Below are 64,573 nucleotides of genomic sequence, written 5' to 3' on the forward strand. Positions count from 1 at the left end.
ATTTCATTTTTTTTTCTCACAAAAGTAAAAAAAAACTAAAAAACCCAACCCAACCCAAATAAGACTTTTTAGTCCAGGACTAAAATAGTCAAAAAGTCAATCTACTTTCCAAACGAAGCCTAAAATTTAACATTTTGATAGGGGTGAACATGGCCCGGATTGGTTCGGATTGGGATAAAACTAGGACCAATCCGTTATCTATGGTTCTTGAAATATTGGAACTAATCCAATTCGTTTAAATCATGGAACCAATCTGAACCAATCCATTTAAATATGGATTGGATCGGTTTAGGACCACGGATTCACATAATTAAATAACAAAAAAAAAATATAGAACATTTTAATTTCATAAAAACATAAATAGCATCATATTAGTACTACAATAGCAACATGTCTTTTTATAATAATGATATACTGTTCTAGAATTTAAACAATCATAAGAAAACTGATTTTACATAAGTATTTAGACAATTACAAATTAAAACTAAAAATCAACAAATAAAAGTAATAAAAGAAAATATTATGCGGGTTTAGGTTTGGGTTTAGGTTTTGTATGGAAGAAGAAAAGATAATATGCGGGAGGGTGTATAATATAAATATAGGCTATTTGTATACGACCTGGATCGGTTCCAATCCAGAACCGTGGGGTTCAATCCGGAACCAATTCGTAGACTACGAATTTTTAATTTTTCAATTTGAAACCGAACCACGGATTCAAAAAATCAATCCAAACCTATCAAATTAGATTGAACTGGATCGGATTACGGATTCCTTACTCAACCCTACATTTTGATACTATAATAATATCAAAATTTAACTAGGACCATCTATTTTAACATTATAGCATTGGGGATACCCGAATATGTCTTACCATTTATATTTTTATTAATATTGTGGTGATACATCACATAATAAATATGATTTCTACAAATATTGTGGTGACACATAAAGGGGTTGGCCTAGTGAGAATAACGTGAGACACTACTTTTCTTTTCTTTCTTTTTTTTTTTTTTTTCAAGTCAATCCATACAGGATATTGCTTTAATTTTATGAATCATTGTAGTGTTAGATATAATTTATTATAATTTTTATTTTAATTACAAAGAGTATTTGATTACGTCTATAGTGACTGGCCAAAGCTAAGAAGTGTGGTAGTCAAAGCTAGTTGGTGGGAGTAGATAATGTTAGGAATAAAGTTTGAGAAATTAGTAATAGGAACTAAATTAATGAGATAAAATTGTAATAAAAAAAATATAAAAAGGTGAGAGTTTAAAGAAAAAAAATATTGGGTATACTTCTTTAGTGGAGTATGGGATCCACTTAGTTTATTAAAAGGATATTTTTTTTTTGGGTTTAGTGTTAATTATAATATATTTATATAAATATATTGTATTTAATTTTTGGAGCTCAATAAATACTTTTTTTAATCTGTTTAGTAACAACTAAAATTTTGATAAAAAGTCTAAAAATTAACAATATCGATTTTGTATTGTTATTCTTCGGATGTGTGCAGCAGCTGTCGGTGGCTTTTAGTTCTTGATTTACAAGCTTGTTGTGTAGTATACAAAGCTTATTTTGTCCTTAAAAGTCTATTTATTAGTGATATTTTTAAAATTTTGTCACTAAAAATCATATTTTTGACTTTTCGGAACAGTCTTTTAGCGACCATCCTCATGCCAATAGAAATTGGTTTCTAAATGTCTTTTGCAACCACTGCTGGAAAACAGATTTTTAGTGGCGTTTAAAAAACGCCGCTATAAGTGTCAAAAACGCCGCTAATTCCTTTTCTGACGCTTAGAACCAAACGCCGAGGACGCGGCCGTCGCTATAACTTTGTGGCGTTTTGAAAACGTCGTCATATTAGTTTATGCGGCGTTTTTAAAAACGCCACCAAATGTCCTCCTAAACACATGCTGACGTCACTGACGATATTTAACGACGTTTTGGAAAAACGCCGTCATATCCCACTTTTTTTTTTTTTTTTTGAAATTGTGCTAATTTTATTTGATTGAATTAAAAATACCTGTAATAACATTTGTTAGGTTTTATTTCTTGGCAATCCCGTTTGACAAAACTCCTTTGAGTTGTAATTTTATTCGCTTTTTTATTTCAGTGAGACTTTGAGTGTTTAGATGCGAATCCAACCCGAATCAAGCCTTTCAGAGAAGTTTGTGTTGATAAAGCTTTCAAGATTGCCACTTCGCTGATTATGACGGGGATCGAGCTGCCCGGTCAGCTCGCGGGGGTCCAGGGGGCAGCGCCCCTTGGCGGGTCCGGGGCAGCGCCACGGCGGGGTTGAGGGGCAGCGCCCCCGAAGCAAAATGCAAAAATGCATTCAAAGTTGCCTGTCCGAGCATGTTATATTTTTCCAGTTTTTCCACTTTTGGTCTTCCCGCTCGAGCGGGGAAAGGGACGCTCGAGCGGGGATTGGAAGCTCTCAGCATCTCTGCAGTCGCCTGTAAAAATACTGGAATGTGTGATTTTACGCTCGAGCGGATTCTCCTACGCTCGAGCGCATCTTAGTTTGTTCGCACGTAGTTTTCTTTGATGTTTTTATTGAGTATTCAACTCATGATCTAAAGAGAGTACATCAAAGGTTTGTTCGTTATACACAAAAGAGAGAGTTATTCTTCAGTTGTGGATTCTGAAGAATTCGAGCCTGAAGCTTTGGTGGAATCCGGAGTGGCTCATCAGAAAGACAATTCCGTGGTGAAGATGGGGTTGGAAGAGGCACATAAAGGTTGGTTCAATTAGGCGTTGTGGATTCGCTAGGTAATTGAGAGTATACCTGTGTAATTCCTTTAAATCTTCTTAGTGGATTGTTCTTGTGGCTGTTGCCCGTGGTTTTTTTGATCACAGTTGGAGGTGTCCAATTGTGGTTTTTTCCACGTTAAAATTGTTGTGTCTCTTTGTCTTGATTGTTTGATTGGGATTGTTATATTCTGCTGAAAATTGATACATAATCACAAATCAACATCTAGTGGTTTTCTAGTTTTTTTCAATTGGTATCAGAGCAGGTCGTTCTATTTTTTTTAAAAAAAAAAAAAAAAAATATTTTCTTTTAGAACGAGATCTTGTTTGATTTGTGATAATGGATACAATTCGTGAAGGAAATTCTATGGTTCGACCACCCCTACTTGACGGATCCAATTATCCTTTTTGGAAAGCTCGGATGAGATCTTTTTTAAAATCTATTGATGAAAAAGTTTGGCAATCCGTCATGAATGGGTGGACTGAACCAACAATTACTGTTGATGGAGTTACAATCCCCAAACCAATTGATCAGTGGGACACAACTGATTACCAAAATAGTAGCTGGAATAGTAAAGCTATCAATTCTCTCTTTTGCGCTGTCACACCTGAAGAATTTAGTCGTATTTGTAATTGTGAAGTCGCAAAAGAGGCTTGGGATATCTTACAAACTATTCATGAGGGCACTCCTTCTGTTAAACGCTCAAAACTTCAAAGGCTCACATCTAGTTTCGAAAACCTTTCAATGAAAGATAGTGAGACCTTTGATGAATTTTATGCGAAGTTGAGTGACATTGTAAATTCCAGCTTCAATTTAGGTGAAAAAATTCCAGAATCCAAAGTTGTGGGAAAAATTTTGAGATCCTTGCCCGATCGGTTCCAACCAAAAGTTACGGCTATTGAGGAGGCTCAAGATGTTGACAACCTCAAGCTGGATCAGTTGGTTGGAAATCTCCAAACTTATGAGGCACACAGGAATTTCAAACAAAAACAAAAAGATATTGCTTTTAGTAGTGCTCATAAAGTTAGAGAGGATTCTGATGAGGATTGTGATATAGACTCCAAGATTATGGCTGCTTTTGTTAAACAATTTAAAAAATCTTTTTTGAAAAAGAATCCTAATCTTTTGGAATCTACTCATTCTCATAAATCTAAAGGCAAAGATAAACTCAAAATTAATTCTATAGCCAAGAAGGAGAAAGGAAAGATACAAGGAAACTCTGAAAGACTCCAATGCTATGAATGCCAAGGATTTGGCCATTTTGCTCAAGAATGCCCCACTCGTTTGAAGAAGAAGAAAGCCCTTGCCATCACTTGGGATGATGAATCTGAATCTGATGAAGATGAAAGTGACAATGAAGGTCAAGGCGAAGAGGGTCATAAACAATTTCTTGCTTTCATGGCGGCTTCTGAAGCTGAAGGACAAACCGATTCTCCAAAGAGGTCAGTTGAGAATAGCACTGATGATGAATCCTCGGAAAGCGATCATGAAGAGCTTGAGCAAGCTTATGAAAAGTTGTATAAGGAGTCTCTTAAGTTATTCAAATTGAATGACAAACTCACAAAGAAACTCAAAGCATGTGAATGTGAGAATGTCAAACTTAAGGAGGAGATTTCCGAGGCCAGGATTAATGCCATCAAGGTAGCTGATGATCAACAAGTTCTTTGTGCAAAATTGTTGACTTGTGAGACAGAGAGGAATGAGCTGCTGCAAACCCATGCCGTGTATAAAGAAAAGATTGAATCTCTCGAGATGTCACAAGTTGCTTTGGAAGAACTAATGATCAAGAAAGAGAAAGAGCTCAAGTGTGCTATGGCTACCATTGGTCTTTGGAACATAGGATCAAAGACTTTGGAGGATATCATTAGGTCTCAACAAATGAGTTGTGACAAGAGTGGCATTGGCTTTGGTGGTAAGAAAGAGCAAAAACAGAGTGCTTCAACATCTCATGATACAAGAACTCAAGGAAAGGGAGAACAAAAAATCCAACAAAAGGATGGACTTCTCAAACTTCCTAGAGTTGGTAAGGTAAAAGAAAAGAAGGTACACCCTGTGTTTATTTGTCATCATTGTGGTATGCATGGTCATATTCGCCCTTATTGTTATAAGTTGCATGGGAGAGTGCCTCAAAAGGGTAGAAATTCGATTTACATGTCTAGGCGGAATACCAAGATTCATGCGGGTGTTCACTACACCACGACACTTACCAAGACCGCTAGACCTGATTTTGTTAAGACCAAAAAGATTTGGGTGAGAAAAGTTGACTTGTAGTAATTTTTTTGGTCGTTTTAGTTTATAGGTTTTTGTGTGTTTTTTTTCGGGTCTTTTAATGTGTGCTTGTTTGTTTTTTGTCTTGCTTTGGTTAAGAAAAAAAATTGAAAAAAAAAAAAAAATTCCAAAAAGATATTCTTAGTATGGTTTTGCAAGCTTGAAATTTTTGAGTGGTCCTTGGTACATATTGGAATTGATGAGAAAATCCATTACATGTTAATATATGTGTGCTTTCTGTGATCATTACTCATTTTGGAGTGTGTGCTCTTTGATTAGTATGTCTCATTCTGTACACATTCTTGGATTAGCAAATTCTGGAGTCTTCCGCCCTAGTGATTATTTTTTTATGGACTTCTGTCATTGATCTTTTGCGTTTCTAGAGGAATTGACCTATACTAGCATATCATGGGTGATGTTGAGTCTCTTAACCACCTACCATCTTTTTTGCACCTCCATGGCTTTCCCCTTAATTCTTTGCAGTCTAGCCATGAGGAAAAGGCTACCTCAGAGTCACCAACCAGGCCATCCTTATTATATCCATGCTTCTCTGGTTCGGTTTCCATACTCTTGAGCGTGTCAGCCACCAATGATTGTGCAAAAGAAAAAGAAGAAGAAAAAGAAAAAGAAAAAGAAAGAGAAGAAGACAAAATATGCAAAAGAAAGAAAAAAATGTGCAAAAGAAAGAAAAAAAAAAGGAAAAGATTCATTGATTGAGGGGGAGCCTCCGCCTTTACTCACCAAATACCCCTTGATTCCTAGTGGTTTGACTTTCCTTTGGCGTGCTTAAGATTCTCTTGTCGGAGGTCCGGCTTTCATATCACTACTAGGATTGAATCTAGTGTTTGTCGAACTCCAAGAGTCACACACACACTTTTTATCATGGGATCTATGCTTTTCACATAATGCATCACTTTCTTTCATGAGGAATTTTCTACAGACTGTGCCCATTGTGTTTACTAGTAATGGTGCTTCTTGGATAATCTTATGTGTTTTAAGGTACTAATCTGAAATTCCTTGCTTGCTCCACCATATTATTTTTTGTTGTTTTCTTCTTGTTCACTGTTTTCAGTGTTTGTGGTTGCTTTTAGTGAGGGGGAGTTTGGTTCATTTTGATATGTTTTGGTAAGGGAGATTGGCTATTTGTTTTGCATATTGCTATGCCCTATTTGCCCGTCTTGTATGTTCATGGTATTTACATCGTCATATCATTGCTTGTGTGGTTTATGATCTTACTTTTGTTGTTTGAGAGCAGTTGTTCATGAGTCTTAGTTTTCATCTATTCATGTTTTCCATCTCATGTTTCAAGATAATCGTGTCATATGTCTCTTGCTTTTTTATATACTCTTGTGGGACTAATAGTTGTTTTGGAGATTGTGGCACTAATAACTGTTTTGCAGATCTTAATCTTGAAAAAGAAGTTGGCTTTTGTTGACTGTAATGGGTTGGGGTGTTTAGGATTTTATTTGTTAGGTGTGTTTTGTCACGGCATTGCCAAAGGGGGAGATTGTTAGGTTTTATTTCTTGGCAATCCCGTTTGACAAAACTCCTTTGAGTTGTAATTTTATTCGCTTTTTTATTTCAGTGAGACTTTGAGTGTTTAGATGCGAATCCAACCCGAATCAAGCCTTTCAGAGAAGTTTGTGTTGATAAAGCTTTCAAGATTGCCACTTCGCTGATTATGACGGGGATCGAGCTGCCCGGTCAGCTCGCGGGGGTCCAGGGGGCAGCGCCCCTTGGCGGGTCCGGGGCAGCGCCACGGCGGGGTTGAGGGGCAGCGCCCCCGAAGCAAAATGCAAAAATGCATTCAAAGTTGCCTGTCCGAGCATGTTATATTTTTCCAGTTTTTCCAGTTTTGGTCTTCCCGCTCGAGCGGGGAAAGGGACGCTCGAGCGGGAATTGGAAGCTCTCAGCATCTCTGCAGTCGCCTGTAAAAATACTGGAATGTGTGATTTTACGCTCGAGCGGATTCTCCTACGCTCGAGCGCATCTCAGTTTGTTCGCACGTAGTTTTTGGTCAGTCCGCTCGAGCGGGCTGTTTTGAGCTCGAGCGGAGATCGCGGGACAGATTCTATAAATTCGCGTGTTGGGTCAGATTTTGAGGATAACTTCTCCAGATCTTCTTTTTGGTTTCTAGGGTTTATATCTGGGGATACTTTGGGAGTTTTCTTTGATGTTTTTATTGAGTATTCAACTCATGATCTAAAGAGAGTACATCAAAGGTTTGTTCGTTATACACAAAAGAGAGAGTTATTCTTCAGTTGTGGATTCTGAAGAATTCGAGCCTGAAGCTTTGGTGGAATCCGGAGTGGCTCATCAGAAAGACAATTCCGTGGTGAAGATGGGGTTGGAAGAGGCACATAAAGGTTGGTTCAATTAGGCGTTGTGGATTCGCTAGGTAATTGAGAGTATACCTGTGTAATTCCTTTAAATCTTCTTAGTGGATTGTTCTTGTGGCTGTTGCCCGTGGTTTTTTTGATCACAGTTGGAGGTGTCCAATTGTGGTTTTTTCCACGTTAAAATTGTTGTGTCTCTTTGTCTTGATTGTTTGATTGGGATTGTTATATTCTGCTGAAAATTGATACATAATCACAAATCAACATCTAGTGGTTTTCTAGTTTTTTTCAACATTAACATAAAATAATAACTCCCATTCAAAATTTGTTTCTTTTCCACCAAAATGGACAAAAACAATAGTGGAATACTGAAATTCCAATGTTCCCATCAGAACATACTGAAATGCACCAAAATACACAAACTCTACAAAACATACCAAAGCAATGAGTTGTTTGACACCTTAACGATGTTCATTTTTATTTGCCTCTTTCCATCAAAAGAAAAATTTGAGAATAAAGAAAAGTTATAAATTTATTAAAATATCCAAGAATCCAGAAAGGAGAAAATAAAAGAAACATTAAAATCTAAATAACACAAAAACAAATGAAAACTTGCAAAATCCTATAAAAGCTGTTTTTTAATGACCAAAAAAAGACTAAAATTAAGATCCTAACAAGCAAAATTGTCTAAAAACCTACCTCCCACACAATAAAGCAATCTTGGTTCACTCCTTTCTCTCCTCTTTTGGAGAAAACAGATGCAAAATTGTTCGACCCATTGACATGAACAGTCCCCGAAGACCGCAATATCAACTCGTTCTTCTTTGATTCTTTCACCATTGATTCTGCAGATTCACGTTCGCCACAATACCCAGAATTCCGCCCGTTCTTGATCGAAAATGACTGCGCCAGTCCATTGAACAAGGATGAAAAATGACCCATTTCAACCAGCCTCTCTGCAGAATTCAATTCCCATAAGTTCTTGTTGATTGCAGATTCAAAATTCTTAACAAACAAATATAGATATACAATTGAATTGTGTTATAGTTAGCTGAGTAAAAGATGTTACATGAGTGAGAAAGCTAAAAGAATCTGTGAATTATTAAAAATGGATACAAAAATTTAGGATGAATCTGGAAGAGACGAAAAAAAACATGCTTAAGTAAACGGAAATCAGAAAATATTCAATCTTACATGGAATTACAACATTACATGTAAGTAACACTTGTTTGGTAGCTCAGAAAATGAACTGACAGAAATGAAGAAAAAAAAAATGCAATAATCCGAATCTTAAACTTCCCAATTATATATATATTATATATATATGACCATTTAGATAACAGAGGATCCAGAATTTTCTTTAATTTTTTGTCTCCATTTTCTAAGCAACCGAACAGAGGGTAAAACTAAGTCTACAAATAATACCCAAATAGAAGTAGAGAAAGCTAAGAATCTGAAATTTTTCAAAAATAAAAACAAACATTATGAATCAGAAAGAAACTAAACAACCATTCCATAATGGAAATCACGAAAAGCAGAGGAAATTAAGAAAATAATAAAAAGACCATTGCCTGTGGCAGCCGCAAAAGACCCAGAACTTACTTTACATTTTCTTTTCTTTTTCCTCCATTTTCTAAGCAACCGAACAAAGGATAACGATGCCAAAAATAGTGATCTGTTGTTCCTATTTATATATAACCCAATGAAGCAATTATAATCTGGTAGAAGCATTTACCAGGGTTGTCTTCATGAAATATGGCGCTTTCCTCCCTTTGCAGCTGACAGTTGTCAGTCATGTTCACTATAAAGCCAGAACAAGATAACAAATTAATACTGAGCATAAGCACAACTATTAACCACAACATATAACAGTTTACAAATATGCTGTGTATGCTTCCATGCCATTATCATTGGCAAGTAAAAACAGGCCATTTATTGAAGGCAAACAATGTGCTCTGCTTGTGTTAGCCAAGTTTTTTGCCATCCAGGCACCAAGAATGCCTATTAGACAAGTGGCTCAAAGGAGAATGGACACAATCCTTAAAGACATTCCAAGCTAGAAGTTCAATAATCTATGAAATAAAACAAAGGGAGAGCATTCTTAATGTATTCTAAATTACCTGCTTGTGAGGTTGGCAATATTACAACAAGAGCATCTGGGCCTACTTTAACAGTTGCAGCCTGTAAATGGCACAGCAAAGGTCGTCTTGCCGTAGTTCCTTCAAATGGAACTTCTAGAGGCAATTGGAGTGGGCTTGCAGCAAGCTGCATTAGTACTCATGCCTAAACATTTTGGTCACATTAGAGGCCTAGAATACCATCAGAATAAGCTCAGGGAATTTACTCAGAAGGAAAAGCTTCAATACCTTCTCAGCTGGCACATCATCATAGACATTTACTTTGCCACAACCGAATATTGTCATTTGTCCTTCTGGGCCATTTGCTGCACTTGCGGTTCTGGGTTCATTTAGAACAAAGAAATATGTCATTTGTCAGTCATTATCCACTCATACAGACAAACACACTTTGTACAATTGCAAGTTAATTTGGATTGCAAGCTGTAATATAAAATAAATGAAGTAGTTTCTCCCGAAGTAAAAAAGTACAAGAAGTAACCAAATTTGGGGTTGTGGGAGCCATGCCAGGATGTGCACAAAGAATATACCGAAGTAATGGTTCCAATAGGATGTTGCCCTGGCCCAAGTTAATGTTCTTAAAATGACAATTATGCATTTTGTTTTTTTGTTTTTGTTTCATTGATATTTTTAAGTAGCATTCCCTTATTTTGGAATATTGTTCATTTGTTCTTCCCTCATGTTATTGGCTGGTATTCTTAACAGGATCCTAAGAGTTCAAAGTCAAAAGTTATTCATGATAACAGAAGGTATTTATTCCTTTCGAATTTCTGCACAAGGAAAATCTATATCTGCAATGGGTATGCTGCTAAAAAATACTTCTCATTAGCAGTGAAAAGGAATTGAAGACAAAAAAGGTTGTTCATGAACCTAAGCCTTCTGCCTCAGAGAAGCTTGTTCCTAAAGCACGTCAGAATGCAAACAGGTTTATGAAACATCATATGCAATGCTTCATTACTTGGATGTTTTGACCTTCTGAGGTTTGACATAGAGTTACTGTTGTGCAGGCCCAAGCAGGTTGAGAATTCAACTAAGTCAGGCATGAAACAAAGCTTGGCTGTGTTCAATTTCAAAAGTGAGGAACGGGCAGAAAGGAGGAAAGAGGCAAGAACTCATGCTGTTTTATTAATTTTTATTTAAAAAAAAAAAAGAAAAGGAAAAGAATCATGGCTGTGACTTGTTCATTTGTCTGTTTTCCTCTTTCATCTTAGTTTTACATGAAGTTGGGGGAGAAAAAGCATGCAAAGAAGGCCGGGACAAATCAAATTCAAGCAAATAAACTGGTACATAAATTCAATGCAATAGTTATCTAAAGTGTACGGTTATGTCACAGAACCTACAGTGCTAAAGGAGAAAGGATAGATAACAAAAGGATGCAAACTTGCAGGGAATTAGTTTGTCAATGAAAAAATGCCAATATGAGTAATTGCATGAACATTATGACCAATTTACCTGAATTTGCACCTTCTTAACTGCCTCTGTAAGCAACTGACACCCCACAATATCCTGCACAATATCCTGAACATTATGACCAAAAACGCACAGTTGTTTTTCCTCACACTATCATTCTGCTATTCTTCATTCAAGGAAAGGAAAAGGATAAGACCAACCTCTTCAGAGTCTCTGTGGGAAGCAACGATGTCCTGAAAACTGACTGGGGGTGCCACGGATATTCTAACCTTGTGAAAGGAGATCTTTCTTCTCTCTTCTATTTCTTTCTCAACCTTGCAAAATAATGTTTTCCGTAAGAGAAAAGATTATGACATCACAAAAGACTAACCTATCAGGAGTAAGCATGAACCTAGGGTGGAGGCGGCATACCCTGACAAAATAGAGGAAGAAGCTTGATTTGAATACTCAACAAGAAGCCAGATTAGAGCAGTTTTTGGTAACCATCCAGCGATTTTTAGTGTTTTGGGTATAGCTTAGATACTTTCTCACAGAAGTGCCCCACAGATGATGAGTTCTTATATATATTTATTTTCCTCAATCCTGCAATTTTGAGTTATGCATCATGCAACAAAAAGAATGATTTATGAGTTAAGCATCATGCTAGTAAACTGTTCTTCAGGGAGAAAAATGGCAAGACGGGAGCTAGTGTTCCAACAAAGTACTCACAGTTCTAAAGAATTTACCATGCAAAACACAACTCTATGTCATGACACAAGACCATGTCACAAATGATGCTCTGAAAACAATTAGATGTAGGACCAAATTGAAGAACTAACATATTACAAGGAATTATCAATGTTAAACCTTACAGTTTTTCCTTAATGATTTTTATGTTAAAACCTTAATTAATAATCATATCCTCGATCATCATGTAGAAAAAATCCTCTTCTTTATATTTCAATAACAAATAACGAGTCCCCAGTTCTTTTAAGATATCATTGATGCCAAACTAAAACAGGAAAGAAGCTATGTTAGAACGAAGGGACAGACCTGGAGAGTCAGAGCATTGGTGTGTTTGGTGACCAAGAAATTGGTCAAGTTCACACAATATGCCAAGGCAGAATTGAAGAGTAAATAAAAGATTATTTTGATATCATCTCTGGCAAGAGCTATTATGATCCCAACCATGTTTTCCTCCATCAACAATGTAGCAGGAATTAAGAACTAAACAGCCATTGGTGCCATGTATAACAGAAGGTTCATAGAATTTAGTTTTTCCCTGGAAAAGAAACTAAGATAATAGTGTGGGTTTTCAATAATGGAAGCAGACAAATAATCTATAACAAAAATAAAGGACCCAAAATATTTACAATTTTGTTATAGAGACAAATAGTTAATTACCCTTCTGAGGACAGCAAAATGCCTTGAAGCAGAGACTTTAATGCCCTTGCAGCTGTAGCACCATGACACATTATAAAACCAAATAGATGGAAACTTGGTTCACCCTGCAGCCACATAACAAAGTTCAATAATATAATACATGAAAAGGTCCAAGAGGCCAAGAAACTCTAGAACATATCAGAAATACCGATTATAAATAATTTCTTCAACAACATAAACAAAGGTTATATGGATAACAGTGCAAGTAATTGAGTCATCATATAAATTAGCCAAATTTGCCAGTGCCAAACTTACAGCCATGGGTTGGTAAAACATCATAAGGCACAAGATGAAAATGGACAAATCAATAATAGGATAAATTACAAGATGAAAATGGACAAATCAAGGGCTACAAGATAGTTTGATATAAATTATGAGGATGTTCAATAATAGGATAAAGTACACTGACCTCCCCCTTAAGTTTAGAGAAAACACAACAAACGCTACAATTTTGACATAATTACGTCGATCTCTCCTTTTAATATAAGGCTAAAAGAACAAAAATTATTGCAAATGATGTGAATACATGAAAATAAATAACATTTCAGTATAAAACTATAACAACCTTTTAAGAAAACCAAATCTAATTATGCTTAACTAGTGCGGTTTACTAAAAATCAATTAAATCCCTATATGCAACATTTTTCTTATGTATGCTATGGAGAAAACTTTACCTTTTCAATTACAAGGAAGAAATGTGAATACATGAAAGGATTCCACCAAACCACCTTGGAAGAACAGGGGTTATCAACCCACCATTAATTGCCACAGCAACTGCAATATTTATACTGCTATTATAAGTAAAACTCTTCCCATCTTTACATGTAGTATTCATAACTGGGTGCTGAGCAAGTGCCATGGCCGCAACCTTAGCTAACAATGCAGTCATAGTCACACAATGAAAAAATTTATGAAAAAATCTAACAAATGTTCACTAAACACAAGAAATATAAAAATATATCAGTTTTTTTATTTTATGTTTCTTCTTAAAATATATCATTTTTATGTTTCTACTACAGTCTACAACAGTAAAAAGAGGGCACAGTCAAAGAACAGGGGTCATTTTACATTACCTTTTTTTTTCTTTTTTTTTTTTTTAAAGATGATTACAAATAAAGGCTCTAGACGCAAGTTGCATGAAATTCCAGTGGCTGTAGGGAAAAAAAATATAAAAAAATAAAATATATATATCAGCAAAAAAAAAATGGAGTTCAGGAAAAAGGAAGAAGAAATCTGGACAAAACAGAAATCTAGAATGAAAAACAAATCTGGATAAGATCAATTTGTTCTTGGTTTGCTGCCAATGAGGAGTACAAAAATCTGGAAAAAAAAAATGAAAAAAGAGGAAACAGAAATCTGGACAGAACAAAAAAAAATCTGGACAGAACAGAAATCTGGAAAAAAAATGAAAAATTATTGTCTTTGTTCTTCGTTTGCTGTAAAGAAACAAAATAAAAACATTTGGAAAAAAAAAATGAATCGAAGAGGAGGACAAATCTGGACAGAACAAAGAAGAAGAGGAAGAAAAGAAAAAAATCTGGACAGAACAAAAAATGAATCTGTCGTTCCATGCAATCACCTCATTGTCCATGTGATTGAAGCTACTCTCCATCTCAATCTTCCACTCCTCCGTACTCGAATCCTTTTTCTCTATCTCTTCCTTTACAAGTTCATGTAACCGATCTCTACACTTCATCGCCACCTACAAAGAAATGAAACACCTATTAACACTTGTTAATGAAAACCAAAATAAAAATGACTTGCTTGAAACCTTGTTAATCAGCAGATTTAACAAAATGTGTGAGAGATCAGATTAGATCGAGTTTGGATTTTGATGAGATTAGATCGATTTTCTTGTTCAATTTCGGCTCTACAATTTGCGAAAGAGATCAAGTTCGGGTTCGATGAAGAAAAGCTAGGGCAAGAACAAATCTAACAAAATGCAAGAGAGATCAGATCAGATCAGATCGAGTATGGATTTCGATCAGATTAGATCGACTTTCTTGTTCGATTTCAGATCTACGATTTGTGAGAGACACACACACACACACACACGCACACACACACACACACACACACACACAGAGTTTGATGAAGAACAGCTAGAGTGAGAAAGATCGAGTTCGAGTCCAATGAAGAACAGCTATTGAGAGAGATCGATATTAATCGCGAGAGAGGAGCAGCTCATGCGAGATTGTGTTACTTTGGTAATTGGAATGGGGTTAAGTGTCTGTTAAGTAAAACAGACATGGCTCATTGAGACCATCAACAGGCATCATGCCTTGAAAAACGTGTTGGCTATTGAGATATACCACGGCGTTTCATAAAACGTCTTTGATTCAAACGTCGTCATAGGCAACTTTTCTTGTAGTGAACAAAATTTTCATTTTTAAAGATCAAAAATTTTTGTCTTTAAAACTCTTATATGTTGTAGTGATTGTTTAGAATTTATCTAAGGGTGATTTGTGAGACTATTCGTGTCTCGTTTGTAATAGTTTGTGTAACAACCCCGACCTTTAATTAACGTTAATTCATGATTAAGTATGCCTAATAAGTAATTAAGGTGAAATTCTGAAGAAATTGCATATGTGTCACATTATTTGTGCTCATATTTGTCTGATATAGAAATATTTGTTTGAATTCCTGTTTTGTTTTATGAATCGAAGGCTTTATCGGCATCTGATCATGAAATTGACCTGATTTATGTGTTAGTTGAAATTTTTAGAACATTATGGTAAGTTTAATTAGAATTCGATTCGAAATGATTAAATTAGAATAATTTAATGTCTACTTGATAGTTTGATCAACAATTTAATTACACTATTATCCAAGCTTATATAAGGCACCATTGGTTCCTCCGCTCATCCTTTTTCCTTCATTTCAATACACTTTGAGCCTACACAAGTAAACAAACATGAGAGAGGGAGAGAAATGAGAGATTTGAGCTCAACTAAAGAACTTGCTAGGAATTGAAGGATTGGACATAGAAATACAAGGATCAAGCTTCTAACTCTCTCATTGACAGGCCTAAGTAAGAATTCAACCCTTAGATTGTACAATTATAGTGTGTGGGACATAAACTCTAGAGAATTAAGTTGGTTAATGCAAGAATTGAGTTAGAATTGAAAAGAATTGAACCAAATCATGCATGCATACTCATTTCATCACAATTTGAAGTAGTTTTCAAAGAATTTCCTCTTGCATGTCCTCATTTTGGCCTTGATCAAAGAATTCAATATGTTTTTGAGTTAGACACCTCATTGGATCATGTTTTGAAAGCTTTGAACTTGCACCTTTACATGCATGATATATAATGATATATTTTCACAATTTCAAGGTTGAGTTTAAAACAATTGACAAAGCTTTTGGACTTAATTTTGTGAAATGATTTAGAATTCACCATGTTTTATCTATTTACAAGTATTTCCTCAAGTTTCCTCAAGCTTTTGGCCCAAAAGAGCATGATTTGCAACTTTAGAATTGGGTATTGCACTTGGCAGAGCAATTTGGAAATCCCAGATTCTGCCTCTTCGCTCAAGCGACTAATCCTGCGCTCGAGCAACCACTCTATGTTTTTCACCTCTACTCGAGTGACCAAATGTTAGCTCGAGCGTAAAATCCATGATTCCAGAAGTTTCATGTTTTTGTAGACCGCTCGAGCGACAAGAGTTGTGCTCGAGCGAGGACTTGAGTCTTACGCTCGAGCAACCATTGAGCATTCGTCGAGCGTAAAAATCACACAACCAGTACTTTTTCAAAGTTTACAAACCGCTCGAGCGAAGGAAGTTGCGCTCGAGTGGCCCTTCACAAGTTTGCGTGTCCGCTCGAGCGAAGGAAGTTGCGCTCAAGCGAGACCCCTGTTCTCAGCAAGTTTTGTAAAACATGTTCAAGTGCATTTTGACGTCCACATTGCATCGTAGGCATTCCTAGGCCGTGATTAAGACTCAATAAGAAGTTAAGACCTAGAAACACACCAAGTATGGAACGAAAAAAGTTAAGTACCAACCGAGTGCATGTTTCATTATGTGTTTCTGCTATGTATGTGTAGGTCACGCGCCATAAGTTATTTGATTTGTCTGTTCTGCAAGTGGATCCATTTGTGAGTAATAACTTTGTAAAGCTATATTTACGCCTAAGTAATTTCTAATATGATATGATATGACAAGAATGCTCTGTTTTATGAAATGTTGAATTCTGTCCAATGAATGATTGTTCAATTTCTAACAAGTATTCGTGGCATCCTTAGCACAAGGCCCTTGCCCGGGGGTAACAATACCATGGTTTACAAGCAAGGCCTTTGCTTTGGGGTAATAGTACCATGGTTTCATGGCCCTCGCTCGGGGGTAACAATATCGTGGTTTCATGGCCCTCGCCTAGGGGTAACAATACCGTGGTTTCATGGCCCTCGTCCGGGGGTAACAATACCGAGGCCCAAGTATATTACAAGTTCCCGGTACCGGAGGTTCCTTATGGAACTAACAAGCATGATAACACTATTAGATGTACCATGTATAATGAAGCATGAACTTTAATTTCTGTACGAAGTTGAACAAGAAAATGAACATAAATTTATTTTTGATATGAACTCTGGTTTCCGATTCTATTATGGACATCATTCATTTAGACCCTTTACCCTGTTATTATTCACTGGGCTTCCGCTCACTATTTTTATTATGTATGTAGGTGAGCAGGTGCGTGACTAGGCTTAACCTGCTGCCTAGAGTTTTGAGTCAGCTAGCCACCGTGCCTCCCGGGGAGGTTCCCTTTTGAAATGTTTAGTTTTGATAACCTTGCTACAAATGCTTTTGCTTTGTTTTGTTTATCTATATATTGGGCTAAGATCCCTTTTGGCTTTATCTATGTACTTGGGTGACGTAAGACTCATGTATTTATGACCTAACACACACATATATATATATATATATATAAATATATAAGTTGATTTGAAGTTTTTTGTTTCAAATACGTTAACACAGTTCTATGGACACTGTATATTTTCTATATTTGCTTCCGCAACCCCTTATTATACGTCATTCTGTTAAGAGGCCTTCTGTAATCCTAGGTGTAGACACCCAATTTTTGACCGACCTTAAGACTCAGACATCATTGATTAAGCGCTCGGTGATAGTGCATGTCGTGTTCGTTTTGAGGTTTCGGAGTTTTAGCTGAGAGCCTTGCCTCCGGGCCTCTGAACTCTTTGTGTTTCGGCTCGATTTGCGGACCAAGTCTTGTTTTCCTTGCCTGAGGGAGGGAGAGGTCTTGTGGACCACTCTTTTGTGGTCATAGACCACTTTTCGCAGTGGTAGACCACTTTTTCCGTTTGGAGACTAGCTTTCGATTTTCGGAGCCTTCGGCCGCGTGCCTTGTCTCGGGACTGCTTAACGTTCTCCGTTTGGCGTGGTTTTTGAACCACACCTTGTTTCCTTGGCCTAGAGGGCCACTGTGGTTTGGGAGACCACTTTTGTGGTCGTGAGCCACTTTTGGTGCTTGTCAGCTAGTTTTCGAGGCTTCCGGCGGCGCGCTTTGCCTCCCGAACTTTCGTTTTGCATCCGTTTTGGTTTGTTTTTGGTACAAACCTTGTTTTCCTTGTTTGGAAAGTGGTACAAGGGTGGGAGACCAGTTTTTTCCTTGGAGACTACTTTTCTTCCCGCCAGCCAGTTTTCTGATCTGACAACTGGTCTCCTAGGTCTTTGAGCCATCTTTTTTGGTCGACCACCCCACCCCTGGCTTGTTTTCAGTGTGTTGATCATCTCCCACCATGGCCGACCACTTGAAGTAGCTGGCCGATCACTTTAAGTGGTCGGCTGCTTTTTGCCAACTTTTTGGAGATATTTTCCTCCAGCTGGCACAGTTGGAGGGCACTGAAGCTATCCTCCATACGTGTATGGAGGGATTTCCTTGAACCTTAGCTTCTCCAAGAAGCTTTGCTTTTGGTTCTCTATAAAAGAGAACCATCTCCTCCCTCCTCTAGGTTCAAAAAATTGGAGCTTGAGTGATACATATAGTTTTGTATCTATACTTCTTCATTTTGCTCTTGTTTTGCCTTAAAAGTGTAGTTTTGTCTCACTTTTACACACAAACACACACTCAAACACCATACTCTTGAAGCTGAGGTCCTTTGAGGTTGTTTTTGAAGCTTTTGGACTGGTTTTGGTTGGAAAAAGTTGCTGGAGTTTTGGTTTTGAAGAGGGTCTTCAAGGGTGAGTCTTTAACCTTTTAAACCCCCATTCTTGCTTAAGCTTTTAGACCCTTTTGCATGTTGTTTTGAGACTAACTTCCTACTGGAAAAAGTTCTGTTTTTGTGTGCATTAAAAGCTTGTTTAAGGTCACTTTTGTGTTTGGGGTTGTTTACCCCCTTTTAGGCCTTGTTAGGCCTTGTTTGGAGCCACCCATTTAGGCTCTTGTTGTAGCCTTTGCATGACCTTTCTACCACTGAAATCCAGAGGATTTTCAGTGGTGGAAAGGTGGTTTTGGGGTCCCAAATAGGAGAGGGTCATCCCCTCTCCTTGTATTTTAAATACTTGCCATATATGCCTCATGTTTGAGCATGTGTTTTAAGCTTGTGTTGGCTTGTTCTTAGCATGTATTTGTGGTTATTTTGCTGCGGCATGCCACTATTTTTGCTTGGTTTTGTCACACCTTGCATGCCTTATACACTTGTAGTGTAAATCACACACACTAGTTTTGTATGCTTCATGAAGTAGCATGTCATTTTAGCTTGTGTTGAGTACATTTCAATATGTTCTTTGGCTTGTTTTACTATGTCATACCTCTGTTAGGGTTTGGTTTGGTCACCCTTTGCATGCTCCATGCACTTGTAGTGCATTTTCTTGAAATAGCCTAACATGCATCATGTTTTAACATGCCATTCTAGCACGCTTTTCCTCTTAACTTCATGAAGCTTTTGTCTATGTTTTAACATGCTTTAGCTCTGATTTTGGTTGTTTTGACCATGCATGCCTTGCTTTGTATAGCTTTGGTTCATTCTAGCTTGTTAGCTTTGTGCATCAAGTTCACTAGCATGCTTTACTTGGACTATTTGAATGATTTGACATCATTTATTATGTGATTTCAGTCCATGTTTCATGCTCATGCACTTGCATTTATCACTCATTCAATGCGTTGGAGGGTTTGCCCCTTTATGCCTTAACATGAGTCATTGTGTATGCCTTCATGCCTTAGCTTGCGAGCCATCATTTCAGTGCTTATTTGGGGTTATTATGCCATGATATAACTCTAATTTTTGTTGGTTAAGTCATCCCATGCTTGGTTCTAATAGGTGTAGTGTAATCCACCTTATTTGCCTTGTATGCATCATGTCTTATGTCCTTCATGCTAGCTTGTTTTGGCTTCCTTATATGCATGTTTTAGATTCATTGTGACATGTTCTGGGACTGTTTTAGGTTGCCTTGGTCACATGCTTCATGCTTTGTATAGCTGTAGTGCAATTGGCCTTGCTAGCTTTGTGTTTTGTTGACTCATGCATGCTATCTTTGAGCTATTTAGATGATTTGGCATCATTTAATACTTCATTTCAGAGCTTATAGCATTGGCATGTTCCCACTTCATTTATGCTTTGAATGCCTTTAAGTGTTGTGCATTGTTGCTTAGTTTGTGGCCTAGCATGTATGCCATCTTGCCTTGGTACTTGGGCCTCCATCTTAGCATGTTATGGTCATTTTTTTGACCTATTTCAGCTCTGTCCATGGTTGTTTCATGCATATTTGCCATGTATTGCACGCCCCATTTGTAGTCCTCTTTGCTAGCTTTCATGCTTTAGGACCTTCGCATGCTATACTTGTGTTTGTTTGAATGATTTGGCATAATTTCTTACTTAATTTCAGTGCACTTAGTGTTGTTACACTTCCACATTTGTCACTCCTTGAGCACCCTTGAGAGTCGTGCTCTTAGGTCTAATTGGTGAGGCAATTGTGCATGCATGCTTGTATATGTTTTTGGTGCCTTTGTTTCATCATTATGGCCACTGATTTGGGCATGACTGAGGTCTACCCCCTTTTGGTTTAAGTCCATTTAGCATGTTTGTTTACATGTTGTTCGCATGCTTATTGTTCATTGCATTAAGTGTGCCATCTTACATTGCATTGTGCATGCCATGTGGTTATTTGCATTGTGTATGCCAAGTTGTTTCTTTGCATTGAGTATGCATGTTCCTGACATTGCTAAGTTGCCCTTGTAGCATTGCATTGTGCATGCATGCATTAGCATTATTTGCATGTCATTAGCTTTGTTAAGTTGATCATGTCACATTGCATTAAGTATGCCATGTTATTCTTCGCATTGAGTATGCCTTGTTCTTTACATTGTACATGCTTGTGTTGTATTGCATTGCATTGTGATTAGCATATTGATCCCTTGCATGTTGTTTGCATACTTGTCCCTTGCATGTTTGCATGCCATTTGCATTAGATGTTTGCATGCTTGAGTCGCATCGTGCATGCCATGTTGTGTGTTGTATTTTGTTTGGAATAAGTGTTAGTCGAAACACGAGAAACGAGGGACGTTTCATACTTAACATGATGAAACGTGCCTTAATTCTCAGTCGCCGATGCTCTTGATCATACATGATAGAGTTTTAGGCCTTATGTGTTTATTTGTGCATTCATTTTCATATTGAATTGTGCAACTTCGCCTCTCAGCCATCATACATTGAAATACGCGATTGGTGGCCCGAGGGTCGAGAACTATACGCCCTTGAGCTTATGACATGATAGGGAGGGTGGTTGTGCACACATATCTTGCAAATACATTGCCATGCCCTTTCTTGCTCTCTGTTGCAGCAAATTGCAGTTCAGCAGCAACAACTGGTCGGCCAGCCAGAAAAACTAGCTGGCCGACCACTTTTTCTGACTTTCAACAAAGATAGGTGGTCGGCCATGGCTGTAGACACCAACAACTGGTCGGCCACCCTCCCACAGGTTCCCATGATGGAGTTTCAGCTTTCTGGAGCTTGGTGCAAGTTTCTGAGAACAAATAAAAACAGAGGCAAATTGGGGCATCGCATTGGATTTTCGAACGAGGTGACCGAGCATGCATCCAGTCTTCTCCCTCTGAGAACCTCCTGCTTTTATTGCTTTCCTTAGCTGCCATGCTTAGATAGCTAGCTTTTGCTTTGGTTTGTCCTTTAATAATTAATGTCTTTAGTTAGTTCGATTTGTTTTATAATAATTAGTTAACTAGGATTAGTTAATTAATTTGTTATGTAATAATTAGTTTAATTAGCTTAGATTAGCTAGTTACCTTCTTATTCGGTCCCTCCCTCGAGAGGGCGTAATGTTGTAATAAGCGTGCGTACGTGTGATGCATGTCTTCCAATCCCCATTTCTTTCTCCCTTTTACTTAACCGCTTACGATGGTTAGTTTTAGGGCATATTTCATTTAGCATACCTGATGCTTGCATGTGTGTATCCATTCATCTGTATTGCATGCACCGGGCTCGGCGCATCATACTAACTGCATTTTATTTTCAATACATTTACTTGAATACGTGTTCAATAGCATGTTATCAAGTTGCATTTCACATGACATTCTAGAATAGCCGAGCCTAATTTAGTCGCATATTCGCATGTGTTGCATTAGCCATCTTAACATGAACTAGGATCATGCATGATTTCTAACTAGTTCTCTATTTTGGCTCGGAGTACACTGTGAGTGTTTACGCTTTAGTATACTGCATGTGTGTTATGGATTGCCATGAAAGCATGCTTGCCATGAGGCTAACTGCTTACTTGATTAATTGCTTGAATGCCTGTGGGTGAAGGTTGGATTACTTGAATTGGAACAATTCATTGAAATCCGTGTTTTAGCCTACTTGCGAGTAGCAAAGTTCAAACCATTTCTAAACAAACGAATATGCAATGTTTTGTTCCAAATTAGGCGATCTAGTCTATACTTGTTTGTTGTGTGCATCACATAGTAATTCTAGCTAATTAACCGGAATAAGAGCACATGTGTTTTCAAAAATAAAATATCATGTTTAGTACAGGCCGATCTTTGATCGGGCGAGCGGGGGTGCTCATTGCATGATCTTCCCCTCTCGTACCCAAGTTCCCAAGCCGAGGCAACTTTGGTGATGACGGACACGTGGCCTCAGGCACGAGTCAGGGTTTCCTAAATTCTCCAAAAATAAAATATTTAGGTGGCGACTCTATATCTGGAAAAACAGTCCATGTTTGGCACTTCTTTATTAAAAATTAGTTTTCCAAAACGATTTGCCGGATTCGGACTCTTTGGTGATTTATCGGTCTTACATCGCACATTGTAAGATTAGATTCAGAACCGTGACATTTGAGTCCGAACTATAGTAAGTTAGAGAACAAGACGAGATCCCCGCCACCCTCTCGCGGGCGTGCGCGCGGATATTCGGGGAGTTCCCGGGGGCGCGTCTACAGTTTCTGGCAACTCTGCTGGGGAATTTAGAGAACTTAACTCGAACTCATGATATCTTGTTTTGACTACACTTATGTGTTTCTTTGCATTGCATTTGCATTGGTGCGCCTAGGACACCGCGTTCGCCGTCTGCTATTCTAGAATGGTTAGCCTGAGGCAGTATGCTATAAGGTTGACCGGTTACGGGCTCTGCCACGACGGGAACACAAACTCCGTGTAATAACCCTCACCACTGATTACCGATTTCCTACCGAATACTAAAAACGGAGACTGATTGTGATAAGTAATGAATCAATTGAAATACTGACCTGACTGACTGAAGTTCGGAATTTATTGATTGCCTGTATCTGTTTAAATGCAATTTTTATCTGTTTGAATTGCACTCTTATCTGTTACCTGATTAATTATCTGTTCATGCTTTTATGTTTAACTGTAAAAATTGAAGGCCTTATCGGCGGCCGAACCAGGAATTGATTAGTGTTTCATGATCAGTAGAATTTATGTGATTTAATGGGGGTAATTATCTGAAAATCGATTTGGTATGATTAAATTAGGCTAAATGGTGGTAAATTGCATAATTTGACTTAATTACCTTAGTACCACTTAAGTGGCCCACTACTTGGATCATCTTTGAGTCTCATTACACTCATACATACACATTTCATCAGCTCATTCCTTAGACTTAATCGACCAAGAGAGGGAGAGGGAGAGAAATTGAGTTCTACCTTGTGAATTGCTTGGAAATTGAAGAAATTGTTGAAGAGATTGCATATTTGAGCTCCCTTCTTGAACTACAAGACTTAAGGTAGCTCCATTGTCTTCTTGTTCATGTTTTGAGTTGATTCTTGCATGGTTTAGAGCTAAGTTGAAGTCTAGAGCCAACTTATGGCTCAAATTGTTGTGTTGAAGCTTATTTGTTGCATGCATGTACATATATTGAAGTTTTGAGGTTGTAGTTCATAATTCCTCACATGCATGTCCATGTTTTGAGAGTAGTTCATGAAATCATCTTGTTATGAAAAGAATTGGCTCCTCAGAGCATCAAATTGAAGCTTTGAAATAAGTTTAATTCATGCATGTCATGTTCGAAGTATTGTTCATGAAATTGGTTTGAAATTGGGTTTGAATTAAACACCCTTGCGCTTTGATTTCTCAAATTGAGTTTTGAATCATGTTTAACTATGAGTTTATAAGAGTTTTCCAGAAAATGGGCCCAAGAGGATCGGTTTTGATGCATTTAAACTTGAGTCTGAGCTTGGAGGTACAATCTGGAATTTCCAGATTCTGCACTTCCGCTCGAGCGGGGAAAGTGACGCTCGAGTGTGGAATCCGAGCATCCCGTATCTCTGCACTGTTTTACAGTCCGCTCGAGCAGAGTCATGTGTCTCAAGCTCGAGCGGGCGTCGAGCGTCCGTCGAGCGGAGATTTCACCCATCCAGTACTTTTACAGTACGCTCGAGCGGGAGATTTGACGCTCGAGCGTGTACCTTTGTTGCATGTCCGCTCGAGCGGGGGAAACCTGAGCTCGAGCGGGACTCTGTTTTTCTGAAAATCCTGAAACTGTTTTCTGACCACATCTTTGCATCCTCATCCCATCCTAGGCATTCTTAGGCCTAGTCTAAGGCATCTTAATGAGGATATAGATGTAGAACACACCGAGGCATTAGGGATTAAATTATTATCTCTTCCGACTGTGTAGCTTAGTGTGTGTTCAATCTGTTAACTATGTAGGATTGGCTTTCTGAGGAGACGCTCTAGCTTACTGTAGCCCAGAACTCTGTGAGTAACATCTGTGTAAAGATATGTTCAAAATGATTATCTTCTGAACAATTGAACTGTACTGTTTTCTGAACTGTTACTGTTAATTGAATGAATGTATGTCCTATATTCTGAACCGTATTGTGGCATCCTTAGCAACTACTGTTTACTGTTACTGCTACAGAGATCTCTGTCGGTTCCCTCGTTGGAACCACTATTGTTATTGACTGATGGCCATCATTTACTGCTCGGTCTTTTAAGACTTACTGTTTACTGTACTGTTATGCTAATGGATGTACCACATATGACTGTACTAACTGAAATACTGATTTAATGGACTGTTTTCATTACTGTAAGGACATTCATTCTTAACCCCTTTACGCATTGTGTTATTCACTGGGCTTTAGCTCACTGCTCATATATATATGTAGGTGTACAGGCACCAGACCGCAGCTAGAAGCGTCGGGATTAACTCCAGTTTTGTCGAGCCAACCTATGTGCCTCAATGCGAGGTTCCGAGTCTGCCATGCTATGGCTTAGGGGTTTTTAATTTCCCCGTCTGTCTCTGTATCTGTTCTGTTCGACTGTATAGACTGTACTGTACTGAATGACTGTATATATGTATATACTGTTTTGTCTGACTGTGTATATTTTAATGAGAAGTCTTTTTGCATACAGACTGTCACAGCTCATTGGACATTGTTTATTTACTGTATTGGCTTCCGCCAGCCCCTGTACTCTGTATTATTGTATTACTGTTAAGCAGGCCTTCGGTAATCTCGGATTATTGGCCGGTTACGGTGCTAAACCCATAGGGGCGGGTTTGGGTCGTGACACTCCGATTCTTACCGGGGCACCCTTTTTGACCATTCGACCTAGTGCATGTCGGAATCCATAGTGACCATTCCAAACTAGGACAGGTTGCTTATCTGGTTATAGGTTGTTTGAAACTGCTGTGTGTGTAGTGAAACCCTAGCTCCTGGCAAAATAAGACAGGGAAAACCCTACCCCAACATAGGGGTGTTTTGGCTCTCATTTGCTTGCTATGTACTTTTAGAGTGTGTCTCTACAGGAACGCATATATCAGTTTGCAAGTCTGGGTATCAGGCTTGAGGGCATCAGCATTTGGGAGAATCAGTTTTACCTGAGGGTATTAGTTTATAGGCAGAATTTTGAGCAGAACTCAGTAGAGAGTGCAGTCATTCAGCTTTTGCTTGTATTTGGTCTGTTGAAATTGGGCTGAGATGTCGCATGTTTTCTCTTTTGCAAGGTAGTTGTGGAACTATAGCTTTAGAAGGCTCCAAATATCCCCTGGGTACATTGCACTTTTACTGATAGACTTTGTCGGGTCAGAGATTCAGTTCGAGAACAGCCAGTATTTTCCCTTGCTGAGGCAAGGCAAGGCAAAGAAAGGCCAGTCAAGGGCCACCGGTTCACCTGATCCGTTAGTCACAAGTCACATCACCTCTGTTCAATTCAACAGACTCTTGATGACGCAGAATTCAGAAGAAGTTGTGGTCATGGCAGTAGCATTAAACCAGAGAGTCGCCATGCAGGGTGAGACCGATGTTGAAATGTAACGCCCATCTAGGGCACCTATCGCATATCCAATCTGGGAACCCCAATCATTTCAAACCTGTGAGCCCACCACTTTTGAGCTAATGGGAATGATCGGCGATCTTCAGAGAGCTGTGGCTGATTTAGCCTTCGGAATGTCGGCTCCGCCATCGACCATGTCACATGCCGAAAATTTCACACCAGAGGAGCCCCCACTCTTGGGGCGAATTGTAATTGAGCTCAGCCAACCTGAAGTCATCCTACGTATGGGTGGTGACATGTCAGCAACAATCGGACTTCGCACTGAGGTGGCAACCCAGACCTTCGACCAAGCTGAGGCAGGTGGTAAGAACAAGGTAGAGGCAGATATTGATCCCTGTGAACAACTCCTGTGGGCTATTGAGGCTTTGAAAGCTGGGGGACTGAAGAAACAGCAAGTGCTCGCAGTTATTGCGAAAACTGTGGATGACACTTTCATTACTCAGAACGAGGGTAGTTCGAGCCAAGGGAAAAATCTTGAGAAGGGTCGTCGTGCTAGAACTGTCCCTTCCAACCCTAACCCTACACCCGGGAAAGATCAGCAGACCAAGCCCGTACCTGCCGACCCATTTTCTAATGCACCCAACAAAAATCCACAAACCTCGAAATATCAACCCCAAGGTCGCAGGGTCTTCCATGCCCTCTATATGCCTTTGTCCAAGGCTCTTTAAATCCTTGCTGAAAAAGGCCATCTCAAACCTCTTGAGCCTCGACCTCTCCCTAATCGTCTTCCACCCACCCGGTCATGATGCTACCCAGTACTGTGCGTACCATCAACAAACCGGTCATAGCACCAACAATTACTTCCGTCTTCACCATGAAGTACAGGATTTGTTTGACAACGGGGTTGTCCTCCCGCCAAGCTCAGCAAAGTCTATCATCACTAGGTCAGTGAACTTGGAGGATAATGTGATGTGATCAGGGGATGAACCACCTGCGGCCGGCGCTCAGTTTGCTCCAGATATGGCGTATGGCACGCACTGTTTTGAGCATTTGTGAATGCCAGTTTTTGTGCTTTCTGACTTGGGTGTTCAGTCAGTCTTGTTGTGTTGTATATAGTCTGTCTCTTTGTTTTGAGTCAGTCTTTTTATTTGGGTCTGTCTTGTTGTGTCGAGTCAGTCCTGTTTTACAGGAGTCGATTGATTCCGGGAGTGTTACCTCGGACATCACTATTTTGTTTTGTGTTTGCCTTTTCGCTTTCTTGTGAGTCAATTTTTTCCGTGGAGCCAGTTACACTAGGAGATCTAAATGAAACAACAGTGGTTTTCATGACTTTGTGCTTATTTCTGCTTTGAACCTGTTGTGCCAGAAGTTTGAATGAAACGACAGAGCATTTTACCTGCTCTTCTATGCCTTGAAGTCATTGTATTGACCTAAGCTTTTCAAAACTTTTTGAATACTGTGGTGAAAACAAAGGGGGAGGAATTCCTCAGGATTTGTAAAAATTTGATCAATTGAGAGAAAGAGAGGCGTGCTAAACCTTTAATGATTGAGATCATGCTTGTTAATGTGAGTACTAAGAAGGATCCTGGCTTGATCTAGATTGGTTCTACACTGTCTTCAGCGCGAGCGATTCATCGCTTTCTTAAAAGATTTCGAAAAATGTTCGTGCAGTCCTGCGAAGACTTGTGTGGAATCGCTCTTGAGATTGTGCAGCTTAGGATCGCTCTCAGCCTCGAGACTCGACCCCTTACTTTCAAACCTTGAACCTCAACTCAGAATGTTCAATGGTCAACCACAATGTGAGGCCTGTGTGACCAGATTAGAAGCACCCCTCGAACTAGGGGCAAAGAAAATCAGATCAAAAAGATCAGATGTCATCAAAAGAAGCTTGCAAAGATTGATCAGAAGTACCCCTCGAGCTGGGGGCAAAAATGTCAGAAGTGCTCGAAGAGTCAAGGTTGGGACATTTCTCGAGCTAACGAAGATCGGCAAGAATGCCAAATCCCAGAATGGGGGAAAGAAGAAAGTATCGCTGAAGGATAATTGAGCTCCTATCCACAACACCAGGGGCAAATTCAGCCCCCATTGGATGGACTCCTACATCATCAGTGAACAGCAGCCATTCTCCTGGATTCTGACGAGTTCGAGATCCTAAAACCCATCAACATGGACAAAGCTACACTTTTACCCTTGAGAGGCTCGCTGGGCCGAAAACCCGAAATGGCGACCCAGGCAAAAGTTAGAGCAAGAAAAAGCAAAGAGCAAAAATGAAAAAATGAAGAAAAATGCAAAAAATGAAGAAAAAGAAATGAAATGAAATGAAAAGAAAAGAAAAACAAAGTTCGCAAGGTTGAAAACCCAGAAAGGGTGGCCTTGGCAAAAGTTAGAGCGTAAAATGAGAGGTTAATACCGGAGTGTACCTTAACCCCCGGAACTACGTAAGGCTTGATTCTCATGTTTGGGATACGTAGGCAACTTCATTCTGAAGTCCAACCATAAACACTTCAAAATCAACTGTCCTGTCCATGAGCTTGAACGGGTCATCTTTGTCATTTCTGTATCCGAGAGTTCGGTTATGATCGTCACTCTGAGGACTGGTTGCCATGTGCTACGGCGTTATTCAGACTAGGGGCAACTTTCCGTTGCCGTGCAATGCTGCGGTGCTATTCAGACTGGGGGCAACTTTCCATTGCCATGCAGTGCCATTTAGACAAGGGCTAATTTCTCTTTGTTTTTGAGCTGAGGTTGTGCATCTCAAGGGTAGGTTCCGTGCTTGTTGAGCAGTGGCCATTTGCAAAAACAATTTTTGAGAATTTTTTACTGAAGTTGACTAATTCTCTCGAAAATTATTCCAATTTTTCTAAAACTGGACCATTTCTTGGACCCAAAAAAGGAAAATTTTCAGTGCTCATAACCTAACTTGCATGATTTTAAATCAAAAAGTGAACAAGTATGTTAATCTAACTCTCATGTTGGTCAAAATTGTTTTAGTAGAAAGCAAAAACAAAAATGGTCAAAATAATGAACTAGGGGCACAGTTGAGTCAGGTGTTCTGTCTTTTCCCCATTGTTAACGTACTTGCCAGAAGGCATTCTACCCGCTAGAAAAGGGCACAACGGAAGCTAACAGAAAAGGGCTTAAAGCTCTCTCATCCTCTGAGCAGTGAGGTATCAAGCTGAGTTCGAAGCACGAATTGGAAGGAATCAAGATATTCCATCCCCGAATCAACGGCATCGACTAGACGTCGCCGGAAGAAATAGCCGCGAGCTGAATTTGCTGGGCATAAACCTACAACTTTCTGTTTATCCATCAACCACCCAGGGGAGGGATAAAAAAGAAGAGAGATTGAAGAATAGAGAGATGTGCGCTGAGAGAAAAAGTGAGAAAAGGGCTTTTTCAGAAAACAAGAGATTGAGTGCCAGAGTGATGTGAGAATTACAAATGAGAAAATGGTGGGAAACAATACCTGGAGAAACTGGCTCCTTGTGACCTGAGAGGTCTCTCGTCTTTGGAACACATCTGAGTGTCGCGTGTGTTGTTTTGTTTGTCTCGTTTCTTGTTTTAAGTCATTTCGGGTGTTTCTCGAAGTGTTTAGGTTGTTTACCTTTTGTTTTTCTTTGTTGAATCGTGGTGCGCTGTGTTCAGTTGTAGGCTCAATACTCGGTTGAAAACCCTTTTTTCATTTCAATTTCAAAAATAAATCATTTTGTGCTCAGAGTGCCGTGCCGTTCTCCACATTTGTGCAAAACAGGATTCGTTTTTTCATAAATCTGCAGGGTTCAACCCAGGTCATGTGAGAACAATAGAACCAGGACCTATCTGAAGCTATATGGGTTCCGGGCTGCAAAGCAAAAGAAAAGAGGGAAAATTTAGAGCATGCGAGTTTGTTTCAACCTCTGCAAGTTCCGTCACCACATCCCGTACATTCAGAATGAGCTATGTGTTCAGAATGAGCTGTGCGTTCAGAATTAGTTGTGTGCCAAGTAAATCGAGTACTGTGTTTTGAGCTGTGTGTTCAGAGTGAGCAGTGTGATGTATGAGTCGTGTGCTAAACAAATCGAGTACTGTGTTGTTAGCTGTGTGTTCGGAATGAGCAGTGTCCTATATGAGCTGTGTGTTCGAAGTAACAAGAATACTTTTCTGAGCTGTGTGTTTAGAATGAGCCGTGTGCTAAATAAACTAGAATGTTGTGTTATGAGCTGTGTGTTCAGAATGAGCAGTTTGCCGTACGAGCTGTGTGTTCAGAAGTGAACAGAATACTGTGTTGACTATTTTCGTCCCAGAACGACGATCAGAAGTGCTCTCCTTGAGCACTAGTTCCTGCCAGAGGCATCTTGGTTGTATTTGCAATGAGTTCCTAGGAGATCAATTGCGTTGGTAGAAATTAGAGTTTGAATGGCTAGTGAATAGAACACAAAGGTTTGGAATTTTCGAGACTAAAGTCTGGTTTAAATACCCAAGGGTGTATCCTCGGCTTGAAATCTGTATGGAAGCCCCATAGGTTGAGGTAGCAGGTATGCATCTTAATTCTGGATACTGAACCAACCTGGTCTGTCACCCCGTCGAAGAATAGGGAAAGTTTTGAATATGATCAGGAAGAAAAGCGGCATCCGTGGCTTCCCCAGCAGATGTCGCTCCTTATCAGCATTTCAGCACCTTTGTACTGTGAGTTGAAGGTAAGTGCTCGAACAACACAATGCAAAAGGACATCCCCGTTGGAGCAGAGCGGTTCACCGCCACTCATCTCATGAGGTGCTTTCTAAAGCGCCGCTTTGTCCGTTTGTTACATTCTTTTGGCATCATGCATTGTATTGCATTATGCCTATTTAGTTTCTTTCTCATTTATGCACGGTATTGTATGTACTGTTCATTCTAGAGAAGTTCCGGTCCAGTTTAGACCTACCTCTCTCCTCCCGTGTTTGGTGCGCATTTGGATATCTTTCCTCTCTTGCATGTGATAGGCTGAGAGATGCTTCTCTTTCCTCTCTTACGTGTGATACGCTGAGAGATGCTTCTTTTTCCTCTCTTGCGTGTGATACGCTGAGAGGTTTTCCCTTTCCTCTCTCGCGTGTGATACGCCGAGAGGTTTTCTTTTTCCTCTCCTGCGTGTGATACGCCGAGAGGTTTTCCCTTGCCTCTCTTGCGTGTGATACGCCAAGAGGTTTTTCTTTTTCCTCTCTTGCGTGTGATACGCTGAGAGATGCTTTCTTTTTCCTCTCTTGCATGTGATACGCTGAGAGATGCTTTTTTTTTTCCTCTCTTGCGTGTGATACGCTGAGAGATGCTTCTTTTCCTCTCTTGCGTGTGATACGCTGAGAGATGCATCATTTCCTCTCTTGCGTGTGATACGCTGAGAGGTTTTCCCTTTTCTCTCTCGCGTGTGATACGCTGAGAGGTTTACCTTTCCTCTCTCGTGTGTGATACACTGAGAGATGTGCCTTTCCTCTCTCTCTCTCTTTCCGAAACACGGGGATATGTCCCTATGTTTGTCTTCTTTCCGAAACACAGGGATATGTCCCTATGTTTCTCCTTCTTTCCGAAACACAGGGATACTTCCCTATGTTTCTCCCTCTTTCAGTTTAGAGCATTTGGAGTGCGTTCCAATGCTCGAACCTCTCTGAAACACGGGGATACGTCCCTATGTTTCTCCCTTTCGGTTTAGAGCATTTGGAATATGTTCCAATGCTTGAGCCTTTCTGAAACACCGGGATACGTCCATATGTTTCTCCCTTTTGGTTTAGAGCATTTGGAATACGTTCCAATGCTCGTACCATTCTGAAGCATGGGGATACGGCCCTATGTTTACCCTTCTTTCTAAAACACAGGGATACGTCCCTATGTTTCTCTCTCTTTGGTTTAGAGCATTTGGAATACGTTCCAATGCTCGTATCTTTCTGAAACATGGGGATACGTCCCTATGTTTCCCTTTCTTTTTGAAACACGGGGATATGTCCCTTTGTTTCTCCCTCTCCCATTTTCCTCACACGATTTCAGCGTGTTTGGAATTTATCTCAGGTTGCGTCGTGTACGCACTTGGGCGGTTGTTTTTGGACCTCCTCTCACGATTTCAGCATGGTTTGAGTGTCCCGATTCCTCACACAATTTCAGCGTGTTTGGAATTTATCTCAAGTTGCGTCGTGTACGCGCCTGGGTGGGTTGTTTTTGGACCTCCTCTCACAATTTCAGCGTGATTTGAGTGTCCCGATTCCTTACACGATTTTAGCGTGTTTGGAATTTATCTCAGGTTGCGTCGTGTACGCGCCTGGGCGGGTTGTTTTTGGACCTCCTCTCACGATTTCAGCGTGTTTGGAATTTATCTCAGGTTGCGTCGTGTACGCGCCTGGGCGGATTGTTTTTGGACCTCGTCTCACGATTTCAGCGTGGTTTGAGTGTCCCGATTCCTCCCACGATTTCAGCGTGTTTGGAATTTATCTCAGGTTGCGTCGTGTACGCGCCTAGACGGGTTGTTTTTGGACCTCCTCTCATGATTTCAGCGTGGTTTGAGTGTCCCGATTCCTCACACGATTTCAGCGTGTTTGGAATTTATCTCAGGTTGCGTCGTGTACGCACTTGGACGGGTTGTTTTTGGACCTTCTCTCACGATTTCAGCGTGGTTTGAGTGTCCCCTTTCCTTACACGATTTCTGCGTGTTTGGAATTTATCTCAGGTTACGTTGTGTACGCGCCTGATTGTTTATTTTAGCACCTCCTCTCATGATTCCAACATGGTTGGAGTATGTCACCATTTGCATCTACACCTGTCTTGCATTGTGCATGCATTTCATTCGCGCTGTTTAGCGCATTTGCACTGTCTTGTGCATCGCACTGTTTAGCGCATTCGCACTGTCTTGTGCACTCGCGCTGTTTAGCGCATTTGCACTGTCCTGTGCACTCGCGCTGTTTAGCGCATCGCGCTGTCTTCTGCATTCGCACTGTCTTGTGCATCGCGCTGTTTAGCGCATCGCACTGTCTTACTCATCGCGTTGTTTAGCGCATCGCACTGTTTCGTGCACCTTACTTGCATTGTGCATGCATTTTATCGCGCTATCTTGCGCATCTTACCTACACTTATTAGTGCACCGCATTGTTATGCGTCACACTTAGGTTGCATTGTCTTGCATCCCTTCCACATTATTATACGTCACACTTACGTTGCATTGTCTGGCATCCCTTCCACATTGTTATGCGTCACACTTAGGTTGCATTGTCTTGCATCCCGTCCGCATTGTTATGCATCACACTTAGGTTGCATTGTTTTGCACCCCTTCCGCATTGTTATGCGTCACACTTAGGTTGCATTGTCTTGCATCCCTTCCGCATTGTTATGCGTCACACTTAGGTTGCATTGTCATGCACCCCTCCACTTGTGTTGTCACGCACTTTTCACTTGCATTGCTATGCATGTTCTAACAATATTGTACCTGTTGAGTTCCTTTCTTTTACAGGCACGATATTGTATGTACGATTCATTTGAGGCTGGTGTGCCCAGACGATATTGTATGTACGATTCATTTGAGGCTGGCACGACCAAACGATATTGTATGTACGGTTCATTTGAAGTTGGCGCGATCAGATGAACCGCACGGTATTGTATTCTCCATGTGAGACGTAGCGAGAATTGTATAATTCTCTTACTTCCTTTCTGCATGTAATGTAGTTTGATTTGTATTCGCTTGCTTAAACTGTCGCATTTATTGTGTATAATTGCTTCATTACAGTTTTCTTTGCATGATCATAAGTTATGTTCGACTTTGTGTATGTCATTTGCATTTTGCCCCTACTTGCGGGCACATCTCTTTGTTATCTTGCCTGTTTGTCTAAGTCTTCGGCCTTGTCAAAAATGGGTCGTCTCTGGGCTTTGACATTCACTCCCGTCACTTATGACTTCCGTGTTCTGTCAAAGAGGGGCAACTGTAGACACCCCATTTTTGACCGATCTTAAGATTCAGACGTCATCGATTGAGCGCTCGGTGATAGTGCATGTCGTGCTCGTTTCGAGGTTTCAGAGTTTTGGCTGAAAGCCTTGCCTCCGGGCCTCTGAACTCTTTGTGTTTTGGCTCGGTTTGCGGACCAAGTCTTGTTTTCCTTGCCTGAGGGAGGGAGAGATCTTGTAGACCACTCTTTTGTGGTCATAGACCACTTTTCGCGGTCGTAGACCACTTTTTCCGTTTGGAGACTAGTTTTCGGTTTTCGGAGCCTTCGGTCGCGTGCCTTGTCTCGGGATCGCTTAACGTTCTCTGTTTGGCATGGCTTTTGAACCACACCTTGTTTCCTTGGCCTAGAGGGCCACTTTGGTTTGAGAGACCACTTTGTGGTCGTGAGCCACTTTTGGTGCTTGTCAGCTAGTTTTCGAAGCTCCCGACTGCGCGCTTTGCCTCCCGAACTTTCGTCTTGCATCCGTTTTGGTTTGTTTTTGGTACAAACCTTGTTTTCCTTGTTTGGAAGGTGGTACAAGGGTGGGGGACCAGATTTTTTCCTTGGAGACCACTTTTCTTCCCGCCAGCCAGTTTTCTGATCTGACAACTGGTCTCCTAGGTCTTTGAGCCATCTTTTTTGGTCGACCACCCCACCCCTGGCTTGTTTTCAGTGTGCTGATCATCTTCCACCATGGCCGACCACTTGTTGTCTTGGGAGACCACTTGTGGTGGTCGACTGACCACTTCAAGTGGTCGGCTGTTTTTTGCCACATTTTTGGAGATATTTTTCTCCAGCTGGCACAGCTGGAGGGCACTGAAGCTGTATGGAGGGATTTCCTTGAACCTTAGCTTCTCCAAGAAGCTTTGCTTTTGGTTCTCTATAAGAGAGAACCATCTCCTCCCTCCTCTAGGTTCAGAAAATTGGAGCTTGCGTGATAGATATAGTTTTGTATCTATACTTCTTCACTTTGCTCTTGTTTTGCCTTAAAAGTGTAGTTTTGTCTCACTTTTACACACAAACACACACTCAAACACCATACTCTTGGAGCTGAGGTCCCTTGAGGTTGTTTTTGAAGCTTTTGGATTGGTTTTGGTTGGAAAAAGCTGCTGGAGTTTTGGTTTTGAAAAGGGTCTTCAAGGGTGAGTCCTTAACCTTTTAAACCCCCATTCTTGCTTAAGCTTTTAGACCTTTTTGCATGCTGTTTTGAGACTAACTTCCTACTGCAAAAAGTTCTATTTTTGTGTGCTGCAAAAGCTTGTTTAAGGTCACTTTTGTATTTGGGGTTGTTTACCCCCTCTTAGGCCTTGTTAGGCCTTGTTTGGAGCCATCCATTTAGGCTCTTGTTGTAGCCTTTGCATGACCTTTCTACCACTGAAATCTAGAGGATTTTCAGTGGTGGAAAGGTGGTTTTGGGGTCCCAAATAGGAGAGGGTCATCCCCTCTCCTTGTATTTTAAATACTTGTCATATATGCCTCATGTTTGAGCATGTGTTTTAAGCTTGTGTTAGCTTGTTCTTAGCATGTATTTGTGGTTATTTTGCTGTGGCATGCCACTGTTTTTGCTTGGTTTTGTCACACCTTGCATGCCTTATACACTTGAAGTGTAAATCACACACACACTAGCTTTGTATGCTTCATGAAGTAGCATGTCATTTTAGCTTGTGTTGAGTACATTTCAGTAGGTTCTTGGGCTTGTTTTACCATGTCATACCTCTGTTAGGGTTTGGTTTGGTCACCCTTTGCATGCTCCATGCACTTGTAGTGCATTTCCTTCAAATAGCCTAACATGCATCATGTTTTAACATGTCATTCTAGAATGCTTTTGGCTTAACTTCATGAAGTTTTTGTCCATGTTTTAACATGCTTTAGCTCTGATTTTGGTTGTTTTGACCATGCATGCCTTGCTTTGTATAGCTTTGGTTCATTCTGGCTTGTTAGCTTTGTGCATCAAGTCCACTAGCATGCTTTACTTAGACTATTTGAATGATTTGGCATCATTTATTTTGTTATTTCAGTCCATGTTTCATGCTCATGCACTTGCATTTATCACTCATTTAATGCGTTGGAGGGTTTGCCCCTTTATGCCTTAACATGAGTCATTGTTTATGCCTTCATGCTTTAGCTTGCGAGCCATCATTTTAATGCTTATTTGGGGTTATTATGCCATGATATAACTTTGAATTTTGTTCGTTAAGTCATCCCATGCTTGGTTCTAATAGGTGTAGTGTAATCCACCTTGTTTGCCTTGTATGCATCATGTGTTATGCCCTTCATGCTAGCTTGTTTTGGCTTCCTTCCATGCATGCTTTAGACTCATTTTGACATGTTCTGGGACTGTTTTAGGTTGCCTTGGTCACATGCTTCATGCTTTGTATAGCTGTAGTGCAATTGGCCTTACTAGCTTTGTGTTTTGTTGACTCATGCATGCTATCTTTGAGCTATTTAGATGATTTGGCATCATTTAATACTTCATTTCAGAGCTTATAGCATTGTCATGTTCCCACTCCATTCTTGCTTTGAATGCCTTTAAGTGTTGTGCATTGTTGCCTAGTTTGTGGCCTAGCATGTATGCCATCTTGCTTAGGTACTTGGGCCTCCATCTTAGCACGTTATGCTCATTGTTTTGACCTATTTCAGCTCTGTCCATGGTTGTTTCATGCATATTTGCCATGTATTACATGCCCCCTTTGTAGTCCTCTTTGCTAGCTTTCATGTTTTAGGACCTTCGCATGCTATACTGGTGTTTGTTTGATTGATTTGGCATCATTTCTTACTTAATTTCAGTGCACTTAGTGTTGTTACACTTCCACATTTGTCACTCCTTGAGCACCATTGAGAGTCGTGCTCTTAGGTCTAATTGGTGAGCCAATTGTGCATGCATGCTTGTATATGTTTTTGGTGCCTTTGTTTCATCATTATGGCCACTGATTTGGGCATGACTGAGGTCTACCCCCTTTTGGTTTAAGTCCATTTAGCATGTTTGTTTACATGTTGTTCGCATGCTTATTATTCATTGCATTAAGTGTGCCATCTTACATTGCATTGTGCATGCCATGTGGTTATTTGCATTGTGTATGCCAAGTTGTTTCCTTGCATTGAGTATGCATGTTCCTGACATTGCTAAGTTGCCCTTGTAGCATTGCATTGTGCATGCATGCATTAGCATTATTTGCATGTCATTAGCTTTGTTAAGTTGATCATGTCACATTGCATCGAGTATGCCATGTTATTCTTCGCATTGAGTATGCCTTGTTCTTTACATTGTACATGCTTGTGTTGCATTGCATTGCATTGTGATTAGCATATTTATCCCTTGCATGTTGTTTGCATACTTGTCCCTTGCATGCCATTTGCATTAGATGCTTGCATGCTTGGGTCGCATCGTGCATGCCATGTTGTGTGTTGTATTTTGTTTGGAATATGTGTTAGTTCAAACACAAGAAACGAGGGACGTTTCATACTTAAAGTGATGAAGCGTGCCTTAATTCTCGGTCGCCGACGCTCTTGATCATACATGATAGAGTTTTAGGCCTTTTGTGTTTATTTGTGCATTCATTTTCATATTGAATTATGCAACTTCGCCTCTCGGCCATCATGTATTGAAATGCGCGATTGGTGGCCTGAGGGTCGAGAATTACACTCACTTGAGCTCATGACATGATAGGGAGGATGGTTGTGCACACATATCTTGCAAATACATTGCCATGCCCTTTCTTGCTCTCTGTTGCAGCAAATTGCAGTTCAGCAGCAACAACTGGTTGGCCAGCCAACCACTTTTTCTGACTTTCAACAAAGATAGGTGGTCGGCCATGGCTGCAGACACCAACAATTGGTCGGCCACCCTCTCACAGGTTCCCATGATGGAGTTTCAGCTTTCTGGAGCTTGGTGCAAGTTTCTGATAACAAATGAAAACAGAGGCAAATCGGGACATCGCATTGGATTTCCAAACGAGGCGACCGAGCATGCATCCAGTCTTCTCCCTCTGAGAACCTCCTGTTTTTTTTGCTTTCCTTAGCTGCCATGCTTAGATAGTTAGGTTTTGCTTTGGTTTATCCTTTAATAGTTAATGTGTTTAGCAATTTCGATTTGTTTTGTAATAATTAGTTAACTAGGATTAGTTAATTAATTTGTTGTGTAATAATTAGTTTAATTAGCTTAGATTAGCTAGTTAGCTTCTTATTCGGTCCCTCCCTCGAGAGGGCGTAATGTTGTAATAAGCGTGCGTGTGAGTGATGCATGTCTTCCAACCCCCATTTCTTTCTCCTTTTTACTTAACCGCTTACGATAGTTAGTTTTAGGGCATATTTCATTTAGCATACCTTATGCTTGCATGTGTGCATCCATTCATCTGTATTGCATGCACCGGGCTCTGCGCATCATACTAACTACATTGTATTTTCAATACATTTACTTGAATACGTGTTCAACAACATGTTATCAAGTTGCATTTCACATGACATTCTAGAATAGCCGTGCCTAATTTAGTCGCATTTTCGCATGTGTTGCATTAGCCATCTTAACATGAACTAGGATCATGCATGATTTCTAACTAGTTCTCTATTTTGGCTCGGAGTACACTGTGAGTGTTTACGCTTTAGCATACTGCATGTGTGTTATTGACTGCCATGAAAGCATGCTTGCCATGAGGCTAACTGCTTACTTGATTAATTGCTTGAATGCCTATGGGTGAAGGTTAGATTACTTGAATCGGAATAATTCATTGAAATCCGTGTTTTAGCCTACTTGCGAGTAGTAAACTTCAAACCATTTCTAAACAAACGAATATGCAATGTTTTGTTCCAAATTAGGCGATCTAGTCTATACTTGTTTGCTGTGCGCATCACATAGTAATTCTAGCTAACTAACCGGAATAAGAGCACATGTGTTTTCAAAAATAAAATATCATGTTTAGTACAGGCCAATCTTTGATCAGGCGAGCGGGGGTGCTCATTGCATGATCTTTCCCTCTCGTACCCAAGTTCCCGAGCCAAGACAACTTTGGTGATGACAGACACGTGGCCTTATGTACGAGTCAGGGTTTCCTAAATTCCCCCAAAATAAAATATTTAGGTGGCGACTCTGTATCTGGCAAAGCAGTCCATGTTTGGCACTTCTTTATTAAAAATCAGTTTTCCAAAACGATTTGTCGGATTTGGACTCTTTGGTGATTTATCGGTCTTACATCGCACATTGTAAGATTAGATTCAGAACCATGACATTTGAGTCCGAACTGTAGTAGCTCAGAGAACAAGATGAGATCCCCGCCGCCTCCTCGCGGGTGCGCGCGCGGATATTCGGGGAGTTCCCGGGGACGCGTCTACGCCAGGATTACTGGCCGGTTACGTCACTAAACCTTAAGGGGTGGGTTTGGGTCGTGACAGTTTGAAAACTCTTAGTTGATTGTGGAATTAGATTTCAATCATGTGGATGTACCTTATATTAAGAGAACCACGTAAAAATTCTTATGTAGTTATTGATTTAATTTTTGTACATTAACTTTTATTTGCATTGATTGATTTATTTGTGAGAAATCTTCTATTTTTTCTAACAAAAAATTAGTTGTTATTAACAACATTCGTTTAGTTATGATCTATTATAATACTTTAGTTATAACTTAAAGTGGCAATATTATGCAACAAAGTTGTATTAAGACTCAAAAATGTCATAACATCTCTATATGATGACATATCAGAAAGTAAAGAGAAAATAAAATGTTTGACACTTTTGTATAGTATGTTGGCTTTTACTTTTTTAATAATTTTTTGATTTCCAAACTAAAACAGTAAATTACCAAACCACACCTAGGTCATAATTACATACTACTTAACTCATAATTAAAAATTATAAACTATTATAACCACATCTATCTATCTATATTATATAGGCACAATGAGGTTTTAGTGAACAGCCTTATAAGAGTTTCAACATCTTATACTAATTTTCTTAATTTTAAACAATTAAGAAAATCTTTATTAATTAGCTTGTATTTAACCATATAAAAATAAAACTCTAATTAATCTATGATTTATTTGATAATCCCACATCAAAAAAATAAGGAAAAAGTGAATTGTTTCACTTATATAAAGTGAATCTTGTACTCCAATTTAATATTGTAGTTTTGTGCATATTTCAGTTGAATATAGTTTAAATTTTAAAATATAATTTAAAAATTTTAATTAATTAATTTTCTTGTAAATTGATTAGTCTTTTAACCTAGCCGATTAGGTTGAATCATTTTTTATTTGACTGATTCGTTAGTTTAACCGCAATTTTAACAATTTTATCAAAATATAATGGTTTGATTTGTTTGATTCAAAATAAATTAAAAATTGATCTGATTAAAGATTGAACGACTAAAATGACTTGATTAGAAATAAGTTTTCCGCCCAAACAATTATTAACTTTTATTTTGTAAGCTCACATCGAGAAAAAAAATAAAAAAGTGAGTTATTTCACTTATATAAAGTGAACTTTATACTCACATTTAATATTGTAGTGTTGTGTATGTTTCAATTCAAGACAGTTTAAATTTTAAAGTTAAAAAAAAATTGAAAGTTTTAAATAATTAATTTTTGTATAACTTGGTTGGTTTTTTGACCTAACCGATTAGGTTAAATCATTTTGGGTTTTACTGATTCACTGGTTTGACCGTGATTTCTCATACTAATTTTCTTAATTTTAAAAAATTAAAAAAATCACTATTGGCTAACTTCCATTTAACCATATAAAAATAAAACTCTAATTAGTCTATGATTTATTTGATAATCCCACATCGGGAGAAAAAGAAAAAAAATTAATTGTTTCATTTATATAAAATGAATCTTATGCTCCCATTTAATATTAATATTGTGCATAGCTTAGTTCAAGACAGTTTAAATTTTAACTTAAAATCTCTAATTAGTCTATAATTTATTTTATAATCTTACATCGGGAAAATAATGAAAAAATGAGTTGTTTTACTTATATATAAAGTAAATCTTATATTCCTATTCAATATTGCAATGTTATGCATCTTTTAGTTCAAGACGGTTTAAATTTTAAAATAAAATCTAAAAGTTTTAATTAATTAATTTATGTGTAAGTTGGTTGATCTTTTGACCTACCCGATTATGCTAAATCATTTTTGGTTTGACTAATTTGTTAGTTTAACCCTAATTTTAGCAGTTTTATCAAAATATATTAGTTAGATTTATTTGATTTGAAATAGACTAAAGATTGATCTGATTAAAAATTGAACGACTAAAATTGTTTAATTAGAAATAAACTTCCCTAAACAATTGTTAACTTTTATTTTATAATCCCATATCAGGAAAATAAGGAAAAAAATGAGTTGTTTCACTTATATAAAGTGAATCTTATGCTCCCATTTAATATTGTAATGTTGTGCATGCTTCAATTCTACACAGTTTAAATTTTAAAATTAAAATAATATTTAAAAGTTTTAATTAATTAATTTTTGTATAAGTTAGCTGGTCATTTAATCTAGCCGATTAGGCTTAACCATTTTCGGTTTAACTGATTCGCTAGTTTAACCACGATCTTAACGGTTTTATCAAAAAATGTTGGTTAGATTTATTTGATTCGAAAAAAACTAAAGATTAAGGAATTGTTTGGGATGTGTTATATAAGTGCACTTTTGACTTTTTGGCTAAAAAAATAGAGAAAAAAAAAATGTTTGGGATAACTTTTTGACTTTTTACAAAAAGATGTGTAATAGAATATTGTAGTAAAATCAGAATGACCATTTTACCTTTGTTGACTTTTTGACTTTTGAGTAGTTAAATTCAAAGGACAAAATAATAATTTTGTCCTCTAGGCTTCCTCCACAAGCTTCTCCCAATTAGTATGGACTTTTTGACTTTTATAGTAACTTTTTGACTTTTATAGGTTATGCCAAACAAGCACTAAATGACTAATATTGTTTAATTCGAGACAAACGTCACGCCTGAACAATTGTTAATTTTTATTTTTCACAATCTCATATCAAGGAAAAAAAAAAAGAAGTGAGTTGTTTTAATTATATAAAGTAAACCTATGCTCTCATTTAATATTATAGTGTTGTGTATATTTCAGTTGAAGACAGTTTAAATTTTAAAATAAAATAAAATATAAAATTTTTAATTAATTAATTTTTGTATAAGTTGATTAGTCTTTTGACCGATTTTAATGATTTTATCAAAACATATATATTGTTTTAATTATATAAAGTAAACCTATGCCCTTTGGGTTGGTTTGGCAAGGGCTCATTGGCCTTTTTTGGCTCAATGAGCCATAAAAGACAGAATAGGCTCATGAGCCACAACAGACAAAACATCACATCCAAGCCTATAATCGTTACACTCTTCTCTCACAAAAAAATCAAAAAAGCCAAAAAGCCAAAAACCAATCCCAAACTAAGCTTTTGAGCCCAGGCTCATATAGTCCAAAAAGCCAAAAAGCCAACTCACTTCCCAAACGGAGGCAAAAGGAAATTTATATTTATTTTATCATAAATATAATTTTTTTAATTTATTCTAATGTTTTTTTATCTTTACCAATTAAATTATGACATCTATTTTTTATTGTGAACTTAAAATATATAATTAATGACATAACAACTGTAATATATATATTCTAATAAAATTGTTAAAATTTAATTCATTCTAAATTATTTTTTTATACTTTTTAAATAAATTTTATAGTATTATTTAATTTTAAAATTATTTTAATTATTTATTTTCATATGCTATTATATGGTAATACAACTTTGAATTTGCAATAATACTCAAGACCCACCCAAATACTTGGCTAAGCAATTGAACCTTCGACACGGTTTGATTGTGGTCTTCACTCAACCACCAATGAATCCATCGGGGTAGTTGACTGACTTGTCAAACACGAGACGCATTAATATATAATCCAAGTCAAGTCTACAATTTATACGAGGGGTTATAGTCAAGTCTACATTTCAAGTCAAGTCTTTTAGGAAAAAATTGCAGAGGCTCACTTATAGTCAAGTCATACCTTAGAAAAAGAAAGAAAAAAAAAAAAAATATTTAGATTGTTTTCTTTTTATTTTTTATTTTTTTGGTGATAAGGTGGTCTTCTACCTAAATGTCAAATTTTGACATATTTTTCTCATTCACAATGAAACTTACTAATAATGGCATTTTAATTTAAATTTTGTGTGTGTGTGTGTGTGTGTGTGAAAAATGAAAGAAATAGCTAGTGCATCAATGAAGTCACATTACTAAGCCCTTGTTTGGCATGGCGCTATCAGGTTAAAATAGTCATAAAAAGATAAATTATATTAAAAAGTTAAAAAGACAATATCACATCTAAACCATAATTATTTCATTTACTCTCACAAAAGTTTAAAAGAGTAAAAAACCTAACCCAAACGAGACTTTTTAGTTTCAGATTAAAAAAGTCAAAAAGCTAACTCTTTTTCCAAATGAAGCCTAAAATTTAACATTTTGATACTATAATAATATCAAAATTTAATTGGGACCATCCATTTTAGCATTATAGCATTGGAGATGCTCGAATAGGTCTTACCAGTTATATTTTTACTAATATTGTGGTGATACATCATATAATAAATATGATTTCTACTAATATTGTGATGATACATTAAAGGGTTGGCCTAATGAGCATAACTTGGGACGTTCTTTTTTCTTTAGGTTAGTTTATACAGGACATTTGTCTGGGCTTAAATGTGTAATTATGACACGATTTGATTGTGGTCTCCACTCAACCACCAATGAATCCATCAGAGTAGTTTGACACGGTTTGATTGTGGTCTCCACTCAGCCACCAATGAATCCATCGGAGTAGTTGTTTGACTTGTCAAACACGAGATGCATTAATATATAATCCAAGTCAAGTCTACACATTTATATGTGGGGTTACAGTCAAGTCTACTTTTCAAGTCAAGTCTTTTAGGAAAAAATTGTAGAAGCTCACTTTATAGAATCAGGATCCTCCTTGAGTTTTTTACTTAACTTCCTATTTGCTGGGTTATTGGGCCTACTTGTAGGCTCAATTTCGATGATCTAAACCGTTTATATTTTAAGTAGGAAACTCAATGAGGGGATCTTGGTTCCACTTTCTAGTTGTCATACTTTAGAAAAAGAAAGAAAAAAAAAATTACATTTAGCTGGTTTGGTTTTGATTTTCAGAAAATTTTAATTTTTAATTTTTCATATTTTTTTGTTTTGAATGAATTTTTTTAATATTTTAAGTAATTTTTTTTAATTTTTAGACATACCTAACATAATTACACTTAAACAGTGTAATATTTGTGAATTTTTTTTTAAAAAATTCACTAAATATCAATATATATATATGAAAATTTTTCATATTTTTGTGTATTTATTAATTTTTTGAAATATTTTTTCAAAAATATTTTACTATTTAGATATATCTAAGTAAGGTGCATCTAAAAAAATAAAAATAATTTTTTATTTAATTTTAAAAATATTTATTAAAAACAAAAAAATACGAAAAATAAAAAATTCAATTTTTTTTTTATATTTTTTTTGGTGATATGGTGGTCTTCTACCTAAATGCCAAATTTTGACATATTTTTCTCATTCACAATGAAACTTATTAATGGCATTTTAATTTGAATATTTTTTGCGTGTGAAAAAAAATAAAAGAAATAGCTAGTACACCAATGAAGTCACATTACTAAGCCCTTGTTTGGCATGGGATTATCAAATTAAAATAGTCACAAAATAATAAAATAGGTTAAAAATTTAATAAGACAAAATATTACTACAAATCATAATCATTTCATTTTTTTCTCTCACAAAAAAAAAAAACTAAAAAAACCCAACCCAAATGAGACTTTTTAGCCCCAGAGTAAAAAGCCAAAACACCAACTCATTTTCCAAACGAAGCCTAAAATTTAACGTTTTGATACTATAATAATATCAAAATTTAATTGGGACCATCTATTTTAACAGTATAGCATTGGATAGGGCTGGGCATAGGGTTATCCGAACCGCACAATCCGCCCAACCTGAACTGATCAGCATACAAATTGGCGGTTTTGTAGACACAATGCAGGCAGATGAGGTTTGGAATATGACATTATTGCGGGTTACGGGTTGCGGGTTTTTACCTACACCCGCAAGAACTCGCCGGCACTTAGATTTTTTTTTTTTAATAATGGAGTTTGCGAGTTTGCAAATGTTTTTATTTTATTTAATGGATTTGAATTGAATGAAATTTGACAAAAATTTATTATTATTTTGTTATTACATTTTGGATGAATGTAGAAATTAATGAATAATTACTTTTAGGTAAGTTTAGGGTTTTGAATGATTTTACTTTAATTGTATTATTAGATAGTGAATGATTTGGATGATTTAATTTAGGATTTTAAAATATGTGTTTGTGCTAATATTGTGGTGATACATCGAGGGGTTGGCCCAGTGAGCATAACTTGGGGCACTCAATTTTTTTTAGGTTAGTTTATATAGGACATTTGCTTGGGCTTAACTGAGCCCCAGCAAGTGGATGGTAGAATTAGTTAAGGTGCGCATATTCTAACTTGAAGATCTGATTATCAAAACAAAAAAATAATAAATAAAATAAGATAAAGAAAATAAGTTATCATAACATTATGGGCAAATTACATTTGGAAGCCCCACAGCCCACTTTATCTCACGACATTTGAAAAGTGAAGGTCAACTATTTAGACTTTCGGTTAAGTTTCAATCTAACACATCTATTAGTCGAGATTAAATCAACAGACGGAAAATTATTATAAAATTGTGTATCGCTTTTTTACCTATAAAAAAAAGTAATCAACACTTGTTAGCAAAATAAAGAGTAATCAACATTTGTTAACAAAGTAAACAAATAAAATAAAAAATAGTCAACACTTGTTAACAAAGTAAACAAAAAACAGAGTAACTAACAAATTTTGTAATGAAGTCCAAAAATAAAATTAAAAAAAAATCCGTAATTAACACTTTTTCAAGAAAACCAATAATTAAAGTATCAAGGAAGAGCCGTGTAATTATATTGAAAGTGTTGAATTAATTGTATTTTTTTTTTAATCTTCAAGAGAGGTGAGTGTAATTCACCGTGACATTATTGTTTTGGTTATAAATCTCAATTAGGATACAAATTACTTGTATTGGAAGCCTTGTTTACATTTGTAAGTCTCTACAACTCTCGTGGTGGGTGGCCAACAGAAATTTATGGTTCTGTTTCCTTGTTAAACCTGTGTGTGTGTGTATCCTTGTTTAGGGGAAGGCTCCTCTTTGCTGCTGGTTACATAAGCCTTCTTGTTCATGTTCTCTTTTGTGTAAATTGTTGTAATTCTTCTTCTTGTGGAGATATCCATAACATCAGTTTCCCATTTCGACTAAAATCCGACCCAGTTGATAATTGTGGATACAAGTATGCGGAACTTGAGTGCGAGAACAATCGGACAGTACTATACTTGTATTCTGGCAAATACTACGTGCAGGCCATCAACTATGAAACTTACGACATGGGCAGCATCAGCCTGGTGGATGTGGGGATACAGAGGAATAATTGCTCTTCTCTTCCTCTTCCTCTTCCTCTTCATTCTTTAACTTCTCGCAACTTTACTGAGACAGCAAATCCAATAGATTACCGTTTTGACTATTCAGACTCATTACTTGTAGCGTTAGTGAGTTGTGAAAAACCAGTGAAATCTCCTCTCTACATAGACAATACTGGTAATATTAGTACTGCTTTCTGTGAAAACAAAGGAGGACGAGGAGGAGGTGGAGAAGGAGGAGTCAGAGGTTCGTCATCGTCGAAAAAGCATACGTTCTGGTCGACTATTCTCTTGATTGGTCAGATGTTGCAAACTTATGCAGCGTTGACATGCTTTTTCCGACAAGGGTTCCAGATGGTCGTTTATGTAACATGACGAGCTTGTTGGAGGTCCACAACGCGTTGGCTGATGGATTTGATCTTAACTGGACTGCCTACACCGGCGAATATTGCAGACTTCAGGCACTTTGGCTCCTCCAATTATACTCAAAATGTCACCGCCGCCGTTTGCCCAAAGGATGGTCATGTTCTACGTGGGTTTGCGGCCTTTCTAGGTGTGTACGTCCAAAACACGCCCTTTTTTTTTTTTAATCTTATTTTATTATTATTTTTATTTTTATAATGAACATTTTATTATTATCAAATAAAAAAAATATGGAGAAATAATCTCTTATAACAAAAAAAATATTGAGTTTTTAATTTTATCAATTTAAATCTTAATTTTTTTAAAAAAATCTCTATCTAAATTATTCGCTTATTTTTGTTAAATAAAACTTGCAAAAAATGATATTTTAATCCTTAAAATCAATGCAAATCTATATAAAATGTCTAAAATACTTTTTTTTTTTGGCCAATTTTACTTATAAAAAATTGGCATATAATTTAGATTGCAAATAAATCAAAAGATCTAGAGTTTAAATTGATAAAATTAAAAATTTACAATTTATTTTGTTATAAGGGTAGAACCCTGACTTATTTTTATAATTTTTTCAAATAATATTATATGGAGTTACTTATAATTTGCATCCCTAAAAAAGTGCATATGCTATACACTTCATTATTTTTTTACAAAACTTCGTAACATGGACTATAAAATGTCATAATTTTTCTCACCACAAAATTTATTAAAACTTTTCTTTCCGTAAAATGTCAAAACAAAAATTACAAAGTGTCATAACAAAAATCACAAAGTATCACAATTTCACCATTCATAACTTTAAAATGCAAACCATAAATTTATCATTTGTTACTTTACCACAAAGTATTATATTACATATCACATTCATGACTTTCATTTCTTACCATATACACCTTTTTAGAGCTGTACGCTATACGTTTTTTTCTATATTACGATAAAATTCAATGCACATACCTACATACAATTATGAAAAGAAAAAAAAAATTATCCTTCAATAACAAAATATAATGTATGCATAAAAACCCTCACTATATGTATATGGGTAGAATTTATTTTGAAATAAGAAATTACATTTGAAAAGTGAGTTTTTCTATTCTACATATTAGTGATGAGCTGATATCACCCTTACAAAAATACAAAAGATACACGTGGTGTATCTTTATTTGTAGAAATTCAAAGTTCTGCATAGTTTATTTGTACAAATTCAAAAACAAGATGCTAGATGGAACACATAATTTTGAAATGATAGAAAATACAAGGTTGTAAATTTAAACGAGGGATCAGGCTTTGGGCTTAACACTAATTAATTTCTACTAGTTTCTATCAGTCTCATGCTTTCTTTTTCACATTAATATCCTTTGTATTCCAAGGGGACTATTTTTTTTTTTTTTTTATCTCTAACACTATTTATCTTTTCAAAAATTGCAGATTGGTTGAAAAACAATTTGAGGGGTAAGTATTCTCCCTCTTCCATCCATATCTGTTTCATTTCTAAGCAATCACACAACGTTTATTTTGAATTTTGTCTGGAAGAAAACACAAAAAGCTCTGCTGGGCCGGACACCACCTTCATAATACTGATTCAATTTCTCAATTATTTCATAAATCTGTGAAACCTGAATTTGACTTGCTTGATTTGATCATTCTAGAATTGTTTTAAAAATTTATAGTGCAAATTATCATTTTCACCCTCTGACTTTTATTCTTCTATTTTTATTCTTATGCTTTATTTTTTACTTATTTAAAATAGTAGTTGACTGAGAAACACATTAAAACAAGAGGTTTTTTTTTTCATAGATCGGCATTAAAACAAGAGTTATAAATCTAATACTTAATCAATGTGTTGGAACAATCTTCTGTGTAAATAAAACAACTAGAATTAAATTCAAACAAAATAAATAAATAACATACTGGATTTATTTATTGAACCAAATTAAAATTAAGACCAAGTCGAGTGTGTGACACTCTGTCCTTAAGACTGATTCGCCCCGCTACGGTGCTTACGGTTGAGTGGCGTCTATCTCTCAGGATACAATGATCTTCACAATTTATAGTAGCACTCCAAAATAAATTGTTCGGCGAACCAAATCTGTGTTCTTACTCTCTGATTATTTAATCTAAATCTAATATATGAAGAATAAATGCAGCAGAGCAAAATCTGGATAGAAAAGGCAAAGAGCAGGCTGATTTTCGGATCTGAAACAATGCTGGACAGTGCTGGTATATATAGAGCCGAACATGTGCAAAATTTTGAACTGAACAGGTGTGTTTTGAATTGAACAGATATGAGTTTAAATTCAAACAGATTTGAAACTGTTTCAACAGATGCAGCAGTTAAAAACCTATTCCGAAACTGCCTGGACAGTTTGGAATTCAAATTTATCCGAAATTAAACCTGTTCGGGTTCAACAAAAAAAACCTGTTTGGACTGTTATAAAAGTTGTGGAATTTATCTGAAAGATATGAACAAAAAATTTTGAATTTCAAATTCAAATTCGGAATTTAAATTCCCACAAATTATTTTTGAAAAAATTCAAATGAATTTTGTCCAAAAAATTAATACAAGAACCGACCCGATCCACACCTGCGCCCAGCACGGCTGGATGGCGGTGGCGGCGCGCGCGTGTGTGTGGTGGTTTGGGCTAAGGTTCACTTTGTCCATAACTCCCCCCTTCTACAAACTTGGGTTGCCCCTTGGGGCCCAACCCAAGTATTGTAGGCTAGAGCTTATAAACTCAACAAAACTCTCTTCAAGTTTCAATGTGGGACAAGTCTCACAAGGAAATCCACATTCAAAACTTAAATGTTCAATTCCACGAACCTGAAAACGACGTCATGTTCCTATTCACTCCTAAATGATTTTGACGAACCGTCTTCACCATGTGACTTGCCACGTGGCAAGGAACACTTCACCTCTTCGGACACGCCCCAAAAGACGTTCGGGGCCTAGTCAATTTTGGGCGCAAAGTCGGCCCAAAATATGCCTATATTAACCATTTTTCCAACAATCCCCCACATGAATGGAATTTGACGGAGAGAAAATGCAACAACATGATCTAATTACAGAGAGTACAGAAATTGGAAATATTCTGCAAAGGATAGGTAGCTTTTGGCTTTGAACCTTCCCTTGTGAGACACTATCGGATTTACTAGCTAACTAGTGAACATGATGTCTTGAACTGTTCAGCTGTTTGTGTAAACCAAGACAATAGAACTCACACAGTATATTCCCAGACACAATTTAGTTCTCACTATTGTGTTCATTTTGGCCCTGAACAACCTGGTCTTCATGAGTGCTCTAGAGAATTGTAACCCTTCACAAATCTCATAGAACCGGCCCAGTTCACACTCACATAGGTGATGCTTATGAAGAGTATCCTGCCATCCTCAACTAGGTTTACCTAGATATAAGAATCATTAAAATTTTACTTAACCTCAAACGCTGCAGTCATCACTATTTCATCATAGAAATGGATAGGAGTTTGACTCCCTAGTGATCCTTCTGAGTCAATCACAACTCGGTTGTCCCTTTGAACCTAGATCTTGGGATCTCCAGTCAATTAGGTTGGGTTGCCGTTGTGATAACTCTTATTTAATAGGCTTAAGTCCCATTCCCCTCGATGAATTCTCAACCAACTCTCTTGCTAACCCTTTGGTTAGTGGATCCGCTATGTTGTCTTTAGACTTAACATATTCTATGGAAATAATTCCATTAGAGAATGAGTAGTTGTCCCACGGTGTTATGTCGACGACGAATGTGTCGTGACTTACCGTTATACATATGACTCTGTGCTCTACCAATTGCTGATTGACTATCACAATGTATGCATATAGCAGGCACCGATTTTGGCTAAATCGGAATATCTTCAAGGAAGTGCCGAGGCCATTCTGCCTCTTCTCCTGCTTTGTCTAAAGCTATGAATTCTGATTCCATAGTAGACCTAGCAATGCAAGTCTGTTTGGAAGATTTCCAAGATACAGCCGCCCCACCAAGAGTAAAGACATACCCACTAGTGGACTTTGAGTCTCTTGTATTCGATATCCAATTTGCATCACAGTAACCTTCAAGTACTGCTAGATATCTAGTATAATTAAGCCCAATGTTACGAGTAAATCGGAGATATCTAAGAACCTTTATAATTGCTTTCCAGTGTTCTACTCCCGGATTACTCGTATATCTACTTAATTTACTTACTGCATAAGCTATATCTGGGCGAGTGCAGTTCATCAAGTACATTAAGCTTTCAATAATTTGGGCATACTCTAATTGAGAAATACTTTCCTGTACATTTTTAGAAAGATACAAATTAACATCTACAGGTGTTCTAGCAAGATGATCATCATCTTTACTGAATTTGTCAAGTATTTTCTCAATGTAATGAGATTGTGACAAAGCATATCCTTCTAATGTTTTGGTAATTTTCATACCAAGAATTACATCAGCAATGCCCATGTCCTTCATGTCAAAATGTTTATTCAACATTTTCTTGGTAGTTTTAATCATATCATTATTACTACCTATGATGAGCATATCATCTACATAAAGACATACAATGACATAACCTTTGTCTGTGTTTTTAATATAAACACATTTGTCACACTCATTAATTTTAAATCCATTTGACATTATTGCCTTGTCAAATTTCTCATGCCATTGCTTTGGCGCTTGTTTTAAACCATATAATGATTTAACCAATTTACACACTTTCTTTTCTTTTCTTTTCCTGGAACAGAAAAACCTTCTGGTTGTTCCATGTAAATTTCTTCATTTAACTCACAATTTAAGAAAGCGGTTTTCACGTCTATTTGATGAATTTCTAGATTGTATAGAGATGCAATGGCAATTAGCATTCTAATGGATGTTATTCTAGTAACCAGTGAGTATGTGTCAAAATAGTCTAGACCTTCTTTTTGTCTAAATCTTTTGACCACAAGTCTTGTCTTTTATTTGTCAATTGATCCATCCGCTTTCATTTTCCTTTTGAAAATCTACTTGGACCCAATAGGTTTACAACCTGGTGGCAAGTCCACTAATTCCCAAGTGTGATTTTGCAAGATGGATTCAACTTCACTGTTGACAGCTTCTTTCCATAAAGGAGCTTCAGGACTGGACATAGCCTCTTTAAAAGTTAAAGGCTCATTTTCTAACAAATATGTTAGAAAATCTGGACCAAACGATTTTAAGGTTCTAGCATATTTACTACGCCTAGGTTCCTCTTTCTCATTTTGATCTAACACTTGTTCTTGATCATGTTCTTGATCATTACTAGTAATAGCATCAAAAGATCTTTTCTTATTACTAGTCTCTTGTCCAGTCTTATTTGGAAATACATGTTCAAAGAAAGATACATTCCGAGATTCAATAATAGTATTTACATGCATTTCGGAATGTTCTGATTTATGAATCAAAAACCGAAATGCACTACTATTCTTGGCATAACCAATGAAAATGCAATCAATGGTCTTAGGACCTATCTTAGTCTTTTTAGGACTAGGAATAGCCACTTTAGCCAAACACTCCCACACTTTTAAGTATTTGTAGGATGGTACTCTTTCATGCCACAATTCATAAGGTGTTTGATTCACTTTCTTTCGGGGTACTTTATTTAAAACATAATTAGCAGAAATTATTGCTTCCCCCCACAAGTTCTGAGGTAATCCAGAACTTATTAACATGACATTTATCATTTTTTTTAAAGTTCTATTTTTCCTTTCAGCAATTCCATTTTGCTGAGGTGAGTAAGGAGCGGTGGTTTGATGAATTATTCCATGTTCTTTATAAAACTCATCAAAAGGTGATTCATATTCACCACCTCTATCACTTCTAAGTTTCTTGATTTTCTTACCAAGTTGATTTTCAACTTCATTCTTATATTGAATGAAAGTTTCTAAAGCTTCATCCTTGGTTCGAATTAAATTAACATAACTATATCTAGTATAGTCATCTATAAAAGTGATAAAATACTTTTTCTCACCTCTAGTTTGAATTGATTTAAAATCACAAATATCACTATAAATTAATTCAAGTGGTTCTGTACTTCTTTCAATTGAATGAAAAATGAGTTTTTGATAATTTTGCCTCAACACAAATTTCACATTTATGATTTGAAACAATTGCAAATTTAGGTAAACATTCCATATTAATTAATCTACGTAAAGATCCATAATTAACATGTCCTAGTCTACCATGCCATAAATTTGAAGACTCAAGCAAGTAAGAAGAAGATGTATTATTATTAATAACTGAGGGTACAATGGTCATTACATTTAACTTGAAAAGGCCATCAGACATGTAACATTTTCCTACACACATCCCATTCTTAGTAAGTATAAATTTATTACTCTCAAATACTAGTCTAAACCCATTCTTACTCAACAAAGATCCGGAAATTAAATTCTTGCGAATGTCCGGTACATGCAGCACATTGTTGAGAGTGAGTTCCTTTCCAGATGTCATCTTGAGTATAATCTTTCCTTGTCCTTCAACTTTGGAAGTTGAGGAGTTGCCCATAAAGAGTTGTTCACCATTGTCCACTATAGAATAAGATGTGAACATCTTTTTGTCGGCACAAATATGGCGAGTAGCACTAGTGTCCACCCACCATTCTCTAGGATTTCCGACAAGATTTGCCTCGAAAACAACTGCAGAAAGATTGATATCATCTATACCATTGGAAATATTGTCCACTTCAGTCATGTGGGCTTGAGCAGGCTTCTTGCTTGTTCTTCTTTTGCTTTTTCCTTTGCTACGACAATCTTTAGCCCGATGTCCCTCTTTGTCACAGATGTAACATTTGCCATTAAACTTGTACTTTTTATTTTTCCCCTCTTTAGAGCCTTGTGATGAACTTTCTCCAGAAGACTTTCGTTTCTTGGTTTTTGAAGAATGTTCCACCACATTTGCCTTAGACTCCATAGGATGCTTACCAGCCCGCTTTTCAGAATTGCAGTTGTCCTCCTCAATTCTCAAACGCACAATTAATTCGTCCATAGAAATTTCTTTGTGCTTGTGTTTGAGGTAGTTCTTGAATTCCTTCCAGCCTTTTGGTAATTTTTCAATTAAGGCTGCAACTTGAAAGGATTCACTGAGAGACATGCCTTCTGCGTGAATGTCATTCAGAATGAGTTAGAAATCTTGAACTTGGCTGATCACAGTTTTTGAATCAACCATTATAAAATCCAAGAATCTACCAACCACAAATTTCTTTGAGCCGGCATCTTCCGTTTTGTAACTTTTCTCCAACGATTCCTAAAGTTCCTTTGCTGTCTTGATTGGACTGTAGACGTTGTATAACGTGTCGTCAAGTCCGTTGAAATGTAGTTCCGACAAAGGAAATCGGCATGTTTCCAAGCATCAACCGCAGCAACCACTTGTCGGTCGGTTTCATCCTCTTTTAGGATAGGAGCATCTTCACAGAGGAAACGAGCCAGGTTCAGAGTTGTAAGATAGAACAACATTTTATGTTTCCATCTTTTAAAGTCAGATCCTGAGAACTTCTCTGGCTTCTCTCCATGATTTATTGGTACTGTCATTACAGGAGAGGGGGTTGGTGCAATCGCAGCCACCACAGTAGTACTTGCTTGGGCATTAGTTTCAGTAGTCATCAATTCTAATATATAAAACAAAATTATAATTAGAATTTACACTACACAGAAAATTAAACCAAATTCACAGAATTAAATTCTGTAAAAATAAAAGAAACAAGAATGTAACTTTTATTTTCCAATTAATTTGAAATAAAATAAAATTTTATTTAACCAAATTAATTCCACACAGGAAATAAAATTCTGTAAAATAAAAGAAATAAGAAAATAACTTTTATTTTTTTTTCCAATTAATTTGGAAATAAAATAAAATTTTATTCAACCAAATTAATTCCACACAGAAAATTAATTTTTGTAATACTTCAATAATTAAAATACTAAAACTGAATTTTAAGTAATGAAAACTCAGAAAATAATTTCTAAAACCCAAAATTAATTTCTGAAAAAATTTCACAAAAATATATTCTGAATTGTTAATGACACCAGTATCGTACTACTAGTTGTTAAAGAAAATAGACAGTATATTACTACTATCTGTCAAATAGCATATAATCACTATTTGTTTTTCCAACCAGAATATTATTTTGTTAATCCACAGAAAATAATTTTCTTAAACGAAGAAAGAGAAAAGGAAACAAACGAAAAATTCTGTAAACAGAATAATTTGAGTCTGTCTTAAGATTGTTGGAACAATCTTCTGTGTAAATAAAATAACTAGAAATAAATTCAAACAAAATAAATAAATAACATACCGGATTTATTTATTGAACCAAATTAAAATTAAGACCAAGTCGAGTGTGTGACACTCTGTCCTTAAGACAGATTCGCCCCGCTACGGTGCTTACAGTTGAGTGGCATCTATTTCCCAGGATACAATGATCTTCACAATTTGTAGTAGCACTCCAAAACAAATTGTTCGGCGAACCAAACCTGTGTTCTTACTCTCTGATTATTTAATCTAAATCTAATATATGAAGAATAAATGCGACAGAGCAAAATTTGGATAGAAAAGGCAAAGAGCAGACTGATTTTCGGATCTGAAACAATGCTGGACAGTGCTGGTATATATAGAGCCGAACAGGTGCAAAATTTTGAACTGAACAGGTGTGTTTTGAATTGAACAGATATGAGTTTAAATTCAAACAGATTTGAAACTGTTTCAACAGATGCAGCAGTTAAAAACCTGTTCCGAAACTGCCTGGACAGTTTGGAATTCAAATCTGTCCGAAATTAAACCTGTTCAGGTTCAACAGAAAAAACCTGTTTGGACTGTTATAAAAGTTGTGGAATTTATCTGAAAGATATGAACAAAAAATTTTGAATTTCAAATTCAAATTCGGAATTTAAATTCCCATAAATTATTTTTGAAAAAATTCAAATGAATTTTGTCCAAAAAATTAATACAAGAACCGACCCAACCCACATCTGTGCCCAGCACGGCCGGATGGCGGTGGCGGCGCGCGCGTGTGTGTGGTGGTTTGGGCTAAGGTTCACTTTGTCCAAAACTCCCCCCTTTTACAAACTTGGGGTGCCCCTTGGGGCCCAACCCAAGTATTGTATGCTAGAGCTTATAAACTCAACAAAACTCTCTTCAAGTTTCAATGTGGGACAAGCCTCATAAGGAAACCCACATTCAAAACTTAAATGTTCAATTCCGCGAACCCGAAAACGACGTCATGTTCCCATTCACTTATAAATGGTTTTGACGAACCGTCTTCATCGTGTGACTTGCCACGCAGCAAGGAATACTTCACCTCTTCAGACCCGCCCCAAAGGACGTTCGGGGCCCACTCAATTTTGGGCTCAAAGTCGGCCCAAAATATGCCTATATTAACCATTTTTCCAACACAATGTAATTAGAAGATATTTAAAAAACAAGAGAAAAAATTGTTTGCACTCCAAAATCTCTGGACTGGAGAGTGTCAAGGTTCATCCCGAGTTTTATTTCGATAATCTGAATCATTTATTTTGTAGAATAGATTATCTAATAATTACAATCTATTCAATTTATTGAAATGTCTCCAAAAAAATAGACGATGAGTATATTTTTTAAAAATAGATTTTTTTTTTTTTGGTGACAAACACAATAAATTAAACAAGTTAGGGTTATTGGATTGAAATTTTTTATTTTATTTTTGGTAGATGATATACATGAAAGATCTTAAAAAATGAATAGTTTAAATTATTGAAATAGAACATATAACGAGTCTCACGAGCCCAAATAGTATTTGGATAGAAGGATAGTCGAGCCCAAATAGTATTTTTATTTTTATTTTTTTTAAAAAATGGTATGTGTACAGGAAAAAAATAAACCTTTTCTTATAATCCTGTTGATCAAGTCTGCGCTCCTCCATACGATGTCGCTTTACTCCCTGAAAACACAAATGTGAGCTAGCCGGCGAGTGTGTGCCGGATACCTCTCCGATGCCTAAGTCAGCAAAATAGACAAATAGACAAAAAGCTCTGTATGTTCAGGAATCAAAGTTGTGTTACCTCTCCATAGGTGATGTTATGAGCTTTTATAAGTTCCGTGTGGCACAATCTTAGTAGGACTCTTACTTCTCCATGTAGAGTCCTCCTAGGAATCACATTCCTGAAAGATAAGGCTTATCCTTCAACACCCTCTTTACTGCTTAAACCAAGTGAGATGGTTTTACCATGGTTGGATGTTACGACCGAGATAACATGGCCATGCTAAAGCCGCAGACTAGACCGAGCTCCAACTAGCTCGGTTCTTCCTTTCACTGCACGTGTACCTCGGTTGACATATTCCAACTGGGTTGTCTGAAACCATGCTATCCACAATGAGCTTGGACCGAGCTATCTAACAGCAAGGTCCTAAGCAAAAGCCAACAATACCTCGGCTCAAGATGGTTTGACCGAGCTAACTGCCATCGTGCTGACCGTGGTGATCGAGCTAACTGTAAAGTTCTCTGGGACCGGGCTAACTGCAAGGTTCTCTGGGACCGGGCTAACTATCAGGCCTTTTTACTCAGTCCTTCTCACTGTAGCCCATAGAACGGCACATCACCTAGCTCGGCCCAATTTCCACATAAATTATCCTCTCAATTGCCCCTTAATTCCATCTGCGTAGCATGATAGGGATTACCTGTCACCAGCCGAGCTAAAAGCTTTAGCTTGTCAACCGAGCTAAAAAACCTTAGCCTTCCAACCGAGCTAGAAACTTCAGCCTTCTAACCAAGCTAAACTCACACCGGGCTACTTTAATAATCCCGGTCAAAAAACCTCTCTTCAATCTTTGTAACTGAACCGCTTCTTATTCCAAAGACACGTGGCACACCCTTATTGGTCCAGTGTGGTTGTCACGCCGCCCTCGTACCTCGCGATATTTGAATAGTCCCGCCCAAAACTTGAACTTTTCACCAAAACCCTACTTTTTGAATCATTTACTCGTACTATTTATCTCCCTCTCTCTCTGAGCCTCTATTTTTCCAAGTTTCCTCTCTCTTTCTCACTGCAACTGTAGAGCTCGTGTTCTTGCTGAGATTGCTTTCCTTCGATTTCTTCATTCTGAACTGGTACGTAACTCAGACTTGTTTTGTTTCTGTTGTTCACATATTGTTTTTGCAAACACACAACATGCTTATTTGTATGTGTTTTAAAGCATATACCATTTTTTCGGAAAAAACCCACATAATAGAACTATCGTATTCGCAAACAATCTTGAAAAAATGATGTTTTTGATCCAAAATCACACTTCAACCGAACTAGGTAGTTGTTTAACTTAGGTGAGACCCCAGCCATACTAAATCACCGAACTGACATTTCATGACATCCTTGTAGTTTCGATAGGACTTCAGTACCTTCTATTTTATTTAGCCGAGCTAAGGAACCGCACTAGATTTGCACAATATCGTGCTAGAAAGCCTCACCCACTGACCGAGTTACGACTTGGGGCTTAAACCAGCTTCTTTAGTAAAAACCGAGCTAAAATTGCTCTCCCAATAGCCTTAACCACCGACCGAGCTAAAACTTGGGGCTAAACCAGCTCCCTTAGTTCAATACCGAACTAAGGATGCTGCCCCAAAGGCTCAACTGGGCTAAAAAACCCCTTGCTCAAACCGAGTTAAAAACTGATAGCATCTTGCGTAGCCGAGCTAGGATTTCATTTATCTTGCCCTTGTTTCTTGTAGCACGGTCCAATGATCAGTGCTTAACACCTTTCTTTTTTACTTTGCAGACTTAGGTTGCCAGACACTCCCTTGAATGCTCAACCGAGCTACTCAGCATCATTTCACGACCGAGCTAATACTTTGTTAATTTATACATAATTTAGAACTTCATGGGTAAATATAGATTTTTAGTAAGCTCACCAGGTGCTATGGCCGAGTTCCGAAGGGACTACCATATCCCTGATGATGTCTACCTCACCCTAGCCGAACTAGATACCATACCCTGGGGAAACCCTGGCTTTGTTCCCTTTACACTTCTTTCCATTGTAGAAACCGGACTAAGATTCCCTGTACAGCCCCTTCTATGTGAATTCCTCAGACAAACAAACCTTTGCCCTACCCAACTTTCCACCAATTCTTACCGTATAATAAATGGCATTGCCGAGCTAAACCGCCGGGCTGGCCTTAATCTCGGTCTAGCCGAGCTCTTCCACCAATACTCCATAGGATCGGCTGAGGATGGCTGGGTTTATTATTGAAGAGTAAGACGTCGTCGTGAAAAGATAATAAAAAATACCCCGGACAAAGACGTGAATGATGATGATTTCTTCTGGGTATCTGGGAACTTTGAGGACCAACAAGCCCAGATCCCAGGTGACAGAATAAATTGGAACAAGGGTGAAGCCGATAGGATTACCTCGGCTCAATTCCATGCTTTTCTTTACTTTGGTTTTCTTATCTTGAACCGCACTAACTGTATTCTCCTTCCTCTATTCAGATTTGAACTTCCTTAAGTCTTAGTACAGCTACCCAGACTTAAACGTACTTCGCGCCACACTCTGATATCCAAACAGAAGCTGGGCCGAGCTACTGAATTTCAAACCGACCTACCGATATAGTAGCCGCAGGAAGACCAGAGTGACCGACTTCCTCCTTGAACCTTCGCTAAGGCCAGATCCATCATTGCCTCAAATCAATCTTATCCCACTAACTGCCGAACAAGAAATGGCCAAGAAAAGAGCAATGAGGGCCCTTCTAAATGAAACAAACCAGGCCGAGGTACCACCAGCAAGCCAATCACAAGAGACCGTGGTGGCCTTACCAACCGCTTAGCCTTCTTTATCTCGGCCAAACAAGCGTGCTCGGACTTCCACAACCGAGCCACGCCTTGTTGATAAAGAAGATACCATCCCTCCACCAAGCCCTCCACCGAGCCCACAACCGGAGCCCTCTGACCGAGCTAGCTCTTCCAAGTGGGCTCCAAAGATCACTTTTTAGAACCGTGCTATACTGGATACTGATTTAGTGGTCGCTGAAAAGGACCACCTAATGGCATTCAATCTGGCCAAAAGCGTTTACCTTCCACCTGACATGGAGCACCATGACCACCTAACCGACCTGAAGGCCCTTCGCTCGTCCACAAAATCCATGGTGCTGGTAAGTAGCTCCTTTGCTTGTCTTTCAAATTCTTACGACTTTTTGCTCGGTTGTACTTAAAAAGTGTCTTTCCATCCTTTTGCAGGCCATACAGAAGAACCACATTGCTCACAAGCGAGTGTTGAAACTTTGAAAAACCACTAGGCAGGCCATAGCAGAAGCCAATGCCAAAAACACAGAGCTAGAAGAGTCAAAGAAGCAAATAGCCGAGCTACAAATCGAGATGGAACGTCTGAACGGTCTTGTCAGCTCGGCCGAAGCAGATAAGCAAAAGGCCGCGGCCGTGGTAAAAGACAAATACCTGCGTGAGCTGGCCAAGCTTGAGGGAAAAAAGGATGCCGAGATAAAAGAGTTGGAGAAGAAGCTGGAGGACGCGGAAGACCGAGGTTATAAGGAAGGCGAAGCCACGTACATGCTGTAGTGTGAGGCTGCTAAGGATCTATTTTTCAAATGTGGGTGGAAAGCGGCGGTGGAATAACTCAGTCACGGTCCAGAGACCGAGGTTTTCCTAAACCCTCCATCGTATTTCATACTGAGCTGTATGGCGGAGTATGCAGCTGCCATTCAATAAAAATTCCTTGAAGCTGAGGACGATCAAGAAGAAACCGTGCCTAATAATGCCCCGGTCGTCGATGATTCTGTCATCCAGCCAGTTCGGGTGGAGCCACCGGTTAAAGACCTGACAAGCGAGCTGCCAACTGAAACCGGGCTCCGAGTTGAACTGGATGCGGATCTTGATGACCTGTTTACTTGACTTTGTACTTTCTTCTTTGTTTTGCTATTTTGGAAAGAAGTTGTAACCGGGCTGAGGCCCCTCATTTTGTACTTGATTTGAATCTTCAATGAAATCTTCTTTTGTTGGAACTGTTGTTTCGGTTTACTCTTATGCTTGCCTTTACTTTTCAAAAGTATTCTGAATGTAGTATAACATTTTCCAGCAGAGGTAAATATCTCGGTTTTAACTTTGCAATCTGACTGGCCATACCTGCCAACCTCTTTAGCCTTGATCCTTATCTCGGCTAAAGAATAATAAGCGTTGGTTTTTCCAGCCAACCACTCTTCAGCCTAGATCCTTACTCCGGCTGAAGAGTACTAAGTGTTGGTTTTTCCAGCCAACCACTCTTCAGCCTAGATCCTTATTTCGGCTGAGGAGTACTAAGTGTTGGTTTTTCTAGCCAAGCTCTTCAGCCTAGATCCTTATCTCAGCTGAAGAACAATAAGTGTTGGTTTTTCCAGCCAATCACTCTTCAGCCTAGATCCTTACTTCGGCTGAAGAGTACTAAGTGTTGGTTTTTCCAGCCAACCTCTAAGTTGGTTATTTCTGCCAACCTAGAGTGAAGTGTTTGGTTATTCCTGCCAAACGTCCTACAGCTTGGATCCTTATCCTGGGCTTAGGAGAGGTGTTGGTTTTTCCAGCCAACCTCTAAGTTGGTTTTTCCTGCCAGCCTAGAGTAAAGTGTTTGGTTATTCCGACCAAACGTCCTGCAGCCTAGATCCTTATCCTGGGCTTAGGAGGGGTGTTGGTTTTTCCAACCAACCTCTAAGTTAGTTTTTCCTCCCAACCTAGAGTAAAGTGTTTGGTTATTCCGACCAAACGTCCTGCAGCCTGGATCCTTATCCTGGGCTTAGGAGGGGTGTTGATTTTTCCAGCCAACCTCTAAGTAGGTTATTCCTGCCAACTTAGAGTAAAGTGTTTGGTTATTCCGACCAAACGTCCTGCAGCCTGGATCCTTATCCTGGGCTTAGGAGGGGTGTTGGTTTTTTCAGCCAACCTCTAAGTTGGTTTTTCCTGCCAACCTAGAGTAAAATGTTTGGTTATTCCGACCAAACGTCCTGCAGCCTGGATCCTTATCCTGGGCTTAGGAGGGGTGTTAGTTTTTCCAACCAACCTCTAAGTAGGTTATTCCTGCCAACTTAGAGTAAAGTGTTTGGTTATTCCGACCAAACGTCCTGCAACCTGGATCCTTATCCTGGGCTTAGAAGGAGTGTTGGTTATTCCGGCCAACTATGCTTTCAATGCCCCTAGCTCACTAAAATAATCTTTTACAGAAGGAAATAATCTATGCTGAAAAGAAACTACTTATTTTATTGAGAAAAGAAAACTACAACTGAGTTTAAAGAAAAGCTAAAAATAAAATAGTTTGAGATTGGAAGTGTTCCATGGCCTGGGAATGGCTTTGTTGTCTTCATCTTCCAAGTGGTATGCCCCTTTTCCTGCTAATCCAACCACCTTGTAAGGTCTTTCCCAGTTAGGCCCTAACTTGCCGTCTCCGGGTACCAGGGTGTTTCCCATTACTTTGCGCAGTACCCAATCTCCAACCTTGAATTGCCTTGGATGTACTGTCTTGTTGTATTTTCTAGATAACTCTTGCTGGTACGAGGCAATGTGAACCAGTGCTCTTTCTCTTCTTTCTTCTGCAAGGTCGAGTTCTAAGGCTATGGCTTCCCCATTTAAGTCTGGATCAAAATTTTCGCTTTTAATTGTGGGGAGGCCGATTTCTAGTGGGATTACTGCCTCCATGCCGTAGGCTAAAGAGAATGGCGTTTCTCCGGTTGATCGTCGAGGTGTGGTACGGTAAGCCCATAAAACATGAGGAAGTTCCTTGGCCCACTTGCCTTTTGCTTTTTCTAACCTTTTCTTCAATCCATCCAAGACGACCTTGTTTGATGCTTCCGCCTGGCCATTTGCTTGGGTATGCCGGTGTAGAGTTGTAGAATTCTATCTTATATTCCTCACAGAAGCCTCTAAAAATTTTGCCGTCGAACTAAGTGCCGTTGTCTGATATTAGCGCCTTGGGTATGCCAAACCGTGTGATGATATTCTGCCAGACAAACTCCTTCACATCTTTCTCTTTTATTGATGCTAGTGCTTCTGCCTCCACCCACTTTGTGAAGTAGTCTATTGCTGCAAGGAAGAACTTTCTGTTGCCGGGTGCCGTTGGAAGTGGTCCTACTATGTCCAAGCCCCATATTGCATAGGGCCATGGGCTTGTCAATGGTAGGAGTTCTCTGGCTGGCTGATGTATTTGGTGTGTGAACTTCTGACATTTCTCGCACTTCTTGACATACTTCTCTGAATCCGCTTGCATGTATGGCCACCAATATCCTTGCGAAATGGCTCTGTAAGCTAACGATCTTCCTCATTGATGGCTTCCGCATACGCCTTCGTGAATTTCGAACAGGAATGCTTCGACCTTGTTGGGATGGACACACTTCAGGTAAGGTCCCGTGAAGGATTTCTTGTACAAGGCCATTGATGGGGAGAGCCAAAATCGCTGCGATTTTGCTCTTTTTTTGTTGGCCTCTTTCTTCTCTTCCGGTAGGACGCCGTCTTTTAAGAACATTATAATGGGATCCATCCATGAAGGGCCTAGTTCGGCGCAATATACCTCTTCTACTTCGGGTTCTCAATGCTTGGTCTTGGTAGGTAGTCAATCAGTAATGGATGAGGGATGGATGTATCTGCCATTGAAGCAAAGCCTGCTAGTTCGTCCGCTCTACTGTTTCCTTTCCTGCCGATCTGCTCTATCCGTACTACTTTAAATTTCTTGATCTCTTTTCTGACTAACTCTTGGTACTTAGCCATCTTGTCATCATTTGCCTCGTAGTCTCCCGAAATTTGGTTTACCACCAGCTGTGAGTCACTGTAGACCATTACCTCAGTTGCCTTTATGTAAAATGCTGATTTCAGTCCTGCTAAAAGTGCTTCATACTCTGCCTCGTTGTTTGACTGCTTACTCCACCACAAGGCCATCTGGTGAGATGAGGACTATTCCTAGTCCTGCACCGTGCCTGTTGGACGCTTTATCCACGAAGAGCTTCCACATCTCTCCAACGAACAGTTTCCAGCAAGTGGAGGGATTAGATAATGCCTTGGGATCAAGAGTGTTGCTGGTGTTTTCTTCAAAGTCCATGCTTGCTGTTTGCCCCTCATTATCTGATTATACCAAGTCTTCATTTGTTGATGAGTCTTTGTTTGGTGTAGCATGGTTTGCTTCTTCCTCCCTTACTTTACTCTGTTCTGCCTCAGGGTCTGATTGGGTATCCTGTACCAGGGGTTGCGCTATTCCGGCGTCAACTTCCAACCCTAGTTCGGTTGTATCAGTCAGGTCGACTGGGCAGATATGATGATTTCCTGGGGTGAATTCTGCGACAAAGTCTGCCAAGGCTTGGGCTTTTATCGCGGTTCTGGGTTGGAACTTGATGTCAAACTATCCCAACTCCACTGCCCACTTCAAGATTCGCCCAGAAAAGTTCGCCCTCTCAAACAAAGCTTTTAATGGAAAAGCTGTAAGGACGATTATTGTGTGGACGTGGAAGTAATGCGACAATTTCCTTGATGCCATCATCAAGTCTAAGGCCAATTTTTCCAACGGTAAGTACCTGGTTTCCGCGCCCAGCAATGTCTTGCTGACATAAAAGATGGGCAGATGTTGGATTCCTCCCGCTTGGACCAACATTGTGTTGATTACGTGCTGCGAAACTGCCAGGTACAAAAATAGTTCTTTTCCAGGTATTGGGGTCACTAGCAATGGTGGAGAAGACATGTATTCTTTTAAAATTTCTAGGGCGCG

The 64,573-nt window shown here is 38.2% G+C and overlaps 1 protein-coding gene and 2 long non-coding RNA genes across 7 annotated transcripts; 1 reads left to right on the plus strand and 2 right to left on the minus strand.

The window, feature by feature from the left end:
* Positions 1-7,862: 7,862 nt before the first annotated feature.
* Positions 7,863-9,991, minus strand: LOC114282887 (putative protein phosphatase 2C 73). Its single transcript, XM_082885954.1, has 4 exons — positions 9,723-9,991; positions 9,477-9,639; positions 9,092-9,157; positions 7,863-8,312 (listed from the first exon to the last, which is right to left on the minus strand). Exons 2-4 carry the CDS (start codon positions 9,625-9,627, stop codon positions 8,044-8,046), a joined length of 486 nt encoding a protein of 161 aa, XP_082742080.1. The 5' UTR covers positions 9,628-9,639; positions 9,723-9,991; the 3' UTR covers positions 7,863-8,043.
* Positions 9,992-10,103: 112 nt separating this feature from the next.
* Positions 10,104-10,757, plus strand: LOC145798427 (uncharacterized). Its single transcript, XR_014339277.1, has 4 exons — positions 10,104-10,240; positions 10,324-10,416; positions 10,499-10,595; positions 10,703-10,757. It is a non-coding gene; the product is annotated as an uncharacterized LOC145798427 (long non-coding RNA).
* A 777-nt stretch (positions 10,758-11,534) lies between these two features.
* On the minus strand, positions 11,535-14,696 carry LOC114290140 (uncharacterized). Of its 5 annotated transcripts, none has more exons than XR_014339279.1 (5): positions 13,903-14,387; positions 13,397-13,474; positions 12,998-13,196; positions 12,285-12,388; positions 11,535-12,162 (listed from the first exon to the last, which is right to left on the minus strand). It is a non-coding gene; the product is annotated as an uncharacterized LOC114290140 (long non-coding RNA). The 5 variants fall into 5 exon arrangements; XR_014339280.1 differs by having other exon boundaries at positions 12,122-12,174; XR_014339282.1 differs by lacking the exon at positions 11,535-12,162 and adding an exon at positions 14,636-14,696 and having other exon boundaries at positions 12,247-12,388; positions 13,903-14,025.
* Between the last annotated feature and the right edge of the window lie 49,877 nt (positions 14,697-64,573).

Source organism: Camellia sinensis, chromosome 8 (assembly GCF_055761805.1).
Source record: "Camellia sinensis isolate YWXY chromosome 8, ASM5576180v1, whole genome shotgun sequence".
Classification (NCBI taxonomy): Eukaryota; Viridiplantae; Streptophyta; class Magnoliopsida; order Ericales; family Theaceae; genus Camellia; species Camellia sinensis.

Bases quoted from the DNA above. Each gene is read 5' to 3' on its own strand.
- LOC114282887 (XM_082885954.1), bottom strand. From the start codon at position 9,627: ATGCAGCTTGCTGCAAGCCCACTCCAATTGCCTCTAGAAGTTCCATTT. The intron at 9,158-9,476 runs GTAATTTAGAAT...CTGGCTTTATAG, and splicing joins ATTGCCAACCTCACAAGCAG to TGAACATGACTGACAACTGT. The intron at 8,313-9,091 runs GTAAATGCTTCT...TGAATTCTGCAG, and splicing joins ATTTCATGAAGACAACCCTG to AGAGGCTGGTTGAAATGGGT.